A 70,665-nucleotide genomic window follows, 5' to 3' on the forward strand; every position below is an offset into this window, starting at 1 on the left:
TTTGATTGGTTGCCATTCTCTTAGTATAGGGAAGAGGTTGTTTTTTTTTTTGTTTGTTTTGTTTTTTTAGCAACTTCATTTGGGAAAACTTTAAAGAAAACCATGCTTGGATCATGTATGCCAAGTTTTGCTTCAATCAGATCAGCAGTTTTGGAGAAGTCATTTGTGCATTAATTAGTTAATCAAACATGGCAGCCATATCATTGAAACAAACAGCTTCATTTCGAGCATCGTGGACAATCCCTAACCATGAATACCAAGTTTCAGAACTCTGCCATAAGTGGTTTCCGACAATATGTTTGTAAATTGTCCAAAATTTGTCGTGAAATCCAATATGTCTGCCAAACCATGTGACCAATCGTGTTCCTTCAGTGTGGCGATTATTTCCTGTCGGCGTCTACAATTCTGTGAAATTGCAAGAGTTTATGTGCAACGGTTTTCATTTTATGCAACTTTTAAGGTTTTGTTGGCAGAAGGAAATAAAAATAGTAATAATCTTAACAACAACAATGGTAGGCTTCCCAGCCATGGTCTTCGAAGCCTAACTATGCAGCAGGATTTCATTCGTGGAGTTTACTTTTATATTTTGTTAAACACTGCCATCTGCAGGATAGCCGGTGTAAAAGCAACTAGAATAAGGAGTTGTACTGTTTCTCTGTTCCTCCTCTAGTTCATAAATATTCTCCTGTTCCAATGTCTGCAGTCAGGTTTTATGATCCTTTGTTCCTAACAACCCCCAGTGGCTGTAGTGTAATTTCGATCTACAGCAGGAGCTGGAAATGGACGAGACTGGTGGAGCATATCTTAATACACACATTTGCTTCCATCTAGCATCTTAAAGGCACTGTACATAGCAGTGATAAAACATCTGTACAATAGACCCACAGTAGCATCCCAACCAAATACCTGCATGATAGACCTGATACCAGGTTACAGTATAGAGAAATGCTATTGAAGTGTTTAACTGGCTTCCCTTCATGTTCTGAAGCAGTAGAGTGCAAGGCTGGCCAGATCTTTGTGCCAACCATGCTCTAAGCGGTAATTAAACCAATCAAACCTTCACCCAGGCCGATTATACTTTCCATTTGACCTATTAAACCAGGGAGTGGAATGGGCCTCCAGGATCAGAATTGGGCCCCTCTGTTCCAGAGCTGTGACAGAGCACAGCAAGCTGAGAGATTAGCCAGCCAGCTAAGGGGAATGGACCTCATGTCACGCAGTGCTTTGTGAGTCAACAATAATATTGAAAAATAAAAATGTAAATAATTGAATAGCTCAGCCCTGCCACACTGGGGATTATCCACCCTTTCTGCATTTTTATTTCTAGTTGTAATTGTTGTTGACATTTCCAGGTGGGAGAAGTACAGAACTACCATCGCTCAGGCAAGTTAATTAGAAGAGACCCCTGGAGCTGCTCGGGGTGAGGTGCAGCTAACAGCTCTGACTGACAGCAGAGTGGAGCATGAGACCAGACAGACAGAGATGGAGCTGCCTGGGGGTGTGCGCTGTTAGACTCGCTTATCAATAGCTGTCTGGGGGGAGAGTGCTGTTAGAAGACAGTGCTGTTAGACTCGCTTATCAACACACAGCCAGACAGGGCGCAGTAAACACTGCTGATGGGCTTCCTTGAGCTGGCTTGACAGACTTTTTAACTGCTAATGATTGGAGCATTTCCATGATGTTCCTGTTGGAAAACACCAATCACAGGGCTGCGTGTACTGTAACAGAACCAGATCCTTGGCATAAACTGAACGCAGTTATAGACTGAGGCATTTGAATGAGTTATTATGCATCAGCCCATATCTGTGTGTCAGAATCCTACAAGACTGGGGCAGCTGTTTCCTCAGGTCACCCAGTACTGAGTGCTGTTGGTCGATTCTTACAGCTATAGCGAAATGTTTTGCATCACCCAATTGAATTGACAAATGTTAATAAATGTCATAGAATTGACTATACACCTCAGGGTTTTGGTTATCAATCCTTTAATAACTATGTACAATATATTAAATGACTTCTTTTTCACCCGACACACTTATTCTTAAGGGAAACTGATCACTCAAAAGTGTGTGGAGCACGGAGATGGTGTTTGTATTTGTCTATGATTTCAATAAATTTTGAAGCCAATCCAATGGCTGGGATTTCCAGTGTATCCATGCTTTCATTGTAGTCCATGTGCTCCGTGTGCTGCAGCTTATGAGTTCACTGGAACAGCTGCTGGTCGTAATGAGCAGAGGTGTCTGCTGCACTGGTGTCACTGACTGAAACACTGGACAGGCTGGGGACATTGCATGCCAAAACACAACACAGGAAGATAAGACAATAGACCTGTGCTGGCAGTCTGCCTACAGTCGCTTTCCAAATGCTCAAAACATCGTTTATACTGCAGATGACTGGAGGATTTTGTTGTTGTTGTCATATTTTACTGATTATTGTTCTTGGAATAAAAAAAAAAAAAAATGAAATCTGCATTCTACTTCAGCAATCCGTGGCATAAAAATGTGCACACACATAGCGCCCACAGTGCTAAATCACGTGGGGATTTCATGATGTGGACTGGAGGGTGAAACTGAGGCCTCCCAGCTTGAAACCCGTTCAAGGTGAAAGGGTGGTGTACTGACCCATCGAAAAAGAATACTCAGGTTGGTTTTTTTTAACAAAAACAGGGTGGTGTTCAACATATACCTCAATCTGACACAGCCCCCCTAATGCAGGACCATGTTCTTCAGCGGCCATGGAATGTTCAGTCCTCTACACAGGAACAAACACGAAAAAACTGTATTAAAAAACTGCATTAAAAAGGAGCCTTGTGACAAGCCCCCTCTAATGGCTCAAATACTCGCCGCAGTGTAAAGCAGATTTACTGGAGTGTGGCGTGCAGATGTTTGGAAAAGACTCACAAACACACGAAGTTACATTTGCAAGGGGCTGCAACAGCGATAGGTTAAAACAAACAACTAAAACAAAAACCAAAATGTCTTACTTGTGCCATTGTTCAACTTATTACCGTCTTTATTACTAATTTGCATTAAGAGTTTGTTCAAGTAATGGTTAAAGTGTGCAGCTGTGTCAGTGTGTACTATTAGCACAATATACAAACGATTGTCTCACAACCTTACCATTTTGAACCATGTGTGTGATATCAGCTGTCACTAGTAGGCCTATTGTATCAGGGTTGAGCATTTTAAAAATTCAGACTCCGAGATTAGTTGACAGACTGTAAATTCGTAAGCAAGCAAGACAGCAATGAGTTTACATATTAATGTTATTGTAAAGTTAACTGTGTAAATGACAAGTTGTTTACTTAAAATATGTACCAATATTTTTTTTTTTTTTTTTTTTTTTTCATTTCGGTAGGAACTAATTTCCTTCACTACCGCTGCTCAGGACGGTACTCTAATACAGAACACGGAGTCTACTATTACTCAAACAGGAGAAGGGGGGTATTTTATATAGAGCCCCCAATTTAATGATCATTGTAATGTGTTTTGTATTATGTTCCACGTATCCTTAATAAACAATATGATATAACACATTTTCAAACTCCACTTTTATTTGTGGTGCACATTTTGATATATAATTTAAGCAGTTTTAATTCATGTTTCCCTTTGGTCTGATATTGGTCTGTTCCATGTCTCCTCTTCAGCTCTCGCATGCTTTGCAGAACTGTGGCTGGGTAAAGTCGACGCGAATCACACTTTCTTTGTTAACATTTCTGAGGTTATGGGACCGGTATTGACTTTTAAAACAAAGTAAATACAAAATGGGAAAGAAGAAAAGCGGCGCCGGTGGAAGTACGGGCTTAGGCAGGGCCTTGATCAAAGAGAGACAGCTTGCAGGTCGGAGCCACAAGAAAACTGGGTCCTGGGTAGGCGGTTTCATAATATTTATTTATTTATTTATTTATTTATTGTTTGTTTGTTTTATTATTTTATTTATTCTTTTATTTATTTATTTATTTATTGATTGATTGATTGATTGATTTATCATGGCTGCTCTCTTTTTTAAAGTGTTGCCTGGCTAGTTACACTGTCTTAAAACAAGTCGCTGTCAGAGTCCCGTAGAGCAGCAAGGTATGCTTTACTGTAAAGCTGATAAAATGATGCTCCTCTGAATTCAAGTCATCGGATGAGTGAGGTCGCAGTCATACTGACAGTGCCATCGATAACAAACAGCTCGTAACAGGTATTTGTTTCCAAACAAAGCCACGTGACTATTTATTCTTAAAGCGGTCTTACGTTTCACAAACACAAATAAACACGCATCCCTTCAGTTTATTTAAGAATTGAGAAGGTTAATGGATTTTTATTTTGTATTGACAGTACAGCACCCCTGTGTTTCTCCTCACAGCTCCACACGTGTGAGCTGAACGATGGGTATGACTGGGGTCGGCTTAACCTGCAGTCTGTAACGGAACAGAATTCTCTGGATGAATTCCTGGCCACAGCTGAACTTGCAGGAACCGAGTTTGTTGCTGGTAAGAAACACTGTGTGTGTTTATGCGTGCAGTCGAGTCAGGTTTCAGAGAAGCAGTGAGCACACCTCTAAAGAGCTGTTTGTTTGTGCAGGGATAAATGTGAAATCTAAAAGGTGAAAACCCTAACTGCCTTGAATCTTCTCCAGATTGTTATCATTGACTCTGAGCTTCCTAAAGACTTTTCGAAATTGCATTTGCACATTATCTAATAATAATAAAAGATTTGTATTTACGTTCTACAAATTCTTACAATGTGCATTTATGAGGGTTTACTGTTTGTGTAAAATGAATTGCGGTGGAAAACTAATTTAGTGCCGCTTTTGTATTCAGAGAAGCTCAATATCAAGTTTGTTCCTGCGGAGGCCAGAAGCGGCCTGCTGACAGCAGAGGAGAGCCAAAGAATCAAGCAGCTTCACGAGGAGAACAAGCACTTCCTCAGAATACCCCGCAGGTAACACATGGCAGCAAGTCCTTTTAATCCATTTCAATTCATATTGGAAAAAAGCAGTTGACCCCAGCGCTGATAACAAGTGGGACTGGGTTGTGTTAGATTGTGCCTTCTGGGGTTTGCCTTGCTTAAAGGGGATGGGAGAAAAAGCAGCTGTAATAATGTTGTTCTTTCTTTTTCTTCCTTCTCTTCAGACCGCATTGGGATGAGAACACAAGCGCTGAGGTGCTCCAGCACGCAGAGAGAGACCACTTTCTGTTGTGGAGGCGACAGCTTGTACTGTGAGTACCTACACTGTATATGACCAGAGCCCGGGAATAGGAGAAAACAGGCACTCTTATGCTTCAGTTTGGAATATGCAGATATTTCAAAGACTGCGCTATTGATGAAAATCTGCTGCTGCTTCCTGGTACTTGATCACTCCAAAAGTCTAGCTACTGGGCAGTCAGACCATATAGCTGTCCTATTGCATAGCAGTCTTACCCATTTGATAGTAAAACCATGAATGGATCAAACTGCTATGCAATGAAAGTCTTATTTCCGTACCTGAACAAAGGCACCAGGGTGGAACATTTTATCCATTGTATTTGAAATGTTTGCGTGTCCTGGATTAAAAAAAAAAAGTGAAGATCCAAACAGTTCTACCCTGAATGTAATTAAGCACTGTAGAAGTAGACCACATTATCGGATGTTGTGTTTTCTTTGTTTGGTTAGACTGGAGGAGCAGCAGACGCTGATTCTAACCCCTTTTGAAAGGAATCTGGATTTCTGGAGGCAGCTCTGGAGAGTAATTGAGAGAAGGTGAGGACGGCACAAGAAAGCTTTTCTTCCTTACGTTCCTCTCCACTATCTAATTGTAAAATGGCAGCATTTTGGACTGCTTTCTGTAGACAATTTTTATAATGAGCTTAGTTAGGTGCCCCAGACCTTGTTGCCTGTTGGAATGGGTGAAACGGCTGTGCAACAGGAGTCTGATTTCCATCCCAGCAAGAAAAATGTTCCTATGGATATCGCATTATATGCTTATTCCATTGAATTATGAGCTTCATTTTCTTATTTTTTTACAGCGACGTAGTAGTTCAAATTCTCGATGCCCGAAACCCCCTGCTGTTCAGAAGTCTTGATTTGGTAAGTTGGCCAGACTGATTTTGAGATTGTTCACAATAATACAAGGCAGCTCTGTATAGAATGGCAGAGGTTACTTAAGGAGGAAACAAGTCAGCTCTTGCCTTCGTCATGCCTTTTGATGATAGAATATCTGGAATATCATTATATTGAATTGTGATCCTTTGCTCCTTCCAGGAATGTTACGTCAAAGAGGTGTCTAAAGAGAAGGAGAACATGCTGCTGCTTAACAAAGCAGACCTGCTGACACGGGAGCAGCGGCGGGTGTGGGCGAGGCACTTCGAGAAGGAGGGAGTCCGCGCCGTCTTCTGGTCAGCACTGGCTGAGGGCATGAGGCTGGATGCTGAAGAAAAGGTATGCTGCATTACTCTATGAAACAACCCACTAACAACACACACATACATACAGCTAGTAGAGCCACCTCCTAATAGAGTTGTGCTTTTTGGTGGTGTTGCCACAGGAACTGGGTTTCATAAACAAGATCTTTTTTAACGTTTCTGTAATTGTACTTTTCCAGCCAGCGTTAATTAAACTATGCTTTATGACTGCTTATTAAAACTTCTATACTAGGAGCTTGAATAGACTTAGGATCTTTTTTTTTTTTTTTTTTTTTAAACATATGAATGTAAATAGGAAATAGTCATGAGTATTTTGTTGTACTCTTGTGATCTGTTCAGGGAGAAGAGCTTGAAGGGATCACGGAAGAACAGAGTGATCACGAGGGGGAAGAAGACGAAGACGGGGATTCGGAAAATCAAAATCAAAGCAAGAAGAGCCGAGCGCGGCTCGAGAAGGCTGAGCAGTCAGGGAGTGTGGCAGCAGGTCTGGAGGGCAGCCCAGCAGCCCCTGAGGAGGACGAGGGCAGTGAAACCTTTGAGGACTGTGTGGAGGAAGGGGACTGGCAAACCTGCTCTGAAGACCAGGACTCTGACAGCACAGAGAGCATGGACGAGGCCTCCAGCGCTGCCAGACCCTGTAAGAAAGCACTGCGGAACTCCAGTCGCCTGCTACAGAAAGAAGAGTTACTGGAGATCTTTAAAGCAGTACACACAGGGACCAGGGTCAAAGAGGGCCAGATTACTGTGGGCTTGGTGAGTGTTTACTGAAATGATAAAATATACAGGGCTTGCAGTCTTGTTGTGTTGACTTGATGCTCTCCTGGCTGTCGGTGGTGGCCCAACACCATTAAATCAGAGCTTTCCTCCAGCTCTGACTTTATGGCTCACTGTATATGAAGAAATCGTATTAAGTGTACATAAAAAAATTAGTGGAAGCAATAGCTTGCAGCTGGATTTCCAGACCCCAACTAGCAATGACTGATCTTAGATTAGTACTGATTGGAGCCCGAGAAACCGACCTGCAGTATATTCCCATGTACTTTCTGCTACACTGTTGGACAACCATATAAAACATTTGATTTTTCTTTTTTATTCTGTTGTTTTGTAAAGGTGGGGTATCCCAATGTAGGGAAGAGTTCCACAATCAACACTATTCTGAGGAACAAGAAGGTTTCGGTGTCTGCAACTCCAGGGCATACAAAGCACTTTCAGGTAATCCCTGACTTTTGTGAAACTGTTTACACATTGTGCTTGCAGGTAAAAGAGTTACTTGTGCTTTCTGTGGTCATCTTTTTACAGAAGCCCAAAGAAGCATCAGCTGTGTGAACTTAAAAAAAAAAAAGTTTTATTTAATGTTGCCTATTACACCTTTTTTATAAACAAAAATAGACGCAATGCCTCTAGCATGTGTGCCAAGGGAGTAAAATATATTGAATAAATAATTCACAGGTTTTTGTCGCTTGTGTATTCTCTTCTTTCCACAAAGTAATCTGTGCTAGACTGTAAATCCACAGATTCAATATAGATTCAGCTATCAAATGGGAGCTCATTGCAGGCATCTTGCAGCCAGCTAGCAGCCCCTAAAGAAGCAGTTATAGTCAGCAAATCACAGTATTCGCTCCTCATTACCCAAAGCCGTGCCTTCCAGTTTATGGGTTTCTCAATACAGGGAAGCTCCTTGATACTTTCGGTTCCTGCCAGGATGCCAGACACATCAGAACAAGCCTCTGGAGCGAGTAACAGAACGGCTTAGATTGTGTGTTTTGTGTTTTAGACCCTGTACGTGGAGCCTGGTCTGTGTCTGTGCGATTGCCCTGGCCTGGTGATGCCCTCCTTTGTATCCACGAAAGCTGAGATGATCTGCTGCGGAATCCTGCCTATAGACCAGATGAGGGACCACGTGCCTCCCATTTCTTTGATATCCTTTCCAAAGTTGTTGTTTTTGAATTGACCATTTATAGTACAGTACAGTTTTCAGAGGTTGTTTTTACTTCTGGTTTTCCGATCATTTGTGAACACAGGTATGCCAATAAGCACCATCCCTATCGCATGTAGCAAAGTGGAAGGAAGACCAGTGACCCTTAATTTTAAAAAAGGGGTCTGTTTAAGTACTGCTGCCCTTTAACTGTTTGTCCTTTGTTTATGCAATACAAATACTTTCTTTAGGTTTAATAGGGTTATTGCAGCTGTGTTTGGGTCCTTGATGTATGTTTTTAAATGGGTTCAAAATACTGTGAAGAGTTTTAACGTCAGCCTGTTGTGGTGTGCTTGTCCATGTTGTAATTGCAGTATTACTTACTGGCCTTAATCGATCCCTTTCTCAAAGTTAAAGTACCTTCTGAGGCACGTTGAGGTTATACAGAATTATTTTGACAACGTTAACTTTTTCTTCCGAGGTTCCTTAACAGTACCACGTATGCCAGCATATTCCACGACACGTTCTAGAGGCCACCTACGGGATTAACATCATCAGACCACGAGAAGATGAGGATCCAGACCGCGCACCCACCGCTGAGGAGTTTCTCACAGCGTATGGGTGTAAGTTTTTATCACACTTCTCGTTATGTAGAAGGATTGCACAAGAATGCATTGTGATATTGCTGTATCACTTTTTACAGATTGTGTTAAATCCCCAGAATTTGCTGGATTTTGTAGATGAGAAGCTTCAATCCCTTCTTTTTGCTTGAGTTGAGCTTCTTAGGAGGTACACCTTGCCTTGTGATTGACCCGGCAAGATCACAAAACAAAGTCGGCCTCTTTAAAACTATTAGTAGGTTTTCCACACTGATGGCCAAGACAACCCTGAAGCAGAATAAATCCACTCTGCTAATATGCCACTCATCCCAGAGCCAGGCTGGAATCTAACCTCCTTTGTTTGTATTGAGCCACCAGAGTAGCCCCTATGTGACTCGCATGATTTGAATGTTTGTAGGGTCTGATCGACAGAATTGAGATGCCAGAGAAAGAGAGAGCTCTATCCACAGCATTTACACTTTGTTTCAAATTGTTTCTTCATTTTAGATATGAGAGGGTTCATGACTGCTCATGGGCAGCCTGACCAGCCCAGATCGGCCCGCTACATCCTGAAGGATTATGTTAACGTGAGTCTGTTTCGATGTTTTGTAGAATCTCGTATCGGGTGCTGCTTCACCCACCCTACCTTTTTTTATTTTAAATATACAGAATAATATTCAGGTACTATATAGTATACTTATGTTTCTGATAGAGGGCGGGGTAAGATGATCTGGAACAAGCACCTCCATGTTTTGAGATGTGAGATATCCATATAGTCCTGCACAGAAAACCTGGCCATATAAATCTATTCAAAACATAAGTATTTTGTTATAATTTTTTTTTTCCTTCTAATTATTAGGGGAAGCTTTTATACTGTCATCCTCCACCCTACATAAAAGCCAGCGATTTTCAACCCCAGCACGACAAGAAACTAAACAATGAAGAGGAGCAAGGAGCCACAAGGACTGGCAAGCCCCAGAAAGTCAAGAGAATCGAGAACACTGTGGATAAAAACTTCTTCCACCAGGCAAGTTTTTACATTCTGACAACGTGTCGTCTGTCTTTTTGACATCAGGAAGCCAGGTCTGCTGCGGTTTTCTCAGCCAGTGTGTGTGCAGTGAATATCAAAATAACAATAAAGATGGTTAGATACTGCTCTGTACTGTTTGACATTCAAGTTTTTGCAGCGTGCTTGCTTACACAAGAGGAAAGGAGAAACAGACTTAAATTTTTGTTTTTATTTAATTTATTTTTTTTTATCACTAATTAACAATTCGTGACAGGTGAAAATGAAGCTCTTCTCTTTAACACACTGTGCAAAACACAGTGATGAGAGTTTCCTGGGTGCACTCTACAATCCGCAATACAAACGTGTGTGTGCGTGTGTGTGTGTGTGTGTGTGTGTTGCTTCTTCTCTTATGCAGTGTTTGCAGCTGTCGAATTGTGGTCTGTAAAGGGATGCTAACCCCTTGCATTGTCTCTCACAGGAGAATGTCCGTGCGCTGACCAAGGGCGTTCAGTCAGTCATGGGCTACAAACCAGGAAATCTGCCAGCGGCACCCGGAGCCAGCATGGAAAGCATGGCAGGAAAGCCTTGGAAAAAACACGGCAACAGGAACAAAAAAGAGAAAGTGCGCAGGCTTAACAAACACCTGGATGCCTGACCTTTCACAGCACCTGCAATGAGACTGCATCAGAAAGACCATTACCCAGCACAGGGAAGCGGTGCTCCACAGTCTGCTAATGACAGCTCTTATGATCTGTGCATTAACATGCTTAATTGAATCTAATTATTCAGCCTACAGTTGGTTATTTTAAAACCTGCTATTTTCAATTTGAAGTAAAAAAAAAAAAAAAAAAAAAAAAAAAGTGTGAATCTTTTCTATTAAATCATGGTGTTTTACAGCATGAAGAATATATTCCAGTGTTTTGAGTTTACTCGTTCCTATACAATAACATGTATTTAATTGTTTTATCCTGTTGATTTTACAGATTAACTGTTAGATGTAGGTTTTAACAGATTTAAAGAAGAAAATAAAAAAAACAGGTACCATCCTGCAATAAGACTGGAAAAAACCAAAACTGTTGAAATTGAACTGAACCGTCAAGTCTCTGGAGTTGGGGTGTTGGAGTTGGTTAATTGTTTGACATGTATCGTGTATTCCTGCTGTATTGCTATATCCTGCACCCCTAGGTAAATACTGTACAGCAAGGCCCAGTGGCGATTGTTGAGTCCCAGTTAAATTGAGATGTCAAGTTCTGTTTTCGCAAGTGGAGGTGGGGTTAGAAAATTAATCAAGCCTCGCTGTAGCGCCTTATCGAGAAAGTTCATGAGAACTGGCTGCTGACAAGCCCTGCCCATGCTAAGAATTCTGTTAGGTCTGACAGCTTGCTGATGGCAGTAGGATTTGATAGACTGGTGTCACCCCCCAGATGAGTTCTGTGGTCAAAACAGTTGCTACTGCAATTGCATTGAATTAACCAAAAGAAAAAAAAAATGTACAGCATGTGGAACAAGGTGGAAATCATAGGCATCTAGTTCACAAGCATTTCTTTACTGAAAGAAACAGAGGCTTGAGACTAAAGATTGACCTGTAACTAATCTGTGGACAAAAATGTTTCATCCTCTGATGAATTGGTGAATTCCAAATGCAATTAAAATTATTTCTATATACTCACCTAGGTGTGTGTGCTTGTTAGAATTTTTTTTGGGGGTGGGGGGTGGGTAGCACTGGCCTGGCCGAGGGCCTGTTGTGAAGCTACTGTGATTTAAACACGGTCAAGGTGATCATATTGGACTTGAGTATTTACATGTGTCAAGAGCCTCGCTTATCTGATGGTGATAAGACTTGGTTAGGACTTTCTTCAGCACAAGTGTAGGATGTGGTGATCTGCGTTTTCGTGAGCCTGATTGTGCTGATTTTACATGGGACAGCTATGGCATGTGTGTATCTTGGGTACATTTTTTTTTTTTTTTTCTTACCGTTTGGACCAGATTTGCAAGCCGTTATGTCCTTCTTCTACACATTCCTAAAATGTCAAGCAAATAAATGACTTGATAGTCTTGTAAAAGTAAATGAAAAAAGAACAAAGAAAGAAAGATGATATCAACAAGATACCTAAAGGGATTTTGTTCTAGTCTGACAGCAGGGCTTTAGACAAAGACCCCTGATCTGTGCTCTCCTGTGTAGATGGTCTTATTTACATGCATGGATGCACAGAAATAGGTTGTATTCTCTTCTAAAACAGTTTTTGTATAGAGGCTTCTGTTCTGAGGCTTTGCTGTAAGAAGCGGTGGTGTAATACGACACGGCCTATGTTAAGAGTGTACAATGCAGGGCTTGTTATTTTCAGGTCTACCTTAATCACATTTTGTGGGGTTTTCTAATGCTATGAATGCCTCTTTTTTTCTTGACCATGGTGGGACCCAATGATTTGCTGTGTCTGTAAATACAATGCCATTCCTTTACTTCCAGGACTTGAGGCTGCCATAACAAAATAAACATAAAAACACACACAAACCACACTTCACTAAATAAAGCTCAAACAAACAAAAAGTTACAAAGGGTTTTTTAAAGGTAAAAAGCTGAAAGAAAATGGATTGTACAGTGAAGTTGTTTTCAAAGCTAGATCGAGGATGGAAGAAGAGTTTGACAATCCTGTCTGTCGAACATCGCAAACCCGTTTTGCCTTTTTCAGCTGCACAAATTTACTGGACTATGTGGATTGTCGGTATTGTGTGTTTTTCCTTAGTTTTACTTCTAATGGGGAAGTTACTGAACATTTTAAAAAGGCTACAATAATGCGTGGAGACTCAATCTGCTCTTCAGCTTGCTTGAGGAATGTAAACTGGCTGGTAGGATCCCAGGTTTGGAGGGAGGGCGCGCAGGCGGTGCAGTGGGAACTTTATCAAGCAAGGGAACAACTTACGCGCTCTCCTTAAGGGAACTGTTTCATTTAATTACTCTCTCTCTCTGTGACGAAGATACATGTGTTATATGCAAAATAGTGTTAGTATTTCAAGTCAGTTGGTTCTGGATTGTAGGGATTAACCACTACAATAGCGTTTTTTTTTTTTTTCTTTCTTCTTCTTACGGCCAGGAAGTGATTGAACAAATCCGTCTCTGAACTGGAACGACACAACTTCGGTGGAAAAGTGGAATTCTTTTTTTACGTATTTTTTAATTTTTTTTATTTCATGAGCAATTCTTAAGTAATTTTACAGCTGCTTGTAAAATTGTGTAGTTTCCACTGTGGTGGAACGCTGCAGACTTTTAAACATTTGATCTTCAAAATACTGCAAGAACGTAGCGCACACATATATTTAAATGTAATTCTAATTATATATTGGCTGGTTATAGGATGGGTGATGTAGGAGATCTCGCCGGTAGTGGACTGAACCAAACAGACGGCCTCGATGTGTCTCAGATCATTTCCCTGTGGCACAAGGAGTATTTAACTAAGTGCTTCGCAAACGAGAGAGTTTGTATGTCATTTTGTCTGTGGGTCATATCCGCCTTCCTATGGATCATAGCTCATACGATGTAAGTATATAATTCACCCGAACAAATACTTTCCCTATTATTATTATTTGTAGTAGTCGTAGTAAAAGTGTCCACGTTACAATTTTAAAACAACAATCTGCATTTTAAGGCAGAAATGAAATGGGTTTGTTTTGTTTAATTCTGTGTATAACGAGCAATGCATGCCAGGATGCCTGCCTTATAGAAATGCATCAATCGTGTATCCTGTTGAGCCCCTGCTTTCACTGCCTCGTACCAGGGACTCCACGACACGGGTGACGTAATACAGGATAATACAGTCAAACCCGCCCGCTTTTTATTACAGCAATTGGAGTGTCTCGTCCACTGTATAATAGGGGTCAGTAGGGACAAGCACCTGGTTAGTACATCACTTCGGTTATTGTCACATCTCACTCATATTTATCAGCAATGGATTTCCACCGCACTGTGGGAAATCAGAGCTTAGTATTGCAATGTTTACCTGTATTGCAGAGTTTTGGACTGTTAAAAGAACATTGCAAGGTTTATTTACTAGTATGTTCAGCGAATGTACAGTATAGTAGAGGAAGTTCCTCTTCCTGTACAATATTCCAATTTGGAAAGCAGCGAGAGAGCCATATTATTATTTAATAACGTATTTGCTACTGATTACAAATGTCTTGAGCCATTTCTCAGCATATTCAGATCAACATCCATCCTGAAAATATGTTACTTTAAAATAGAATCGACCTTTATTTAAATATATAAAAATATATCCTCTCCTGATACCAACAACACACTGGCACTGGCAAAAATATTTCAGAGTGATACACACTCAATAATAATGATAATAATAATAATAATAATAATAATACAGTACTCAGTGAGTTGGTGGTTGTCACACCCTTGCACTGAAGAAAAGTTTGGTTTACAACAATAAGTGACAAGTGATGTTAGAGCCATGGGCATTGAGGCAGCCGCTGAAATACCTCCTCAGAAGAGCCTGATAAAGCAATCAGAATGTCTTCATGACCAGGCCATGGTGCTGTTACTGCTGGCCCCGATGTAAGAGGGCATGCCTCAGAATAGCGTTTAGTTGTTTGCCTATTTCCAATTAGGCCTTGTCACAATTCTTAAAAACCTACAGCGAATCTTCATGGTCAGTTTCTGCTGACATACATTCTGAACAAAGCATTGCTGTCCTTGCAAAACTATTGTTCCAACTTGGAACTGGATGTGTCACCAAACATTCTGATTCTCAAAGAAATCTCAAGAGGCGGGGTCACTGTTGAGAGTCATTTGACTATACAGGGGGTCCTCCCACGCACAAATGGGAAAAGCATGAGAAAACTGCAAAAATTCTGTTCAAAAACACCTTGGTAAGATTTTATAAGGGGTAAGCTTGCATTCATCCTTTCAGTATACACAGGATACAACTGAAACATTACTTCCAATGGAAACTCACGAGCATTGCACAAATAAATGTGTGATTGCAACCCAAGAAGGAGTTTGCAGATTCATGTTGTTTTGTTTCAGGCTGATATGTCTGCAGTGCCAGAAGAAGCCAGTCCACTCTAGCAGCTCTGCGTTCATCACTGTCTACAGCTTTCTGGGGAACATGTGCAACGCCCTGGGAGCCCTCTTAGCAAAACAGCTCACTGTACAGGTACAGTATGTGAGACAAGCTCCCATTCACTGTTCTGTTGTTTAATAAGCTGATCTCTATGTGACCGGGGCTCATGGTTTCTAATCCTAACCTCCAATACCCACTGATGTCTTTCCTCTTTTGTTTCAATTCTAGGTCTTTACTGGAGCCTACTTGACTGCTGTAGACATTCTTTACTTCATCCTCATTTTCTTCCCTGTCTGTAAATGGGATACTTCAAGCAGTGGAGGTACAGTATGCATGAATGGAAATAAACAATCAGGGGCTAATTGTGGTGATCCAGGGGGACATGGGAGCAGCGCCTTGGTTTCTACTGGCAGCAGTCTCAGGTTCAAAGCACTTTCTGTTGGGACTAGGAGAGGAAGGAACAGGGACCAGCTTGCTGTATGGATATGTTCCGTCAACACAGACCCGTGTATGCGATGCGATTCAAGTGCTCTGTAGGGTCTCTTAGGTATAGGGGGCAACCCTGAAAATGAATCTTACTGTGATCTGAATCGTTTCGTTTCACGTTCAGGCAGCAGGAAGAAACTCAAGAAGGGGAGGCGGAAGAGGAATGTGTTTGCCGTCACACTGCCCCTTGCTGTGGGATCAGGGTACTACATCTCAAAGACCACATTTCAAAGCAAGCCCTTTGAGCAGGTGTTTCATGGGACCGGGCGACGCCTGCTGACCACATTTCTGCAGGTAACCGAGTCACACTTCTTAGCATTATGAATTTTATTACTAATATTTAATTTTCCAATTTTAAATACATAATAACAACCCCTCCTGTATCAGATAAGAGCAGGATTTGACAAGCACATGGTTATTCCAGTTCCACTAGGAAAGGACTCACAGAGGATGGCAGTGCCACCTAATGGTCATTATGTAGAATTGCAGATGGCAATAAGAGGTTCAGAGACTGGCATGCATTTGTTTCATTTTATCAACTTTCCTGCAGATTTGTATTGTCACAAACACCAAACACCGAAGGAGCTAGGTTAAGCAGACATTGCTTTATCAGAACTGTACTGGACCTGTCCTGTAGTTTAGGATCTCACGTGTGGTTTCTCTTCTCAGGATAACACAGAAATCCTGGGCTACGCACTGGGCTTGGTGGCGTTCATCACCTGCTGGACGTCTAAGTTTTCTCACATCTCCAGAGCAGTGAGTAGCACCTAACTTGTGTATGCTGTTGTTTGTTCTGCATGTGTGAAAACAACTGATTGTTCTGTTTTTTTCATATCCACACTTTTATGGGCAAAGTGATTTGTGTGCACATTAAAATAATAGAAACCTATATTAAAGGTTTTTTTTTGTTTTTTATTATTATAGTTTAGAATTTAAGGTTAATCATTTTCACGCTCACTCAGCCTATCCTAAAAGTGTTTTGTTTGTTGCTTTAACTTAAATTCAGGAGTGCACTGACATTATTAAATAAGGGCACCACAAGTACCAACATGGGAATCATTTCTGAGAGTTTAATTGCAATTATGAAACTTGTAGAAGTAATGAAAATAATTGCGTCTTTATTGTAGTGAGAGGCCGCCAAGCAGCTGCCCTGTGCAGCATTACTGTAGTGATCTAATTACAGCCTCTATCTCCCTCTATTTTATACTGTGCTGTGCAGCATTACTGTAGTGATGTAATTACAGGCTCTATCTCCCTCTGTTTTATACTGTGCTGTGCAGCATTACTGTAGTGATCTAATTACAGCCTCTATCTCCCTCTGTTTTATACTGTGCTGTGCAGCATTACTGTAGTGATGTAATTACAGCCTCTATCTCCCTCTGTTTTATACTGTGCTGTGCAGCATTACTGTAGTGATCTAATTACAGCCTCTATCTCCCTCTGTTTTATACTGCCCTGTGCAGCATTACTGTAGTGATGTAATTACAGGCTCTATCTCCCTCTATTTTATACTGTGCTGTGCAGCATTACTGTAGTGATGTAATTACAGGCTCTATCTCCCTCTGTTTTATACTGTGCTGTGCAGCATTACTGTAGTGATCTAATTACAGCCTCTATCTCCCTCTGTTTTATACTGTGCTGTGCAGCATTACTGTAGTGATGTAATTACAGGCTCTATCTCCCTCTGTTTTATACTGTGCTGTGCAGCATTACTGTAGTGATCTAATTACAGCCTCTATCTCCCTCTATTTTATACTGTGCTGTGCAGCATTACTGTAGTGATGTAATTACAGGCTCTATCTCCCTCTGTTTTATACTGTGCTGTGCAGCATTACTGTAGTGATGTAATTACAGGCTCTATCTCCCTCTATTTTATACTGTGCTGTGCAGCATTACTGTAGTGATCTAATTACAGCCTCTATCTCCCTCTGTTTTATACTGTGCTGTGCAGCATTACTGTAGTGATCTAATTACAGCCTCTATCTCCCTCTGTTTTATACTGTGCTGTGCAGCATTACTGTAGTGATGTAATTACAGGCTCTATCTCCCTCTGTTTTATACTGTGCTGTGCAGCATTACTGTAGTGATGTAATTACAGGCTCTATCTCCCTCTGTTTTATACTGTGCTGTGCAGCATTACTGTAGTGATGTAATTACAGGCTCTATCTCCCTCTGTTTTATACTGTGCTGTGCAGCATTACTGTAGTGATCTAATTACAGCCTCTATCTCCCTCTATTTTATACTGTGCTGTGCAGCATTACTGTAGTGATCTAATTACAGCCTCTATCTCCCTCTGTTTTATACTGTGCTGTGCAGCATTACTGTAGTGATGTAATTACAGGCTCTATCTCTATAAGTAATAAAACACAAAGCAGTAGAGATCATGAGACTCTTCTGTGTGTAAACTAACCCCTGGATGTGTCTTTCAGTACAAAGTGAGGATGTTCTCTGCAGTCCTTATCTGGTCTCAGGTGTTCTCCATCTTGGCCAGTGTCCTCTATGCAGCAGCCATCTTATTCCATGACAAACAGCTCAAGTACATCCTGAAAGCATTGCCATGGTTACTGAACTCGCTGGGCTGTGCAACCCTGGACACTGCTGTATCCTTTGCAGGAATAAAAAACACAATTTATGTACTGTTATTGTGCGTATTGTGCATATTGCATTGTTATTTGTCAACCTTTTTATGGGATGATCCACTTTTAAGAACAAATTAAAACCTGTATTAACAAAGGAAGAAACACACAGAGCTGCCATCTTCACAAAATAGAGAATCCCTCTCTTCCTTTTGAACCATTGCTTTCTCCTCTGCACTTTGCCCTTTGCCCCTTGACCCAACACTCACAGATTCTGCTGCTGCTGTGCTGCGCGAAGTCCAGTGCCAGCCAGCAGAAAGACCTTGAGAGAAGCAGAGGAGCCGATACCCAGGCTCTGCTAGCCCAGTCTGTCCTGGGAGTATGGGAGGAGGAGGAGGAGCTGCTCGTGAAATCAAGCAAAAAAGCGAAAGCGAGACGCTGGGTATGGTTTGAGTTCATTTCTATTGTTTACTGTGAAACAGCACAGACTGCTTAATGCTGAATCTGGAAACAGAGGCAGTTTTAGGGGTGAGCAACCAGGGCAATTGCCTGGGTGCCCCCTACTGGGGCTCATATCTACAGAGTAGTGAAAAACTAATTGCACATTCATAACAGTACCTCATATGTCACCTTCAAGTGGCATAGTCTAGTTCATGATGCTGTTTCATTTTACGATAATTGTAAAATGTGAAATGGTATCATTGCCTTTTAACAGGTACGTAACAATAATTAGGCCAACTGATCTTTTAGTTTACTTTCTGAAGTGACTTGTTTATTTCTTATGTGAACATTCTTTTCCAAGCAAAGTAACAGTGGAGGGAAAAGGGATGAGGGAGGAGGAAGGAGGGAGGAGGGAGGGGCTCGCACCTCAGCCTCTGTCCGGGGGCCCCTGACGAGTCTAACACTGGCTCTGTCTGTACCTGCCAGCAGCAAACAGGACGTGTCTATGGAAAGGTCTCACATTGTCACAAACAGTCTGTAGAGTTGTACTCCTTCACAACAACTCTCTGCTTCATTTTTTTCCTTCCATTTTTAGTTACAGCTTAAACAACAACGAAAAAAATGTCTTCCATTACCTTTGTGGATTTAATTACCCAGGTTTTTTTTTTTCTACATAAAAAGCGTAAAGTCAGCGGTAACTGTCACACACATCATGAACTGCTTTGCACGCACAGCTAATTAAAGCCTGGCTTGAAGTTGTGCTCTTTCTGTGTTAGTACGCCCTCAATAGATACTCGAGAGGCTCATTAGTATAGTGTATTCAGAATGTCAACCTTTTTTTTCTTTGTAGGATTCTGACTGGATACCACTTAATACACTCCCTAACAACCGCTACCTACACAGAATGGCTGAGATTGGACGTTTCATAGACCTGAGCATTGAACCAGTGCAGAAGGTACTCCCAGCTCTGTTTCAGTGTGTTGCTGTGGTGGCTGAAATCTGTACAAAGCATACGGTTTCGTTTCTGATCCGTGTTCAAGTCATGTCCTCATTTGTTGCTTGTATACAGTACAATGGTGTAAATCCAGTGAAATAAAACCCAAACGAAACAACCGTGTAACGTTCAAAGCTTTGGACAGACAGAAAGAAAGAAGTGAAAAGAAAAGAAAAGAAAGCAAAGAAATGCATGTGTGTTGCAGGTTCCATTTGGAGCGGTAAGGCTCCCGGGGGAGGGAGAGGTTAGCCCCACGGACCCTGAGCCGCCAGCCTACCCTCCTCTGAAGGTGATCCGTGCTGCCCTCTCTTCCTCCTCCTCCTCCTCCTCCGGCAGCGTCTCAGGCGGCCTCTCCATGACCTCAGAGCTCGAGGTACGCGTGCTTGGCACTGCCAGCCATTCCTCTCACAGGGTGACCACCTCATGCCACTAGATTGGAAACAGTAAATGCATGGCAATTTAACTTGTGTTGTAACTACTCAAAGTGGTAGGCATGTAGTGGAAGTTGCATCTTGTATGATGGAATCCGGTGGCGTTGGTCAGTCTATTCTTAACCCATACTCTACCACATAACAGCTGTGCTTCCATCTGTCAGGTTTCCATACAACCATCTCTTTGCCAAGTTGAAAAGTGTTTAACGTGAATATTGCAATATTTAGGATTGGAAATTAGTAGTTTAGCACTTGAAACATGACAAAACATTTTAAAACTAGGATCCATAACAGAAGTAATATATCAAATGACTTGTGCCCAAATGTAAGGGGCTTTACAGTAGTTTATCAGTTAAAAATGACACTTAAAATAACTTATTTGTGTTTTACAATTTAATACTAAATTAAAATGTATGCAAGATGTACTTCCTTCATAGTCCCACAGGTGGCAGTATTGTATAATACACAAACAGAAATTACAGCTAAATTGGACTTCTTACTGCCTTTTGCTGTCCTTTTTCACGTTTCCTGCGTTATGGGAATGTTTTTGGATTACAACTTTTAATAACTACTAACATGTTAAGAAATTGGTTTCATTATTTGTTGACTGTTAGTTGTTATTGAATGACTTGCATATCATTTTCAGTTGAAGTAAAACCCTCATGAGTCGATCATATCGGTGAAAAGGGTTTCTATTTGTTTAGGCATTTTAAAAGACACCAGCATGTAGTAACCTAGTAATTATAAACAACCATCATCAAAATAAAATAAAGAATATCCAGGCATTTGTATGTAAGCTATTTTAAAATAAAGCATGACCCAAAACCTTGTAAAATGGGTGAATAATTTTATATTTTTTTTATGTATATTTTTTGTATACAACTGTAAGTCACCCTGGATAAGGGCGTCTGCTAAGAAAATAAATAATAATAATAATAATAATAATAATAATAATAATAATAATAATAATAATAATAATAATAATAAATATTAGCAGAAGATAATCCTAGTTTTTGTATATCTGCCTCCCTCATGAGATGACGTTCCTGTTTTAGACTTCTCCCATGTCCAGACAGGTCGAGTCACTTTCTTGAGACGCTGTCCCCTATCTCATGTAGGACTAGTGTAGGTAAAAGAGGAGCAACACCCATGAGCCTAAAGACTCTCAGACCCTTGTTACAGGGGCCAGGCTTGATCAAGCTTAATTCCAAAAAGAAATGCCCTCATAATAAAATGAACACTGAAATATTCGCTATCCTGGATCCTCAACTGCAGGCATCCGAAGTTTGCATAGCCCTGTCATGTGGACCTCTGCCTGCAGTTGAATGAATGGCTTCAAGGTGCGCTGACCAGAGCAGACCCAGCGGCCTCCTGTTTCTCTAAGCTGTGAATGATGATATTCTCTGTGCTTTTCAATCATGCTAGATCCTCTTTGTTTAGTTCTGTTGATTTGTTTTCTTACTCCACAGCAAAATTATTTGGAAGCCCTAAACAGAGAACAGGTATGGAACCTTATAGTTTTACATTGCATGTGTTTTGTCTGGTACTGTAGCACGTATTGGGGTGCAGTGGGGGCGCACTGTATAGCCCCCCAGCTTATGAGTTGGAGTTCCTTGGTGAAATGCACTTTGTATTTTGTATAGAAACTGGAATGTATTATCAGAGATTGCGGCCAGGGTAAATGTTCAAACATCAATGGTGGAGGAACAATCTATCTGCAGTATTCAAATATATGCACCCAAAAAAGAAACAAATGCATTTGAAATGTTTGTCATTAGCTACCTATCTACCTGCACTCTGTCTGCACTCAGAGTGGTTCTTCACCTGAGCCGCTTAGTGTACTGGAAAAGCCCCCTCACCCACTAACCCTGCTGGGTGAGGAGTGCTGTGAAATCCACAGTGAGCCATTCTGCTCCAGGCTTTGGTTCTGACCCGGCCGGATGTATGAAATGTGACCAGTGCTGCCTCCTCCTGGTGTTGAACTGTACCCCAGCTAACACAGCTGTGAGTTACCCCTCTCCACCTCACAAGCACAGATTACATCAGTGAACAATGATGTGTCCCCAATTCGCTCCGCTAGCTTCGATTGGGAGTGAGTAGCTGGTGAGCATCTGGGATTACAAAGAAAGGGTTGGGCATGTCTGCCTCGGGTGCAGTATTAAATAGACAGGGTCTGTGGGAGATTGAGCATTCTCTGCTTCTATTTTGGGTATCATGTTAAGAAATGACTAGCTAACGTTGTCATGTCTCACGAGTGGTTGTATTAAGAGCTGGCCACACCTCATAGCAACAAAATACAAAAACTCATCCAAAACAAAACACTGCTTAGAAGTAGGTTCTCAGTCAGTGCCGTGACGGACCTACACATCTAACTCTCTGCTGTGCATTCTGACCTACACATCTAACTCTCTGCTGTGCATTCTGATCTACACATCTAACTCTCTGCTGTGCATTCTGATCTACACATCTACCTCTCTGCTGTGCATTCTGATCTACACGTCTAACTCTCTGCTGTGTCTACCTCTCTGCTGTGCATTCTGATCTACACGATCTACACACGTCTAACTCTCTGCTGTGCATTCTGATCTACACGTCTAACTCTCTGCTGTGCATTCTGATCTACACGTCTACCTCTCTGCTGTGCATTCTGATCTACACATCTAACTCTCTGCTGTGCATTCTGATCTACACGTCTACCTCTCTGCTGTGCATTCTGATCTACACATCTAACTCTCTGCTGTGCATTCTGATCTACACGTCTAACTCTCTGCTGTGCATTCTGATCTACACTGTCTACTGATCTCTCTGCTGTGCATTCTGATCTACACATCTAACTCTCTGCTGTGCATTCTGATCTACACATCTACCTCTCTGCTGTGCATTCTGATCTACACATCTAACTCTCTGCTGTGCATTCTGATCTACACATCTACCTCTCTGCTGTGCATTCTGATCTACACGTCTAACTCTCTGCTGTGCATTCTGATCTACATTCTCATCTAACTCTCTGCTGTGCATTCTGATCTACACATCTACCTCTCTGCTGTGCATTCTGATCTACACGTCTACCTCTCTGCTGTGCATTCTGATCTACACGTCTAACTCTCTGCTGTGCATTCTGATCTACACGTCTACCTCTCTGCTGTGCATTCTGATCTACACGTCTACCTCTCTGCTGTGCATTCTGATCTACACGTCTACCTCTCTGCTGTGCATTCTGATCTACACATCTAACTCTCTGCTGTGCATTCTGATCTACACGTCTAACTCTCTGCTGTGCATTCTGATCTACACATCTAACTCTCTGCTGTGCATTCTGTACAAAGATCTACACGTCTAACTCTGCTGTGCATTCTGATCTACACGTCTACCTCTCTGCTTTGAGTTCTTTAAGTTTTGTGCTAAGTAACAACCATTCTCAATACTGATTTGTTGGAACATATCAGATACACCAACCCAGATGCTCAAGATTTAGTTCTACAAATATCAATATATAGTTCAGTTATAGTTATTCAGTTGATCTAAATGATTTCTGTATTAAACATTGCCACCATTTAAAAAAAAACAGGGCCTTACTCCCCTGACACTTTTAAAGACTTTTTTTTTTTTTATAAACTTATTATAGAGGGCTCTTTTTAAAGGGGCGTTATTAAGACAGTTTGGCTCAATTGAATATACCCCCAATCTGTATTAGGATTTCTGATGTAATGAGGGGATTTCTGAATGATTTCATTTCAAGAAAATCCTGTCCGATTGAGTCCCAAGGTTAAGTAAAAAGTTACATATCTATTGAAACAAGAAACTTTAGTTGTGGAAAGAATGAAGAATGTGTGGTTGACTTGGAACACAGCAGGACATTTACCTGGTGGAATTTCAGCTTTCACTATTGTTACATGAGGATTCCACATAAAGCACTGTACAAGTTAAGATGTGTGAGTCTGTGATGTCCCGCATTCTAGCAAGCTGGTGTTTTCACCTTGTTTCTTTTCTTGCAGTGGGACTTTGAAGACGTAACTGAGGATTGGAGCAAAGATAGGAGGCCACAGAACTTGGGTGTGTCCCAGGAGGTCTTCCCCCTCAAGGACTGGACAAGCTTGCCCCTGGATAACTCTGTCATCCAAACAGAATCAGACTTGTGGTTCTGTCACAGAAATGTGGAAATGACAGAGGAGAGAGCTGCTGCCATCTTGGCAGACTATGAGAGGGAGAATCGAAGAAGTGGAAAATGAAGGGGGGGGGTTCTAGTTTTATACATAAACAAGACATGTATCCTGAATGTGTCCTTCGTGGAGAGAAGAAGACCAAGGTGTACAATTTTAGCTTTCAGCTTGTTAACCAAATGACTGTGACAAGCCATTTAATAGAAGTGCTGGAAATCCCTAGCTGGCTCACGGATTTATAGAGCTTGGGAATAGGATCACGCATTGATTTATTCTGGCCACCTGTTTCATTTAACAGGGACCTATCGTATTGGTGACTGGGAGGAACTGGTTTTGACTTTTTAGGCTTTTTTTTTATTCTTTTGTAAAAAAATAAGGGGGGTTGTGGCAGGGCAGAAGCCCTGCACGGGTAAATAAATGTATCAGAGGATCATTAGTTTGCTTCCTTTGGACCAGCAGTCTGCTTTGTTATCAAGTCCCCTGTCATGTCAATCCTAAGAGTCTGATGAGAGCTGAGCCAGCCCCTCCATTACAGGGGCCCTCGTTCTCATCAATCAGTGCTGTTTGAAATCTCCCTAAAAACATTAAGAATAGAAAAGCTATTTAGATCCATGGCTGGGCTTTGATCTCAGGTGGTGCCAATGAGATGTTGGCGCAATACTGAATATTCTAAGTGATGGGCAGTTAATGAACATCCTTTCCTGTGATATATGGACAACGTGAAGCATAACGTGGAGGAAATTATTTTCCTCAATTGCATTTTCTAGAATGATTAGATTTTACACATAGTAAATGCAATTTTTTCAGTTTCTGCTGTCTAAAAAATAAATAAATAAAAAAGGCTAATTCCAACTCCAGTTACCGGTAAGTGCATAATTACCATAAGCGAATTTACAAAACGTGGGGCCGCGCTTCTGCCCGTCCCGTTCCGAGTAGCTGTCTGATCTCAAATCTTTGTCAAGTCGTGTCTTGAAGGATCCCAATGATTTAGCATCGACAGCATAGCCAGGTAACACATTCCACACACATACCACTCACTGTGGCAGGAAGCGTTTCCTACTTTCTGTCGTGGGTCTGCCTTCACTTCCTTTCCAGCTGTGTCCTCTGGACCTGGTTTCTGTGCTGCGCTTAAATTAGTATTGGCTTTGGGTTAACAACTTTGTCAACTCCGTTTAACTTCAATCAGGCTCGCCCGACTTCTTTTTTCCCCAGGCTAATAAATATCTAGATGTGTAAATGGGAACAGTGCGTTTCGCTTTGGCATTCTGTGGTGGGGCTGAATGCAAGCTAGCTTCCAAATGAAAGATCTTCAAAAAAGCTCAGAGAGCTGTGACGTCACGAAGGTCCACCCTCAGAAACCCGTGCCGATCGAGCACAGCCCGGCGCAGCTTTGAAAAGTAGCAGCGAGAGGCTGGCTGCGGCTGTGAACCACAGAGACGATGCAGAGCCGCCACTCGCAATTCAAACAGCGACTAAAACTACTGCTCCCCTTGTTCGTGCAATGGAACGACTTGTTATTTTTATGCACAGAAGGGTGAACAGCCTTGTCAACGCTGTATTAAATACACGGTAACACTTTAAAACAAGGGGCTGTTCATATGCAATCCATGATGAATTGCAAACACGGAATTACAGTGTTAGGATTTGAAACTCATTCATCAGGAATTTCTGTGGCTCACACATAGAAACGAATTAATCGATATCATATAACAATTAACAGTAAATTCAACATAATGTACTAATCCATGATAAGTAATCTATACTGTCACAACAAAGTTATTATTCAATAATTACATCAAAGTAACTCAATATAGTCTGATAATCCAGAAACTGACTACAGGACTTTAAAAATTAACATGAAGTTATACTGGACCGCAGATGAATGCAATCCCCATGAGTGATACATTGTGATAAATGTAATTACGATTCATTATATACATCAAACAAATAGGATAATTCGTGAATTATGCAACTGGGGTATAAACAGGTGGTGTTGCGGGTTAACTTTCCCATAGGTTTGGAGAAGGCGTTCCTAGTAGCAACGTTCACGACTCAGCAGAAGGCATGCACTGTTCATGACCTAGCCTTTGCTTAGTAACACGGTTTGCTTCAGTTGGTTTCATGTGGTCGAATGAGCTGAGGCTTCAGTGCCCTCACGAGCCAGCAGACCCACTCCTGGCACCTCGCTCGCGCGCAGCACGTTGCACACCGAATTACTCCACAGCATGACTCTCGGGTGAGAAATAAAGGGGCCCGGGAGGTTTTGGGTGAGTTTTGTATGTTTTATGTGTATGTTTAAGGTCGCCTTTTCAGTGGTAGGGCGAGAATTCTTTTAGTAGTGTCAGCAGCACCAAAACAGCGTCTGCTCCACTGAAAACTGAAACCAAAAAGCATATATATATATTTTATATTTTTATTATATATAAATACCTATATATATATATATATATATATATATATATATATATATATATATATATATATATATATTTATTATTTATTTTATTTATTTTTATTTTATTTATATAGCACCTTATGTCATAGACTCCAAAGGTGCTTTACAGAAAACATAATGCACACAAAATAAGAAGAGATTAAAATAGCATTAAAATGATTGTAATAAAAACACTATTTTAAAATAAAAGTAAATACATTTCCAGGCATGTATATTTAAAGCAAACGAACGAACAAACAGAAAAACAGTAATAATAAAAAGAGTATAATAAAAAGGCCTGTGTATATAAATAAGTCTTTAATCTAGACTTAAAAACAGCAAGACTCCTAGCTTCTCTGACAAAACAGGCAGAGCTTCATAATGTAGGAGCCTTATAAGAAAAGACCCTTCCTCCCATACTATTATTATTTACCCTTGGAATAACCAAGAGCCCTGCATCCTGAGATCTAAGATTCCTCTTAGGAATGTGTGGGATCAGTAGCTCTTGTAACTAACTGGGTGCTAATCCATTAAGAGCTTTATAAGTTAAAAATCAAATCTTAAAATCAATTTGAAACTGCACAGGAAGCCAGTGTAAGGAGACAAAGACAGGAGTAATGTGTTCATCTTTTCTGGTTTTAGTTAGAATTCTTGCAGCAGCATTCTGAATAAGCTGCAAGCGAGACACCACATACTTTGGAATCCCAGAAAAAAGTGCATTACAACAGTCGATTCCTGGAAGCAAACTAATTTTTAATATATATATATATATATATATATATATATATATATATATATATATATATATATATATATATATATATACACACACAGTGTGTGTGTGTGTGTGTGTGTGTGTGTGTGTGTATATATATATATATATATATATATATATATATATATATATATATATATATATATTTACATGGTAAAATGAGAAATTGAAAGAAATATATAATATTTGTGGTGGTTTTAGTCCACCCTTATACAGCTGCATGAATTGGAAAGTAAGTGTGTTTACAACTTGGTAGTTTATTGCAGTAGATGGGTGGAAAGGTCACATTTTGCCCCACCTTTGAATTTGTACTTTGGCAACAGTATTGCTAATAATTATCTAAACATAAAGGAATTAAAACTTGACTCCCACAGCACAGCAGTTCAAGCCATGCCATGCTTTATTACACACAGCAGCTGGGACCTGCATGCAGTATGACCCTTTTCAACATTGCATAAATCACTGGGGGACACCCGCAGCACTGGGGGACAGCCTGCAATCCCCCAGGACCTTCATTTTAATACAAATTTTTATCATACACGAGTATGATCCAGCATTCCCCGAAGCCACAAACAAAGATGTGTTCTGTATACTTGCAGTCTTTGTGAATTGGCTATGCAACATTGCGTACAATTTTTCGTGTTATTGTCTATAGAATGTGAATGGTATTGCTTTGTAATGTACTGTAGGGTTATTTGAGGGGTCAATGTGTAACCTCTTACCACCTCAACTTGGGCTGCAGTAGTGTAGGGTCACCGCTTCAATTAAAGGCTGTGGTTCCCCCATTCCTCTATAGGAGACTGTGGTCCAATGGTTAAAGAAACAGGCTTGTAAGCAGAAGGTCCCTGGTTCAAATCCTAGCTCAGCCACTGATTGTGTGACCCTGAACAAGTCAATTAACCTCCTTGTGCTCCATCTTTCAAGTGAGACATTGTTTACCCACCCTAGTCTTGTATCTTGTAAAGCACTCTGTGATGGTGGTCCACTATGAAAGGTGCTATATCAAAATAAAACATTACTATTATTCCTGGCTTTGTTCACACCCCCTTTTCTTTTTTTTTTACTGCTCCCATTGCTACTGCTATGAGTGGTGTTCCTCAAGTCTTTCTGTTGATCTTTATAGCCTGTGTGTGAAGTACTTTTGAGCAGACACCAGTGGGTACCACTGATGCAAACCGGTCAGTATACTGTACAGCTGCTCTCTGTAGAACACATATTTTAACATTATCAAGAGTTTGAATTGCATCCTTTCCAACCGCCCCCAAACTACTCTAGCTGTTCCTACAGGTTAAAACACAACTCTCTTCTTTGAGGCCATGTCAGTGTTGTTTTTTATTTTTCCCACACTTGTTAAAGAGTAAAGTGACAGAGAGGTGGCCAATGTTGTTTTGGCGCCTTGTCGTGAAATCTCCCGACACAGTGCGGGCCATTTAACTGATGCCAGGTAGCATTTGCTCGTCAAGCTGCAGCGCCACGCTGAACTAAGTGTGTTATTTTTTACACACCTGACTGCTTACAAGGATGGGATCAAAAAACATCTTTATCCAGTGCTCACAGTATGATGAAGTTCTGTTGAGTAAAAATAGAAATGGCTGTGAAATTCCCTAAGACTGCTTCAAGGTCGAGATTGGAAGAAGCCATTTGCAGTTCTTATGAAGTTTTTGACAGTGTTAGAGTAAAGGATTACAGTATGCAGGATTATAACCTCCCTCAAGGCAAAAATAATCTCCCCAATTACTGTACTGGATTAGGCATAACTAAACCTGAACCCTATCTGCAGTGTCTGTGTGTACTGTGAGAATAGAGCTGTTGTTGGCAGAGATACAGTAAGACAGCTGTTACTAAATTCTCATTACATGGGGTAAACAATGATTGAAGCTGTTGGTGCTTGTCACTGTGAGTTATCTCGGTATTTCATGAAAGTGCTTACACTGTTTTCAGTTTAAAAATCAAAGTAATTTGTGAACTTTCTACAGTAACCCTGTACTGTAGTGTAAAGTTGTGCAATCTCGTGGAGTTGGTGTGCTTTATTAAAAGGGTAGGAGCAGCTCTAGCATTTTGTAAGCACTTTCTCACCCAATAATAAAAAGTTTCCGTTGGTCAATGCACTATATATCTGTACTGTAGATCAGATCCCAGCCCGACAGGGATCTGACCTACAGCAACCTGAGTCTCGCATCTGACTTCACTGTAAAATCGGATTGGAACTTTGACTTGAATTTGTTATGCTTTGGAGTGGGTGTTGCAAGTTATGGATTAAACAGATTTTAGTTAGCAAGGTCATTATTGGCTCTGCAGTTTGTTACTGTGTACCAAAAAATGAATAATCCAACTGGCAGGGCGAAGGCCCTAAATGTAAAGTGTGTGTGTGTGTGTGGGGGGGGGGGTTGGTAATATAGGGTTGGCAGGGAGGGGGCTAAAATCCTCCCTGCCATGTAACCTCTGTTAAACTGTGTTGTACTGTGTTGACTCTGAATCGGTCAGTGAAGGCAACTTCCCAACCTGACATAAGGGTGTGCTGAGTATTCTTTTGTTTAAACCTTATATTTTGGCCCTTGAGTCTGTTTGTTTGTGTCTGTTTTTGTCTATTAAAAGTGTGCAACAGCGCTGAAACTGCAGCTTTTCTTGTCTCAGAGTCTCATTATTGACACTATCCTGCTACATTTGGTGTTAGGTGTGGGATAGGTCCCCCTGGAGACATAAAAAAAAAATAAAATAAAATAAGGTTTAAAGATATACTTTTGCAAGACACAAAACAGACATAGAAAACGCAACATAGAAAAGCTGTCAAAATCTGCATATTTATTTATGCGTTTTGATGCCCAGTTTTCATTCCATTGCACTTGATGGGTAGGGGATGGTAATGCTGTGGGTGACGGCAGCCTTGTTCAGTGGAGCAGCTCACAGAATCACACTATATGGAGAGAGAGGCTTGTGTTGTAAGTGAAGAATTCCCCCTGGCACAGGGGATATAAACAATAATGCTGCTGTAAAAGAACACAGGTTGCAGGCTGGACTGAATGTTTCAGCCCCCAAGGCTGTGCAGTTTGATACAGTATGACACTGTGTGCCATAGAGTTAGAATTGAGCAAACAAAACAAGCGGGGGCTGATTTTGAAGTGAAAAATTTGAAGTGAAATGAAGCACTGTTTAGTGAAAAAAAAAGCTGAGTGTCACGGTGGCTTTGCATGTTGAAATACTAACAAACAGAATAAACTGAGAATAGCTTCCAGTCGAAAAGTTCATCAATGGATTGATTAATTTTCCTTTTAGTATATCTATAATTACCACTATTGAGAGTTTTATAGCTGGATGAAATAGCTATCAATGTTTACCCTTTGTTGCCCAGTGTCCAGTATATTTGACATTGAGAGAATAGGCACTAAATAGGTATGGGAACAATTGTCCCAAGAAATAAGCATACCATAAATTTGCACGTCAATTCCACAAACAAAACTTTTCGTTTTCCTGTTATGCAATTGAACTGTATGTGTGTTTGTTTTATTTTTTGCTTCTTGTTGTAGCAGGGATTGGTTGTGTCGGGCATCGAACGCAGTTTCTTGACTCTGCTATAACATGGAGAAGGAAGCCCTGAAGGTTTTGAACAGGGGGGAGGAGGATGAGATGGTGAGTCAGGATTTGCATCCTCTCTTCTCTCTCGCGTGTCGGCTCTAGACGTTTGAATCGTGGTTAACAGGGATCGGTGGGATTGAGTGATGAATGATTAGTTCACGCCTGCTTGTCTCAGTGTGTGTTTGTGAGTCCTTTTTTTGTTTTCATTGATCTGTAACAAGTTCCAATTTTTTTCTTGCAGGACGTGTCGGGGTACAGGCTGTGCCACTGGAAGCTGGCGATCGTTGGCATGGGGGTGGTCCTGACAGGGGGGTTCCTGTTGCTGCTCCTCTACTGGATGCCTGAGTGGTGTGTGAAAGCCACCTGTACCAGAACTACCGTTCGAGAGGCTGAAGTGGTGCTGCTGAGATCTACGGTACGTGTTATACTGACTCTGCCCTGGTCATGCGCGCTTTGCACAGAACGTCTTGATTTCAGAAGATTGTTTGATTCACACATGCAAAAGTAACCCTGTCATTCATTTAAAGATAACCGTTTTTGTTTGGTCTCAGTGGGTTGTCATGGAGTTGACATGAGGTTTGGTATTTGTCACATTTTCCTTGTGAATGTCTGATTAAAGGGATCTTCTGTAGAATGTGAAAGTGTCGTTTCCTCTCCTGTTCCCATGCATGTGCCTCAGTCAAAAATCTTGTTGATCACTGGAATGAGATTAACAGTAAGCATTCAATGGATAATTGGGCATCCCTTGTAGATCATTTGAAATTTAACGAATGCAGAGCCTTTAATTATGGGGTGCCATGTGTAAAAAAAAAAAAAATGCTAATCTGGCAATATGCAAATTGAAGCATTACAAGAGCCAATCAAATTGTGTGAAAGCACAAAGCGAGAGGAGCTCATTTGCATACAAACTCCAGATTTAGTTGGCTAGTTTAATATTTAGCTAAATGTTAAATCTTGTAACTAGATTTATAAATTATGTCTGAATGCACACAAATATATACATTTATAAATCTGGGGAAAAAATACAAGCTTTAAGTTAAATCTGGAAAAAGACATGTTAAAATATTAATGCTTTTTTTTTTTTACACATGGCACCCCATATTTAATAGGGCATAATGGGCATACATTTTTGTTATAAATAAATAATTTGGAATGTATTTATTGGACAAACTTAGAGTTAGTAGTGGGGTTCCGAAAAATGTAGCGTGTTACGATGTTACAGCTGTTTAAATAACATTATTTTTCTTTTTATTGTTAACACGCTGTCAAAATTTTACACATTAAAGTCTGTTTCAAAGATCTTTTCAAAATGTTTGCTCTAATATACTGAGGTTTGAGATCTGTCCTGTAAATCACAGTTTGAAAAAATAAAAAACAAACAAACAAGTGCTCTGTCTTCTCTATGCTGTAGCACATCATGGATCGTTATTGCTGTGTTACTTGTTTGACAATGTGGGCAATAATCCCGACACTATCAGTGCACTAGAGCAGACATGATGAAAAGTTGAAAAGGACTTAAAAGTTCTAAGTGTAAAAAGTTGTGAGGATGTTAACAATGAAAAGAGAAATTACACGTACGTTATTTAAACAGTTGTAACACTTGGGGATGTGTAACACTGTATTTTATGAACCCTGCTACTTACTCTAAGTGTCACAAGTTGTTTAAAAAAAAAAAGAAAAACTCTCTATCGTGTATATTAAAATGTGAAATGCTAATTTCTTAAAACAGATTTTGGCAATTTCAACCAGCCTGCTGATAAGTGGAAGCGTCACAAATTTTCCATGTCCAAATCATTTTTTTATTTTATATTTTTTTTAGGATGAATTCAAGCGATGGTTTAGAGCAAAGGTTTATGTTATGCTGGCTCCTGGAAAGAACCCTTTCGACTGTCCGGATTCCAGAACTGTAAAGAACAGCTACACAGCTCACCCCACTGAGAACCAGACAGAGGACTGCGAGAGAAAGTATTCAGAATACCAGCCCGTGCAGGTGTGTGTGTGTGTGTATATATATATATATATATATCCATGCAGGTGTGTGTGTGTGTGTCTATATATATATATATATAAATATAAAACACAACAAATCGAAGGGACTTTTTTGGTTATCAAAGGTTAAGGACACATAATCCTCTCATAACCTGACTCAGTTTAAAATATATATATATATATATATATATATATATATATATATATATATATATATAAAATACTTTTTTTTTTATCTTATATAATCTCTTAAAGGCTTCGTCATCAAAACCTGTAATTCGTTGCGATTTGTTTTTTGTGAGCAACCCCCCATCACAATAGCTTCCAAACGTCCTTATCTGAGCTAGAGAGTCGCCTGGGAGCGAGGATTGTTTAACAGAACCGTACACACGCTGACTCAATAAAACGATAAAGAGGCACCATAGAACTGGCAACCAGGAAAATAAATAAAAAAATACCTGAGCCATTAACACAAACCTTAGGACTGAGCTATTCATTTTGAAATGATGATGTGACCATTCCATGCCCTCCCTCAGACAAGCTTGAGTGATTTATATATATATTACATATATTTAAGAGTGGTTTCTGATATAGGAGGGCGTTTCCTCTGGGCGTGGGGCTGCTAGTGGACTGTAGGTCAGAGGTTGTGAGTTGCATTCCCCTGATAGTTTTCCAGTAGATAAGACCTCCCTTGTGTGGTATAAATCAAACCTTTGTCTGGTACGAGACCCTGAATGTGGGTGTGTGTTTTTTTTTTTTTTTTAATATGCACTGCATTGAAGCTTGCTTTCTAGTTCTGTGCAAGATGCTCTTTCATGCCTTTCGTATTTATAGCATCTTAACAGCATTTTAATTGGAATGTTTTCTCTTTCAGATTCGTTATTTCACCCTCCACAGCACGAAGTACTGCTGGAATGATGTGATCCAGAATTTTGAAGTATTAAAGTAAGACCAATTTTGCCTTCATTCCCAAATTGTTTTGTTTCATTTTACCCAAGCAGCCAGAATGTGCTTCACCCCCCCCCCCCCCCCCAAACTGTAAGTTCAACCCCCCCATACCCCCATGCCCTCCAGTGACTGCTTTCTAAAGTCTAAACATGTGTATTTCTATGCAGGATGCATATTAACTGAATTAGTTGAAATGCATTTAGCTCATCTGAATAGCCAGCAACCCACAGGACATTTTTAACCCTCACGGTATTTTTACAAATGTGATTCACCTCATAGACAACAGACTACAGCTCCAGCACAGTACATTTTGTTACAACATTCTCTTACCATTCTCTTACCATTCTCTGTTGTTGTTGATCAGTATTAATCAGACACACTAACTGTTCCATCGGATTTTCACATTCACTGAAATGCACTGTTGCCACAGAGGGGCAGAAAATACATTTTGCACATTCTCCTTGTCAGGATAAGGATTTACTGTGTCAGGATAAGGATTTGCTGGCTGGAATAGTTAGTAAGCATTTTAAATAAGGATCTTAGCAGTGATAGCAATAGTAGAGAGCACACACAACAGGATATTAAACAGGTAAGAAATTCAGTATATCTAAATCTAGTGTTTTACAAAGTCTCTCTCTCTCTCTCTCTCTCTCTCTCTCTCCAGGGGACTGGAGGATCTGGGAGTCAAGTGTTCTTCTGTTCATGATGAACACAGCAAAGGACTGACAAAAGATGAGCAGGATTACAGGTAGTGCGGTTTGTTAAGTTCCTGCCTGTAATAAGCAGATCTGATGTCGGATATGAAGTGAATGTCTATAGGTGTCGCGAAGACATTTTCAGATGAGGTTCTCACGGGCCGGACATCCTTTTTTTTATTTGTGCTTTTACTGACTTTATGCTTTAATGAATGTGTTGTTTTGAATGTTACAGGAGGCTGTTTTTCGGAGAGAATGAAATTGCTGTGAAAGTGCCTTCGGTTTTTAAACTGCTAATTAAAGAGGTATGAGATGTCTTTCTGTTTTCAAACATATGGGATATGCTGTATACAAATATATTGTGCTTTTATAGTCTTCAAAAGAAACTCCTATGTGTGCAAAGTCAAGTGGTGTGCCTGTTATCTTGGTATAGTCCCTATAGAAAGTAATCATAACGTGAGTGCCATTAGCGCTCAACCACAGTTGTGTTTATTAATCCGCTTGGCTGTTCATCCCCTGTCTAGGTCCTGAACCCTTTCTACATCTTCCAGCTTTTCAGTGTTATTCTGTGGAGCACTGACGAATATTACTACTATGCCCTGGCCATTGTCATCATGTCAGTCATATCGATAGCCACCTCTTTGTACACTATCAGAAAGGTAAGAGGAGGCGGCCACCGGCTCGCTGCACCCATTCACGGCTGACATCTCTCTGTATATACACGTGCTTGAAGTGTGCTTTGAGGCTGTGTTTTCAAAGGAATTGCAACGGCAGTCGGGTTTCTGTTATATGCTGTAGTTCACGCTCTTGCACAAGGAGAGTTATACATTGTAGATTTCCAAACTAGACAGGACTCGTTATCTATACAATTAGGATGCACCCCTGCGACCTGCGGAATTAACATTTTGTCTGGCGTCTCGTTATTTTCAGCAATACGTGATGCTGCATGACATGGTGGTGACTCACAGTATTGTCAGAGTCTCCGTGTGCAGAGCCAATAATGGTAGGTGAAGCCCTGCAGTGTGTGATTATGTGTTAGATACAGCAGCATATTAGCAGGCTATAGATTTTTCTTTTCCTTCTTGGAAGACTTCAAAGGCATATTTTAAAAATACGCATTGACTGGGAAACAATTACCGGTATTTAGTATTCTATAAAACAGGAAATGTGAAGTTTATAAACACAAAAACATTTCTCTTCATAAGGCTTACATGTTGTATATGAACTCAGTGTAGTAATTATGCCGCTAAATCTGCAGCTTGTATATTTAGCTGATTTTTGAGGAGGAGAACAGATCTGGGTGTGTTTTAAATCCCAACAAAGCCCTCTGAAGTCGAGTGTATTCAGGTGTTGTGTGCTGGAATTACTGAGGTTAGTGCAATGCAGATGTGCTCCACTGAATTTATAGTACCCAATGACAATACAGCCCTCTAGTGGTATCTTAACCACAATGCAGTTTCTGGTTCTGGATCAGTAATACTATAGCATACAGTTGATTTATGTTACCTTGTGAGGCTTCCTTAGATGCCACGGTGGGTTAATGCACTAGACTCTTACCTCTCAAGATTATGATTCACAGATATTTTAGGTCCTGGTGGAGAATAGATCCCATTGTAAAACCTTCACGCTATTTTTCACTTGCAAACTATATATGCAAACGTTTCCTTGTTCTTTTGCGTTTCCAGTGTTAGAGGAGGCCATGTCCACAGAGCTGGTCCCTGGTGACATCATGGTGATTCCAGCCAATGGGACCATCATGCCCTGTGACGCGGTTCTGGTCAGCGGCACTTGTATAGTCAATGAGAGCTCGCTGACAGGTAAGTGAGCCGGCCTCTTCCCACAAACTGTCCTGCGAATGGATTCATACTTCCTGCCATACTAACAAAGAAATATTGGATGCCCATGTGCGTACAGTACTAACATGTCTAGCAGTGGAATGAAAATCCATGTAGTGTAATAGTTGTTTGTTTTTCACACAGGTGAAAGCGTTCCCGTCACAAAGACCAACCTGCCGAATCCCAGCACGAAGGGAACGGAGGAGGACGAGATCTACAGTTCAGAGCTGCACAAGCGACATACTCTCTTCTGCGGGACCAACGTCATTCAGACGCGCTTTTATTCTGGGGAGCTTGTCAAAGCAGTGGTGGTCAGAACTGGTAAGAGCTGCATAAATGCACGCTAGTGGGATGAAGAAGAAACCACGTAAGATCTGGAAACAGGCTCTCCTTTCCAGCATTCCCCTGTGTACATAGTTTAACTTTCCAGCATATGAAACAAAATGTGTGTTTTAACAAAGTGTGAAACAAAATGTGCTGCATTAGGGCAGCATGACTTTTCAGAGAATGCTTTATTGTTAAATAGACAGTGGATTTAAAAAACAAAATCCTGCCCCTTCAGACAATACATCTGTGATGAAACATCTCTTCTTAAAATTAAATAAATAAATATATTTTAAAAGGTTTATCTATTCTGTTAGGCTTCAACACTTCAAAAGGACAGCTGGTGCGATCCATCCTGTACCCGAAACCGACTGATTTTAAACTGTACCGTGATGCCTACATCTTTATGCTGTGTCTTTTTGCGGTGGCTGGGATCGGCTTTATCTACACGGTTATCAACAGCATCATGAACAAGGTATGATACAGTATCTCGGAGCAGTGCGCTGCAGTTCATAGATATCAGCTACAGATATCAGATTAACTGTGCCCCCCACCAGGTGCCAGCCCCCACCATCATCATCGAGTCCCTGGACATTATCACCATCACTGTGCCCCCCGCACTGCCTGCTGCCCTGACTGCAGGGATCGTTTACGCACAGCGCCGTCTCAAACGCATCGGGATCTTCTGCATCAGCCCCCAGAGGATCAACATCTGCGGGCAGCTTAATCTCTTCTGCTTTGACAAGGTTAGGGAAAGGAGTGCTGTCTCTGTATCTATATATCCATTAATAACAGCAGGACAGGCTCCTGAATCTGTATCGTTTGTTTTGTTTGTTCAAACAGACTGGAACGCTTACCGAAGATGGTCTAGACCTCTGGGGCATCCAAAGGGTGGAAAATAGCAGGTAGAGACTTTTTAAACAGGCATGGCTGTATTCAGAATTACCATTTATACACTGCTAAAAAAAAAGGAATGGAGCAGCAGGGTTTAAATATACAAACAGTGTAGCCTGTTGACATACCTCAACTGTGAAATACGCTGAACTCCTGGCCAGTTCTCCCTTCCTTGGCTCAGGAGTATAGAGAAAAGGGGAGCAGAGGTAGACACCACTTTGTCCCAAATATAAATAACTTAATCTTCTACTGTTTATCACGAACCCTAATGTTGTATTTAATGAGCTATGCCCTGTATTTCACTGTATTTAATGTACTGTGCATTGCTCCTCACTATCTTGTAAAGTGCTTTGGGGGATGGTGGTCCACTATGAAAAGTGCTATATAAAATAAAGGTTGATTGATTGATATTGATACTATATAAAAGGGCCCTCAGGGCTGTCTTGCTCTTTGGAACCGTGGCTGATTTCCGGTCTTGTTTTGTATGTTTTTTTCCCCCCAGTTTTCTTCTTTCAGAAACACATGCCTGTAAGGAAGACCTGGTAAAATCTCAGTTTGTGGCCTGCATGGCAACGTGTCACTCTCTCACCAAGATCGAAGGAGAGCTTTCGGGGGATCCGCTTGATCTCAAAATGTTTGCGGCGACTGGTTGGGTGAGCTGCCCTGTTTATTTACACAGTTCACAGCTGCTCCAGTCTCCTCTGTACTGCACCACCAATACTGTGACGCCACTGGCAGTGGGACTGAATCTTTTCTGCTGTACTTTGTGTTCAGATTCTGGAAGAAGCAACAGAGGAGGAGACGGCACTGCACAACCACATAATGCCCACGGTGGTTAAACCACCCAAGCAGCTCCTTCCTGAAGCAGAGGCCTCTGCCGATCAGGATGTGGTACGTCTAGCACACACCTGGCACCCAGCCACTTTACCAGTGCAGTACTCAATTCCGTATTTGAAGTGTCTGGAGGCTACTTGCTGGTTTAATTTTAACAGCTTCCTTAGTCATTACAGAACTGAACCCCCACTTCAATTTGCTATCTTTCTGTATTTGCTGGTTAGCTGGTGAATGAGATGCCCTTGTGTTCTCCCACAGCCCTCCTATGAGATGGGGATTGTGCGTCAGTTCCCCTTCTCCTCGGCACTACAGAGGATGAGTGTGGTTACGCGGCTTCTCGGGGAGAAGTACATGGATGTCTACCAGAAGGGGGCGCCAGAGGTAGTTGCTAGCCTTTGTAAACAGGAAACAGGTCAGGGTTTGTTTTTGTTCTCTTCAATTGCATATGCAACGCAACGCATGCCCCTCCCCCTCCTTCCTCAGAGAGATTCATGCATATATATTGTTTAGCAAGTAATACAGTTTTTTTTTGTATTATATTTGCAGAAAATTATCCTGAATGCATGAATACCAAAGCTGTACTTTATTGCAAACTACAATACATTTAGTTACACAAATAAATGTCTAGCTTTCAACATTCACTACATTTTGCATGCATTATTGTTGTCTTGAATTGAAATTAGCAGTAAACAGCTGTTTCAATACAATCATTCTATTTAGTAGGCGAATGTTAACATCAATAAATAAAGAGCGCTTTTTTGTTTTTTTTTAAACTTGTAGTGCCCCACAATTTCTCAGAGGTTTTGGAAGGGTACACCAAGCAGGGATTCCGAGTCATTGCCGTGGCCCATCGGAAACTCGAGTCAAAACTCTCGTGGCACAAAGTGCAGAACATCAGCAGGTACCCTTCAGCACCGTTCCTGCAGGGTGATCGAGCTCACTTCTAATCTGCAACCTGGAACACATATTAGATTGCAAATGGGTTTAAAAGCCCTCTTTTCTACCATTTTTAATGGCTGTGTAGAATTCCCTTTGTTTTGATTCTCTCGCAAATATAAGCTTCAGACGGTTCCAGTAGTTGCTGGGAATGGGAATGGGAATGGGGAAAATTCAGGCAGTTCAGACTGCGCCCGTTTCCTGAGGTTCGGATTTAGAGAGAGTCCTTTTATTTCCTGCTCTTGCAGAGACACCATCGAGAGTAACATGCAGTTCCTTGGCCTGATCATTATGCAGAACAAACTGAAAGCGGAGACTCCTGGAGTTCTGGCAGACCTGCGAAGGGCCAGCATTCGCACTGTCATGGTCACAGGTGGGGGAGGAGGCGTGCTTACCTTTTACACCTCAAGAAATAAGGAATTTAATTCTGACACCTCACATTGCAGAATTAAGATTTTAGAAAACAAAACTGCAGTGAGTTTCATGGTCTTACCCGGACTGCATGTTTTTTTTTTCACAGGAGATAACATGTTGACAGCTATCTCAGTGGCTCGGGACTGTGGAATGATTCTTCCTCAAGACAGAATAATAATAGCCGATGCTCTACCCCCTAAAAACGGGCAGACTGCTTTGATTAATTGGCACTATGCTGATAACCCACCCAAGCATGCCAGCATGACAGGTTCAAACCCAGAGGTAGGTGGCGTCTGCTGGTGAACACAACAAAATTATTTTGTTTTTACATCCAAGTAGGCAATGGTTATAATAACCAAGAGTGTATATAAATGCAGATACTGCTGCTTCCTACCTTTGTCCTCTGTCCGCCACCTGAGAATCGAAACAAACCAGGCAGTCAACAAAGTGTGCATTCTGATAAAGTAGAGTGCACAGAAGATTAAACTGTGGAAGAATGTAGTAAGCATATACCCAGGAATAATATTTTAGTAGAAAAGTTAACATGGTTGTGGTATACTGTAGTTTAAACACTTTGTAGCCCAGAATATATATATATATATATATATATATATATATATATATATATATATATATATATAAACCAAAAAGTGAATAACAGCTAACTAATAAATGCTGTGTTGGCAGTAACCATTTAGTTTGGCTCAAGTATTGAAATGTGAACAGACAATATATTGCTGGCTTTGTTTGTGTTTGCTCCCTGTTTTGTACAAGGCTTTACAAGACCAGTGATGTCCTGGGCTCTGTTGGGTTATAGTACCACACCTCTGATAGTTCTTATCAACACGGTTATAATCGCTGCACAATGTGCCATTGCTCTGCTGTGGTGGCTGTAAAGCTCATATCCGCTTGCTTTCAGGAAGTTCAGATCAGGCTGGAAGAGGAGAGCTCAGGGGCTGCATTGCACAGCATGGAGCACTTTCACTTTGCAATGAGTGGGCAGTCCTTCGCTGTCATAGCAGAGCACTTCCAGGAGCTGCTCCAGAAGGTGTGTGTAGATAGTGGTGGTGGTTCATGTTTTTTAAAAAAAGTCAAAATTACCTCAACCACAATCTCTTGTAATGTTTTTTGGTATCACATGCTTTTAAGGTTGATTAGTTTTGCTGTAAAAATGCTATTGATATGGTGGACACAAAGTGAACAAACTAACACTGCTCGTTTGAGCACATTGTACTGTCAAAAGGAATAATCACTCATGGTTTTGTTTCTCTCCCTATAGCTAGTACTGCATGGCACCGTGTTTGCTAGAATGGCTCCCGATCAGAAGACACAACTGGTGGAAGTATTACAGAGTGTAGAGTGAGTACGCAGACTGCATTTCCTATGTGTTTGTCACACTTGAGAACTGGACTTGTATCTGGAAAACCAGCTCTTATACAGTTCATTCTTTAGCATGCTATTGGGAGGATCGGAATCTGGGAATACAGTATGATGATGAGCCCTCTCCTGTTTATAGATATATGTAACACATCCATTTTTACCTATATGTAGAGAACCATTGATTACATTTGTTTGATGAAAGATGCCTCTGTAACAAAGCTTGATGTCAGCGTTCTGAACGCTATCGTACAATATTGGCTATCAAGCTTTCACGTAAGTTTCGCGATTTTAGATACAGCTAGCAAATGTTGGCTGATTGGCTTTGCTGCTTTTAATATAGTGCTCTTTTTGTTTTCCAGTTACTTTGTTGGCATGTGTGGCGACGGTGCAAATGACTGTGGTGTAAGTAGGCTTTTATTTTGTGTAGCATGAACAGTAATTTCCACTTGTGTGGAAGTGGGTGATGCTAAGGCACTTGGAGGTCAAGTGGTTATAACAAGCATTGGATTATGTTTGCTATTCCCCATGTTGTCTGTATCGCAGCATCATAATTTATAATAATTACACATCATGGGCATAAATCAGCTGGCCAACACATTTCACATTTACCCTGCTAAAAGTAATTCCCTACTTTACTTACCCAAGAGGCCAAGTTTCAGTTGCTTCAACTATTTCACTACTTGTCCCTCTTAATCTTACTGATAATTTTCAACAGCACAAGGAAGCTAATCTCACTTTCACATGTGCACGTCTGACTGCTTGTCAAAGACAACAGCTGTAAAGACAGATGTGATACGGGGACAGTGCTGTGGTGGGTGGGTCATGTTATTAAGAGTGTACCCTTTATTGACCAGGCGTTAAAGAGAGCACACAGCGGCATCTCCCTATCCGAGCTCGAGGCCTCCGTGGCATCCCCGTTCACATCCCGAACTCCCAACATCTCCTGTGTGCCGAGCCTGATCAGGTAGTAAAGAAAATAGGTTCAATAATGCAGTCTGATAACGATGAAATTCAACTACAGGGCAGCACTCTATGTGTATGGTTGGTCTGTGGTGCTCTTAGAAAGTACTGTTCACAGTTTATTCTTTTCTCCAGGATCCTCTGTTTTACATTTCACGTCAGGCTTAAGCTGTGAATATAGTACAGTGCATGAACCACACAATTACCAACTCCTTTTCATAAGAGAATGTGTCTGTTACATTTGGAACTAGCAGCGTTTAAACTTGAGTTGAAAAGGTAAAAGCTCAGAAACTAACTAGACAGAACTACAATGTTTTGGCATTTTTGTGCTGTCGGTAACCAGTAAGTGGCAGTGCTGGCAAACAGTATTGCATTTCTGTACTTTTTAGGAGATGTTCGGCACAAGAAAGGGTGTGTGATAATTGCTTAACTGACCATGATTTTAATGGGTTGCCCTTTTTTTTCAATTTCTGTGAATCCTGTTGCAGAGAAGGCCGTGCAGCATTAATTACCTCCTTCTGCGTGTTCAAGTTTATGGCTTTGTACAGCATCATCCAATATCTCAGTGTCATCCTTCTTTACTGGGTGAGTGCAAGCACTCAATCTACTCTTTCAAAACCACTTGTTTTACAATCTTTAACCCTTACACAGTGCGTGCCTAGAACAGCTTTTACATCAGTCTTTAAATCTGTGGTGCCTGGAACAGCTTTGACATCAGTCTTTGCATCTGTGTTTCTCTGATGAAGGCAGATACAAATTAATCAACTTAGGCTGTTATTTGCATATATTAAAATCTGTTTCAATATGTTCGCTGGCTTTTTGTTTAGATCCTGAGCAATCTTGGGGATTTCCAGTTCCTCTTCATTGATATAGCCATCATCTTCGTCATTGTATTTACAAGTGAGTACAAAAGAAAACACCTCATTTTTATGTGTGTTTTGTCGATAGTTTCCCATTTCCTTCTCTGCTTTGGACAGGTCCTAGTAGTGGTTACGTGCTGGTGGAGACAGCTCTGTATCAACCCATACTACCCATACAGCCTCTGCCTGTCAGAGACCACTCTTGTTGAGCAGCATGTATGCAGAGCTGATTGGAATCTCCTGGCCTCCTTCAGACGCCCTCTCCCCCCTCTCCCTTCCTCCCAGCATCGGTGGTTAAATACATCACCACATACATATTCATATTCATTGGTTCACAATCTCCTTTAATATGCAACAGGTGTTTTTTTTCATGTTTTTGGAAATGTAAGACCGTTTACTTTTAAAACTGAAGAGAAAATCTACCATTGGTACACTGAAATCTCTTTGTGATGCATACTGAAAAATCTCTGTGTGATGTACACTGATGTATTCTGAATTTCTAGTCTGTGGGTGCTAGAAAAAAAGAAATATTTAAGAGCTTTAAAATAATCGTTTGTGGCTGTAGTTTAGACCAATAATGCACATTTTCTTATACATTTCTTATCATCAGCTGTGGCCAAAAAAATTGGCATCATCCAGAGCTTTAGGATTCACACAATTAAAACATTATGTAATTAAAGAAACTACTAAAAATTCTATGGCAAAAGTTTTTCGTTTGACTTTATGAAGCTAAAGTAGTTCATTCTATAGGGTGATGCACCACTTTTAGCCACAGCTGTATTTTGCCTGCTCGCTCTCTTGCAGTTTCTGCTGCAGTCCGTTGAGATGGTTGGTTTCTGACCCCTTTATTTGCCTGCTATTGAACATGAAGTATTCTAATGATGTCTCTGTTTCAACGCAGTGAGTTTAAACCCTGCCTGGAAGGAGCTGGTCTCTGAGAGGCCTCTCTCTGGGCTCATTTCGGGGCCCCTGCTCTTTTCTGTCCTCACACAAATCCTTGTGTGCCTGGGTTTCCAAACACTGGCCTTCCTGTTGGTCAAGCATCAGTCCTGGTATCACAAGTGGACACCAAGTTCAGAGTAAGTTCAGTTTGTGTCAAGGTAAACGCTTCAGTATTGTAAACTCTTTAGCAGTAGTGAGTATGATTTGCACATCTGAAAGAAAGGGTTGTAATTATGTGCAGAGAGTGCTTTAGGGGTAAAGAAGGTAACTCCTTGAGTCTTTCACCATGGAACAGAAATAACTGAGCCATTTCTCATCTATTACAGTGCCTGCAGCCTGTCCAACTACTCACTCCATCAGAATGAGACGACGCACGATGAAAAGAACATCAGGAACTACGAGAACACAACGCTCTTCTTCATCTCATCATTCCAGTACCTCATTGTAGCCATCGTGTTCTCCAAGGGGAAACCGTTCAGGCAGCCTAGCTACAAAAACTGTAAGTGTTTATTCACCGGCCGCTGAACTGAGAAAACGCAGAGACGTGTGAGAATCCTTCCCTGATTAGTATGTTTTTTGGATTTGGAATGACATTAAAGAATTCTCGAGCTCACCACTGACCATAGGAAACTGATGAGAACATTTAGCTGAAATATTCGTTCGACCTCATAACTCATGATTAACATGAGTGATTACATTAAAAATGGATTAACCCTAGGTCACCATGCCAACTAAATTCTACAATTAGCTTTGGAGTATGATGATAATGATGATATTAACCCTTTGCGGTTCTATATCGGACCAGGTCTGACATTACAATTTTCCCTTTCCAGTCCGATGTCCGACATCATCAAAAAGACGTAAAGCACAGGTCTCTAGTTGTTTTTTCTCCTGAAAAAAAAACGAGAAAACCTTTCAGTGGCCAAGTGAGACAGATAGGAGCTGAATGAAACCAGAAAAAAAGGGTGTATCTCATAGCCCCATGGATTACAGAGATAACAGGGACATAACAAAGGAGATAACTGCTTCTGCATTCAGCACTCAAAGAATATCACAGACATTTGTAGAGCTTTTTGAGATGTTATAGTGATTTCCATTACATGAGAGTAGATGTTGAACTTCATGCTGATTCAACATCTACTCTCATGTAATGGATATCACTATAACATCACTATATCAGTATGCCATTCTATAAAGAGGTATGTGAAAAATACAGCGAACAAGGGGTGGGGCTTGGCTAGAGATACAGTACTTTTGCGATTCAGTGCCCTTTAAACCTGTTTTACTCTGAAAAAAAAAAAAATTAAACGTGCGTGTATAATAAACAGCGCGTGTGAAAATAAATTGGACCTGACAAGCCTGACAAGTGCTGAATAAATGGACTGCAAAGGGTTAATAATAATATCACTTGCTAATGATCTAGTAGTGAAGCAATAAAATCCAACCCTTTGCAAATTCTCTCTCTTAAAAATCCTGACCCTTGTTCTTTTTTTCTTTTCTTTGCAGTGCCATTTTTAATATCTTCATTTGCTCTCTGTGCCTTCATTCTCTGCATCATGTTGTATCCTGTAGAGGCCATTGATCAGTTTCTGGAGGTGAGTACGGTTGAACACAGAAACCCAGCCTTGATACATGCATTACTCATTTCATCAGGTTCACAAAGAGCTTGACCTGGACAGTGTCAGAGAATGAAGGGGTCTTTTATTTAACATCATGGAGTCAAAGAAACTACAAAATAAAATCGCAAAAGTCTACCAGAAGCCATAATAGTAGTACAGTATTTCACATTGGATTTTGAAATGTCACATTTTTCATTTTCAAGTATATGGTACACTACAAAGCAGTGTGTAATTCAATATGTTAAGTAACTTTTATTCAGCAGGTTTCATTGTAATTTATGAAGGTAAATTAGTTAATTCTATAGGGTGATGCAGAACGTTTGGCCAGGGCTGTAAGCATGTAAATGTGCCAAAGTGACCTTTGTCTAAGATGAAGCACTTGCCGTCCTTGTAATGGTAACTGGAATCCTTTTCCTTCACCTCTTTGTAGATTGTGTGTGTTCCATACCAGTGGAGAGTCACAATGCTCCTCATCATTGTAGTTAATGCTTTGGTATCTGTCCTGACAGAGGTAAGAAGAGCCAACACACGCAGGGTTACATACTGGTTGATGCTTTTCAGCAACCTTTTATTCTTTATTCAGAAGTGGTCATTTAGTTTTTTAATGAAGGAAATAATGGTCTGTAGTTAGGCAACTGGAGCACCACAGAAATTGTTGAAGATAAATAATTTGAATTAAGGTTGGAAATGTAGAACATAGAATGAAATAAGTCTTGTATTAATATAAGTATAGTTATTTCTAAAACATACTCCTTATATAAAAAGTCCCCTACCAAGCACATCAGTCATATTGATTAATTCAGGAGTTGTCCAGTCATTGCTGCTAACGTTAAACTTTATTTAATGTCATGAGTTTAGTTTTTTTGTAAGACGAATGCTTACTTTTGAATACTAAAAACTTACTTTTAACATGTGATGCACTGGCTTGGGAGTGATTTTGTGATATGAGGCTGGGATTGTCTTAACCATTTTGCAGGGAAACTGAACATCTGAGAGTGTGAACGGTATACATTGCAACAGCCCAATCCAGTTACTACAACAGCTCTATAGATACCAGTTCTAATATCTAAAAGGAAAACAAACAAACAAAAAAAACCTTGCTACTAAATTCAGTGCCCAGACACTCCCCACAAGTTCAGATGGCCTCTGCTGTCTTCTCTTTTACGAGGCCTGCACTGTTTTTTTTTTCTCCAAATGATTTGCATTGTTAATACTCTTTGTTAAATAATGTAACCGATCAGAATGAAGTGGCTGGTTTCACAGAACCCGAGTAGCACTAATACCGGGTGGCTGCTTGCTTTTAATGTGTAAAACCTGCTGTAAATTAATGATGCAATCAATCGCAGAGATTCCGTGCTCATAAAATCACAATAGATACATATTTTATAAATAAATTCATTCTGATTTTTTTTTTTTTTTTTTTACTAAATTTACTGTAAGAAACAAAAACAAATCTCATGTTTTTTTTTTTCGAATGGTAGTCCTTTCAATCCTTTCCTGCCCAATGCGATGTTTCATAGAACCTCTTCCTTGACATCATCTTGTGGAAGCTTGTGTTCAGCCGAGACAAGCAGGGGAGCTCTGGCACCACCTCTGCCATGCAGACACCACAGGTTGGGATCAGACGCTTTCATTTAATGTCGCTTTGACTTTTCACTGCTTTACCCTCCACTAACAGCACATGCTAATATGTGCATGCAAAATCATTACCTACCTGCTTGTTGTGGGATGTCCCTTTTCGTTTGGAGTGTGCGGATTTGGGCACTAACCGATTCAACCTATTGCATGCACCTTAAGTCTTCTGTATAGCTGTTTAACATTAGCTGCATACGTTTTTTAATATCTCTGTGTAAGGCTGCATATCAAGGGGTTGGTTATGGATGAGGGTCTAATGGAAAGTTGGTTTTGCAACTCCAGTACCTACGTTGTATGTCCTTTTATTCCATTTCAGGTACATTCAGCAGTAAGTATATGTAAAAACCTTTCTTTCAGAATCCTAAGGTTTGCTATTATATTCTTGGTTAAGAACCATATTGGATCTAGATTGATACTTTGAAATACTTACTAATTGCACAATAAACATGATTAAAAGCAATTGGACAGACACACAAAGTGAATCATCTTGTATATTTTCGTTGGCTGGCAGCCCATAATTGCCAGAGACTATTTCAGCAGACCAAGTACAAAGCCATTTTTAACTGCAGTTAGACAGCCTCGTTTAGGATGCCTGGGCTGGCAGAAAGGGTTCTGTCCAGCTAGCTCTCACGATGGGAGTTTCTTGGTAAAGATTGAAGTTTAGTCTGCAGATCGAACCAGCAGGAGGCAGGCAGCACACTTTGATATTATGACAAGGTTTGTTTTGCTGAAATGCACAGATGTGTAATGAAACAAAGAGAAAACTGATCTTATTTATAGGCAGCATGATATAGGAGGTTATGTGGTCAAGTGGTTAAAAAAAAAGGGCTTGTAACTAAGAGGTCCCTGGTTCAAATCCAAGCTCTCTCACTGTGTGACCCTGAGCAAGTCACTTAACCTCCTTGTGCACTGTCTTTCGCTGAGATGTTGCTATAAGTGACTCTGCAGCTGATGTATAGTTCACACACTGTTGGATAAAGGCATCTGCTAAACAATATTAATTATGCATTATGATCCATACATTTTAATTTGGGTATAACTGTACAGTGCATTTTAGTAGTGTTTTCTTTCTGTCTTCCTCAGGGGGGTATTGATCGGTGGGGGGAAAGGTTCTTGTCTTTTTTATACTGCCAAAAGAGAAGGGCACCCAAGGCCAAGTACATGAATCTAGCGCAGGAGTTGCTGGTGGACCCAGACTGGCCACCTAAACCCAAAACGACGACTGAAGCAAGGAAAGCCCCCAGCCCCGAAAATGTCTCTTAGTCTTTCCTCAAAGACATGGAAGGAAAGCTCCCCCAACCTAGAGCTATGGACAAACGTTTGGATCACCTGGAATTTTAGGATTGAGACGTATATAAAATGTTGATCTTTTATTTAACATCATGTAATCCAAAGAAACTACAAAATTAAATATCAGAAGCCATAATAGTAGTTCAGTATTTCATGTTAGATTTTGAAATGTTACATTTTCCAATTTGTGTCAGATTTGTTGTTAAGTTTTTTCATTAAATGTTAGCATTTGAGTGAGTTTCGGGGGGCTGCTTAATGTCTATCATTACTAATGGTAATGCTAATACTAATTCTATTCAACTTTGTCTGTGTCTCCATTAGAAAGACCAAATCTCCGTTAAATTTTCAAAGCTCCGCTGACAAGACAGACATACCCGTCGTCAGTGATTGCCTTGCCTTAGCTCTATTTAACTCTACCACAAAGGTTTGTCTGCTGAATCTGTCTTTACCCCTTTCCTGCAATCAGGCGCCCCTCCCCTGCTCCCCACTCAGCTCCCGCTCCCACAGAGCCAGCACAATGTACTGTTCCATTAGAAGATCCTGTCCCAGACCTCCGTCAGGTATGTTCAATGTTTTAAAGACCTATACAGCCCATTACAAACTCTATTTCAACCAGTGGCAGCTTGTGATTTTGTCTAATAACATACTCTAACGACACTGCTGTACTGCAACTTTTCCACCGGTGCCTCACAAACCATGGTGATCAGGTAGCTTCATCAGGCACTGTGAGCCTGTGCCTCAGTACTGCAGTCTTCTGACAACACTCCATCATTTACTTCCTCAGATCTCTGCACTGTTCACCAGATCCCGCCCTCTACTGTGAATCGCTCCTCACTACAACAAATCTCTGCTCCCTCTTCAGATCTGCTCACTACTGCAGCAGGCAAAAGACATTTCATTCAACTCTCAAAAAATCTCCAGTACGCCCCTACTCATCCACGTCAAAGTACATTGCCTCTAAGAAACAATTTCTCCCATCAGACCCACTGTTTATTGACTCCTCCCACACAATTATATCTCACCACTGGTTCTCCTCTCATCTTGCTACCCTTGTTTCCTGAGCAGGCCTGCCTCCTCAATTCTATACCCCTCATTCATTTGGAATTGGAGCAGCCACTTCTGCAGCAAAGATCAACATCAATATCCACACAATCAAAAATATGAGGCGCTGGGCTTCCTTGGCAGTCGATTCATGTATTTGTTCATCATCTACTGACATTGCCGAAGCCCATCAAAAAATTGTTAGCATGCCCGGAGTGCAGGCTACCTGTCCTCCGGGCCCACCAGAGGTTTTCCCCGAAGAGCAAAGGGTTTTTTTCCTCTCCACTGAGAGGCAGGTATACACATCATCTCACACTAGCCCTTTCTTAAACTCTCTCCTGTTCGTTTTGTTGGTCCGTTTTCGTTTTTTTCTGTTATGCCTTTCTTTTACGTTATGCACTGGCGGGTCTCCTGTTGTTTGTCCCACGATGGGGTTTCTGCGGAGAGCTGGGGGTCCATTCTTTGGGGGGCAAGTGAGTCACACTTCCCCGAGCTCAGGTCTGCTTCAGCGACCTCGTCCTCGCTCTGGGGGGGGGGGGTTCTCAGATTTAATTTGACCTTTATGAAGCAAAATGTGTTGATCATGTAGGCTGATGCAAAACTTTAATTCATAGCTGTAGTTCAAAATTAATAGAAAGATTTTCAGGTGTGCCCTTCCCTCAGAGGTCCATAATTGCATTTTTATGTATATTCTTTCACATATGAATCCATTACTTCTCAATAAAAGGCTTGGGGTTGACCAGGGATGTTATTTATAATTTGAAAGACTTCATTTAAAAGTATTGCTTTTTATAAGGTGAGAAAACATCGGTTCAAATCATGATAAACTCAATGTAAAACAAAAGCTTTAACAGATATGTGGACTTTGGAAATATGGTTCATTTTTGTTTTGAAATTTTGTTTGAAATCAAGAAGTTCAATTGTCATGCAAGTCCTAAGACTATGGTGATGAGAAGGTGTGTGTATGGTAGAGGGATTTCTTCCTATGGAAGAACTTTGGAAGCTTGGTAACTCCAATATGTATTGTTTCAAACACTTTTAATTTGGTTTCTACAGCAGAAGACCATTATGAACATGTCTGAAGTGTAACCGACTCATAATTGCAAAACCGTACCGTATGGCAGTTTAGCAAAGTCACTCTTGCTAAACAAATGACATTTTGTTTTGTAAAAACTCTAGTTTTTTTGTCATAGTAAATACACAAGTGTACAGTGCAAGATAAGATAAGAAGATGCAGATTAATGTGCAATGAACTACAGAGCAGCAGCACACAGCGGAGTTGGAATTATTTGCCAACATTCTTTAGCTCTGTTTAATTTAATTTCAGAAATACTGTATTAAAAGTGGTGCATGACATCACTCCTTACTTAAAAAGCAGCGGCCTCTATACCCATCAGATACCTGGTCTTGAAATTACCTGCAATATGTAACAACATTTTCTAGTGAGAGATTAAAAAAAAAAATCTGTATAGAAAGCAAGAGCTGTAGTGTACAGAGTGTAAGTGAAGATCTCAGGTGATTGCTATAGTATACAGTAACTGTAGTACACTGATCCATTGCTATTTAAAGTAAGTGGTGGTCATCCTGTATGAGAGCTTTGCATTCCTATTTTGTCCATTTTTGTACCTAGTATGAACAACTTTTAAGCACAAAATGGACAAAGACTATAATGCTTTGCATCTTTTATTTAACTAACAAAGACATAGCCTCCCCCCCTAAAGGCACAAAGTAATGTGTGTTTCAGGGTGATTTGTCTGAGTTAACCATTCATTTACTGTTGCTCTTCACTCATGCTGCATTGTAATGCTAATCATTTCAATGGGAATGCTGCAGGTTGTTTATAATGTATACATAACACACAGGTATTTGTAATAGCTGATGCTGTAAAGCCATGGTCTCTCTTGCAGCTGAATTGTCAGCTGTGTATGAGATTGGGATCATGATTTACCAATATCCTGAGTTGCTGTGCATTAATGATTTGTTGCAAACATATTGCAAGCTGCTAGGACATATATTTTTGTGTGTTTTTTTCATTGTCGGGTTTGTGTCTTACCTAATGAAGCCTAACTGAAAAGGATGTACTGTTAAGTTCTGCTGTTTTTATTTCAAATTAATGGCTTTTCTTTTCAATATACACATAACTGAAAGGTCATAATTACTCACAGAAAGTACATATATATATATATATAGGATATATATATAATTATATATATTATATATATATATATATAAAAAAATTCTTTTTTCTATGTTTAAAATAGATACAAATGACTTGTAAGCTTATGATTGAATAAACCAATAGTAAAATTATTTTCCCGTCAAAAATAAAAAGGTACTTTTTTTCCATGAAAAAGTCATTAAGGTCCACGTGCAATGACAAACATTTTTTTAAAAGAAAAAAATTTTTTCAAAATAAAAATATATATATATATATATATATATATATATATATATATATATATATATATATATATATATATATATATATATATATATTTTATATACTGATGAGACAATATGCCAGGTACCAGACATGCACGGTATTTGGCCTTTAAATGAACGATAATCCCTCAGGGAGACTTTATTGTTATGTTAGTACATTGTTTAAACTCCCTTGTTTCAGTAAACATTAATACAGCTGACAAGTTGCTTAAAACTGTAATTTCTCTGCATGTTAAAGCTTTCAACTTTTTTTTTTCTTTTTTTCTCCCACAGAAATATGTAAATGTGTCAGGTTATTTAAAAATGATTTTTAAAAAAATGTACAGAACTCCTGATTCTTGTTCCACTTGTAATTTATATTATTTATTTAGATTTGTTTTTTCCTCATTTTCCATGATTGCATTTCTGATTTTTAAAAGCTTGGTGTTCTTACCAGTGTTTTATTTCTTTTGTAAATAAAATGCATTATTTGAAAACAGTTGACCTTAATGTTATTAATTCACTGGAAAAAATAATGTTTTCTGAATTCAAGCAAATATAGTATATTCTATGCTACATGATATACAATGGCACATATAAATCCTGAGAATTAGATATGCACATTTCAGAATGGAAAGAAAATGGCAAACATTATTTTACAATTGCTATAACGTTAATTACTACATTTACTAAATTTCGACACATTTTTAATTTCTTTACATTACACAGTTATATGAGGAAAATACATCCGAGAAAGTACCTGTAAGATAATATTGTTCATTATTTCAATATTGTTTAGTGTGCGGTTGTCATGCAAGAAGCTGTCTGTAGAACATAAGCATAGCATTTTGAGGGACAGGTAGTTTGGTTTAGAAATGGTTATGTTTGCTTGGTCTCGATTTCATTCAGTACAATGTATTACAGCGCTGGGTTAATATTCCTGCTCAGCATGTCTTTCTGCTCTGTGCTGAGTCATTTTCCAAGCCCAAATGCTAGGCTGGGTTATCTAACTCATCCAGCCATAACATTCACATCCGGTGCCTTTCCTGCAATGAGTCTCTGAATTCCAGAAGACCATGTGCAATCATCCAATCGTTTCAGCATTTATTTATCATTTCCTAGGAATCAATCATATCCAATGAGTAATGAGCTGGGTGAACAGGCTGACTGGCTATCGACTAGTCCAGTTTGAAGGGTTATGAATAATGATACTCCAACAAGCGATCTTCCACACGCTCATTGAGAATAGAACGAGTCGAGGGCAATGGAAGAAATACTGGCTGTGCTCCAGAGGGGAAACAGCAGCCCAATCAGTTAAACCTGGCTACAGCAGAGCAAGGGAGAAGGGTATCAAAAGCCAATGCAGCAAACCTCCTAGTCAGAACCTAACAGCAAGGTCCTCTGCATTCATGCAAGTACCTGTCCAAAAAATATATAGCACTATCGATTTCTGACAGACAATACAAACAAACAAAAAACAGTATTTAACCCTCACTGTGAGAAAAAAAAAAAAGCCCACTACCAGTAAAAAGGGACTCACACATTCACAAGTACATAAAGATGTTATAATGATTTTGTATGCGTGCAAAGGCACTCTATCTGATGCCAAAAAGTATAGTTTATTAACAGCTTACTATGACCACCAACTGTCTTGAAGGGACAGTTATACTGGCAATATAAAGTGGTGCTAGTCCTAGAATATTTTTTCCCATCACCTGGTTTTATAACTATACCAAGCATTTGTTTTCTGCAGCACTAATAAGTGGTTTTAAAGCCACACTATATATGGTAGCATATCTTAAACCGCAATTATCCTGAAAAAAACCCAACCTACATTTAATAAAACCAAGTGGGCCCCTAGAGCATGTGGCTAAGTCCCAATGTCAGATGCTGTAACTGAGCCCTAGAATAGAACATTGCTTATCTAGCGCTGCCGCTTCCTGCCTCCCTTTAAAAAGGGTTCATGGTTTCAAAGTTTCTAGCAGTTCTAATGCTTTTTAACGGGTGCCAGACTCTCTCTTAAAGGTAAGAAATGTACCTCTGATAACTACTTGACATCACCTGAACTAAAGTTTAGATGGATTACACAATGTAACACAATTTTTGTTCCTGGGTAGTAAGTGTTATTTCCTAATTGCTTATGCCTCAAAAGTATAGAAAATGGCTTTTATTCCCCACAGACTTTGCTTTTGTGACCAGGACAGTGATATTTCAAAATATCACTATTTCCAATGGGAAAATGTGTGTCTTTTTGTAAATATTGTAATTACTAAATACAGTACAATCGTAAATCTCGAAAAACTACTCACTTCTAATTCTTTTGTAGTCATTTTTTTATTACTTTAGTATAAATACATGTTAATTTGGATTCATATGTTGTTTTTTTCTGACTTTATGTGAACGAAAAGACACACATTTGCCCGTTTTCCCATTGGAAATAGTGATATTTTGAAATATCACTGTCCTGGTCACAAAAGCAAAGTCTGTGGGGAATAATAGCCATTTTCTATACTTTTGAGGCATAAGCAATTAGGAAATAACACTTACTACCCAGGAACAAAAAAAAATTGTTACACGGTGTTATTAAGCAAGCAGTACAATAAATTATTGTAATTTGTTTATTCTATAAAATAAAAATGGTGGTAAAGAATTTAAAGCTCAAATAATAAAGCAGTGTGTTTTTCCACGTGCAAATAACACCAGACTTGCTCACAGTGCTGAAAAGCATTATCATACAGTAAGCAACAAAGTACTTAGCAGGTGTTGTTTTGTGTTTTTTAAGATCATTGAAGGCAGATTAATATTTAATATTCAAACTATTGTGCCATATCCCTCAACGCCATTGTTCACAGCTGACTACTATTATATGCTCAGTAATGCATGCTGTTTTACAGAATATTGTGGATTTTGTTTTCTCTTTTAAGTTTGTCTCATACTTGGTCGTCAATATGAGGATCCCACTTCTGAACTTCATATTTCTGGCACCTCATTTTCTTCAAGTCAGTGGTATCATTTGCCCCTTCAGCTGCCACTGCTATGAAAATGTCGGTGTCTTCTGCACAGGCCAGGAGATTACAACAATGCCATCATTTTCTCCTCCTATAACTTTTTTGAAGATAGAGAAAACTCAGCTAAGTGAATTGAAAGCCAATAGTTTTAACAGTTTGCCTGACTTATCACGACTCCAGATAAGCAGAAACCCATTGACAACCATTGCTCCAGGATCTTTTCATGTTTTGCAACACTTGTTGTCGCTGAAGCTATCAGACAATCTGTACCAGCGGCTTCCAAATGGATTGTTTGACAATCAAGTGGATCTCCGTCAACTCTTCCTTGATAATAACAGATTGGAAGACATACAGTTGGGTATGTTTGATTCCCTGGTCAACCTGACTGAACTTGATTTGAACTCCAACAGGCTCACAGACCTCCCTGAGAAAATCTTTTGGAAACTTGGAAAACTAAGAGTCCTTAATATAGGGAAAAACCTGCTGAAATCCCTTCCTGTGACCATCTTTAATCCACTGACCCAACTTCAAGAACTTCTGCTCTACCGAAATCAGATGACTGAAATTCAAGGAGGGATTTTCAACAACCTCAGCCAGCTCCTTGAACTTAAGCTCCACACCAACAACATCCAACAAATTGCACCCATGGTCTTCTGGCATTTATCTAACTTAGTAAACCTAACAATTTCCTCCAACCAACTAAGCCGTCTGCCCTCTGAGACTTTTTTCAACATGCCCAACATATCTCTGTTAAACATATTCAAAAACCCACTTCTGGAGCTTCCAGAGCACCTGTTTGGAAGCATGCCTAGACTCAAAGAACTAATATTGTACAACACCCAGCTTGAAACCATTCCTGACAGTGTGTTCATCAACCTGACTGGACTACAGAGTCTCTCCATTACCTTAAACAATCATCTTACTGCATTACCAAGGGGGTCCTTTAGTGGTCTGAGAACCCTTACCAGGCTGTCTCTGCACTCCAATAATCTACAAGCTTTAGAAGAAGGGATCTTTTCAGACCTTGTGAACCTACAGAGCCTTGTACTTAATAAGAACAAATTACAAAACCTTCCAAGAGTTGTTTTCAAAGACCTGCCAAAACTTGCAATGATTAATATGGAAGAAAACCCTTGGTTTTGCAACTGTGACATACTGGACTTTACAGAATGGATACGGAACAACTTTCATAGGATCCACAATCCCAACCTTCTAAATTGCTCTGAGCCGCTGTTCGTTAAGGACACACTTCTTTCATCAGTGACTGCTGATAGGCTTCAATGTGGACTTTTTACCACCGACAGACCACAGTCCACCCCATCTAAAGTACCATTTGAAGAACTTGGCAAGACCACACCAGTAAGTGCTGACTGGACCTCTCCTCACTCAACTGCAGTGAGTGCTGACTGGACCCCCCCTCACTCAACTGCAGTGAGTGCTGACTGGACCTCCCCTCACTCAACTGCAGTGAGTTCTGACTGGACCCCCCCTCACTCAACTGCAGTGAGTTCTGACTGGACCCCTCCTCACTCAACTGCAGTGAGTGCTGACTGGATGCCCCCTCACTCAACTGCAGTGAGTTCTGACTGGACCCCCCCTCACTCAACTGCAGTGAGTTCTGACTGGACCCCTCCTCACTCAACTGCAGTGAGTGCTGACTGGATGCCCCCTCACTCAAAAGCAGTGAGTGCTGACTGGACCCCTCCTCACTCAACAGCAGTCGCATCATATCCCACTGCCCCTGTTTCAACCATTTCCCAGAACCATTCAGCCAGCGATGAAAACTTATTAGAGTGGAGCGCAACATTCACTTCCACGACTGCCATCCCCGGGACGCAGCATCCATCGACTGCGATTGCCGCCACGCCTGACGCAGTGACCCAAGTACCCACAGCTGGGTACCAGGCCAGGCTGATTCTTATGATCCTGTCTGTAAAAGTTCCTTACTGCAGAATATACTCATGTTTCCATGCTGCCTTAGCAGCCTTACAGACTGTTCCTATAATAGGCGTGATTTATTTGCTGTACAAAATGTGCCGATTAACGCAGAGTCTAAATTTTCTTGTTAGGCCTGTTGTTCTTGTGAGAATCACCCATGAAGCTGAAAGTAAGCCAAACAGCACAGATGTTGAAAAACAAATATGAGCATCATTGAGTTAATGTGTAATTAAAACTGGCATGGTACCATGACAACACACAAAGATTAGCTCAACGCTGAATATCACATCAGGCAGCTCTTCCTGTATACTGGAAACTATTCTGTTTATATCTAAGCAGTTTTTATTTGTAAAGCACAATTGTTTAAAAACATTATCTCAGGGTTAATCATTTTAGAACTTTTATAAATATTATTATTTGTGCTTAAAAAGCACAATTTAAAGAAAGCTTCTCTAGATTATGGGGACTCCTAAGCTCTATAAACACAATGTTTTTAGATTGATTCAGCCAAAAGAAATCCTGTAATGTTTGGAAGCCCTAGATGGAAAGAACATTCAAATAGTATTAGGAACATTCTTTTAAAGCTGGCTGCTCAGAATAACATCTACAACATTCAACACTATTGCTTCGTCGGCCTACATCCTGCGTTTCTTCACGAGACAAAAACACAATGTACCATCGTTACCAGCATTATCCATCACGTTCCAAACTTCAGGTTTTCTAGTAGTCCCTTAACTACAGTATAAAAATAGATAGGAACATTTCTGCAGCAATAACAATCAGCAACAATCAGTTCCGCCTGATTCTGGTCAAATGAGAAGTGTCATTGTATTGTAACAAGCTAAAGTGACCTTTCACTAATTCTGTATGGGTTTTATGGATTTGTGTATCACAGTGGCAACCAATTAGAATAGGATTAGTAGCAGTGCTTCTTAACAAGGTGAATAAGCGGACTGTGTGCTCTGGCTTGGTTTCCACACATCTTTAGACAGTGACGTATCCCTTAGTCACTCTGTTATTAAACCTGCTGTATTTTTCTGTTCAACACAGTCACAAACCGTGGCGATTCCCTAGTCAGCGACAAAGAATTACTACTCCAGAAAAACAAACCATGGTTCTTGCTACCATTAGCCAAGTTCATCAGTTGTTCACATAAATAAAACATGTCATTTTATCATTAAAACTGGAATGAAATATAGCAGACTCTTCCAATCCAAACCTGATGCTGTTCCGAGTCCTGTACAATCCTTTTAAAAGTTTGAAACACCTTCGAGAGCCCCCCGTTGGCCACATGGATGCTTTAGAGTTTTAAAGTCACCAGGATATGATGACTGCAGATGAAATGGATATACCAAGAGAATCTAAAAGAACAGGAACTGTACATGAAACAAGCGAACTGCGATATCATACCCATACCAAGTTACTCTTTATTTCAGACTGTATTATAACTATTTCCTGTATCTCGTGCCTGATTTTACTCTTATAAGCAAATATTTTTAACTGCTCTCAGTCGAATTCACTTTTAAATGTAATTATTTACTGTATTCTTTATTTTGCTTGTTCTTATTTTAAACTGATTTTACTGTACTTTGTATTGCTTGTATCTGTAATGTGAAATTCTGTAATGTGAGCCTTTGTACTGTGATATTTTGTAACAACTGTACGTTGCCCTAGGTAAGGAGCTGCTAAGAAACAAATAATAATAATAATAATAATAATAATAATAATAATAATAATAATAAAACTGCCAGGCAGTTTTACAGCTTCCAAGCTCATACTAGTTGGATATTTTGGCAAGCTGTAGCATTGCAGTGCAAGTTTCAGCAACACATCAGTTTTCTGGAGCAGTTTCAATTCATAATATTGTATTAGTTCATTATCTCATGATGCTTTATAACTTTAAACAGCACAGTAACCACGACCATATCTACACACTGGAAGGAGCTATAAGCTAGTTTTACATTTCAACTTAAGAATAGGTCAAAGGTCACAGGCAAGGTCATTTTTGGACAGAGCACATATGGTTTCCTACATGTGTTCCATAGCAACCATTAACCTATCTGCACTTTGTAAGGAGTTATAAGCTAGTTTTACATTTGACCAAAGATTTTGAAAGGTTTTTAAAGAAATGCGTCAGGTCACCATATTGGTTTTCGCACAGACACCATTTTTTAAAAGTCAATTGTATTGACACAAGGATGATGCCTGTGAACCTTGGAGTTAATCAATTAAACCGTGTTCAACTGAAGCGGTTTTAAATTTAAGAAAGAAACATAGGTCTGGCCATCATCTTGTTTTACGAAAGAACATCATTTTGCAATATTTGAATTCCAGTGTCCCCAAGATGACACCTACCAAGTTAAGAGTTAGTTGGTTAAACGGTTTGCAAACAGGAGCAGTTTGATGTTTGGGCGTGTTTTGGCAAATTTGGTGGCAGCTATTTTGATCAATTTATCGCAGCAAATTCTGCGTCGCAAACTTGAAGCGGGTTTGGTTGCTGATGACGAATGCAATGATTCGCCAGTTCCCAAGATTTTGAACATTTTTTCAAAAAAATGCATCAAGCTGCCATCTTGGTTGACACATGAGCGCAATTTTTTTGCATCTGAATTGTACTCTACACAAGTTTCATGTTGTTTGGTTACACTGTGTGAGAATAGGAGCAGTTTAACAGAAAAATGACAAAAAAAAAAATCTTTGCCAGGCCAGCTTGGAAGCCTAATAATAATAATAATAATAATAAAATAATAATAAATAATAATAATAATAATAATACCAAAGCACGCACACATTTTTATTTCGTTTTTGAAATGAGAATAATAATAGTATACTCTGTGCTCACTGCTTGCTTTAACCCATGGTAAATATATAGCTTTATTACTGGTACTATGCAAACCTCCAGCTTCTTGTTACAGGGTTTCAAGCAATTTAATTTTGTTTGTCATCAGTAGGAAAACACAAGCGTTACACAAGAACTCAACGGTTGGTTATCAAAAGTATGATGAAAGCTTAACAAGTGCTGAAATACTGTAGTACAACTCTTTCACCCATCCTGTATTCTTTCTAAGCCTAAATGACATGTTTTCTGACACCGCACTGCTGAAGTGTGTCAATATTATCAGTAGGGTGAAAGGGTCTGTGCTCCTGATGTAGATAGGTCCCTGTGACACTAACAAAGACCTCTTTTAGCAAGAGGTTTTCAGAAGAATATCTTATCAACAGAAACACACTTTTCTCAACTATTGGAGTTTTGTCTTTCCCAGTACCAAATTAAGATGCCTTGTCTTAATACAATTACAATTTTAACAAAAAAAAAAAGAGATGGTGCATTGTTATAAAGCAGTACATCATCACAATGTGGTACACGTACCAAAACTTGACCCGTGTAATGTTAGAAAGTGGTAAACTGCCACATTATATTTTGGTACAGGTGCAATCAATTGCGATGGGATGTGTTTTCCTATTGTCAAACAGAGGTACATTTACCATTAATTATACATTATTTTATTTGCATACTTAAACTAGAAACAGTAAATCAATTTCTCTGAAAAGAAAAAAAAAACAAGTCACGATGAATAAGACAAAATGAGAAATCCACCGCAAAGATACACAAGTAAAAATATGTACAAGACCCAATGTATTGCATATGATAAATATTTGCATGCTATTTTCTAGAGGGTGAAAAAATATGATAAATTCAATTAAAAAAGATGAAAAAGAAAACAGCATAACATACCAGATTTGAGTGGGAGATTCTGTGCTTCTAAGTTATTTAGGCATGAGCGAGATTTATCCATGTACCTGCAAATAACACTACACCGGCTCTACATGTTATACACACTTCACACAGAATCACGATATTGAACTAGTTCCTATCAAGCACACATTTCATTTTGATAGTGGGGTTCGGAGTATACAACACTGACAAAAACTATGGAAACAACAAATGAGTTACAGAAAGACTAGAGTTGGGTGTATTGTCCTTGGCGGTGCTTATCCAGTTGGTAGGGACTATTTAAGAATATGTAAGGAAGATGTCTGAGTGAGAAAAATGGGAAATAAACTCTTCACCTCAGTCCCTCTGTAACTCAGTCCAGACTGTAGTTCAGCTCAGTCTACCAAGGTCTGGATTGGCGTGAGTGGATTCCATCACTACAATCATTCATCTTATCAGGGCTCTAAAAGGACATTCCACAGGATGCGCAGCAACCTGGTGCCTCCCATCCATAAGTCCCTAGTCCTGATCACTATCCAAAGCGGCTATCTGTGTGCACCATGGCAGGTTTAACATCTGTTAACATCCCCAAGCTCACAATAAACACGACTGAGTCTCTTAACTAGTACAAGACCTCGTCTTTATCTGCAGTTAACAGATACACTCCCCTCTCAGCGCTGTGGCACTGGAACCTCACTGCCTCTGAAGTGATCAGTCTTCTTAAACCTGTGTGAGGGTCTCTACTTCTGAAGCCAGCGCTTTCCCTGGAAAGAAAGGTACGTTTTCAAGGTTTTCATAGAAAATAAATCTATGTTTCACTAATGTCCTGCTACCCTAAATGAGAGAAATGAAAGAGCCTTTTTTTTTTTTTTTTTTTTTTTTTTGCTTTTGAATTCGTGCTTTGATAAAAAAAAAAGTGTCACTTTTAATGATTTACTGAAAAAAAGTTCTGCTCTGTTTAAAAGGCAAAACTTTATAAAACATCTCTAAGTAATTAAGGAGAATATAAAGACATTTTTACAACTATTACAACAGTAACAGTTTAAAGACAAAACTATCTTTTTTTTTTAAGATTTTCATTTAAAATTCATTTAAATGTTTTGTTGGAAAAAGGCCATATGAACTATAATTAGGTCGTTTACAACGGCGTCCAACAGCAGCAAATTACAATCACATAAAACACGCAGAATACAAATTTAAAAATGTACTCAACATCATACACGTACCCAGGCGCCTTCAGATAGTGGAACAACACGTTTTTAAATTGAGAATGTGAAGTCTCTGATCTACGGCAATGCATTTCAATCTGAAACTGCAGCAAAAGCAAAAGATTTTCTTCCAGTAGCACGTTTTACCAGCAGTATTTTTTAAATATTTGGTACCAGAAACATTTCGTAAACTGTAATCACAGGCAAACTCCGGGAATAGATTATTCAAATACACAAGCAGTTTGTTAAACGCCTTTAAAATATTCTGATTCCAATTCCTTCAATTATCAACAAGTTTACCCTAGAATACAAGGTACAGTGATGTTCTAAATCAGTGTTGTTCAGCCTTTTCATTTCAAGTTTCTGTGTTTCCAACAGGGTACCAGTGGCTGCGCAGTCTTAAACTGCTGTTGTAAAACTGAGACCTACCTCTCTACAATCAGGTTTGTGTCTGTACTCGCGCGTTTGTTGCCTCAGTGTGCTGAATGGTTAATCTATTCATGATGTTTCTATATATATAATTATATAAAATATATTTTAAGTGTTGTGTATGGAATTGTGTAGAGTTGTACAGTAATATGGAGACAGCATGCTACAGCTGTCATTCAGTGTTAGCATGTAACACGATTTCAAAGCCGTTTATTCTTCAGTAAAAACAAGTTTAAATTGTAGTGAGTTTGTTCTGCTATATTTGCGATATTAAATACACCACAGCAAGCACACTGTCATGTATTTTCATTAGCACAATCGGAGAGCTAAATATAGTAAGCTGCAGTACATAGCTCACTTCCTAATTACAGTCTCAAGTATTCCTCTGTGTTCTGCTGTCACATTTTTTAAATAAACGTTGTTTTCCCTGCTAAAGCTGACCCTGCTTTAATACAAAGCTCACACTGTTTTATATTATGGTAACGGCGCTCATTACTGAGCCCGGTTCTTTAGCTGAAGAGATATTATCAGCTCACCTGGAATCTTGTGCAGTTAAATCACACTTAAACTGCTGACTGTAAACAATTGAACTAAGTCTATATCTGTCAAAATCTTAAATATATTGAATATGTCTTCATGCATAAGCTGTTCTGTTAGTTTATCGATTTTATTGTTAATTTTGTTAATTTTATTGTGAACACTGTTTAAATCAGCCTGAAAAAGTGCATGCTTTATGTGTGTAATTCAAACATATGAAGGGGAGGGATTTCCAAACCGAAACTAAATATACAAACTGGAAACAAAAGCTGTCAATAGCAGAATAGAAAACATTTACACAGCATGGCATTCATAGGAATGGATTTGTGTGCCAGAACTAGAATTACTGTCAAGTTCGGTCAGGTATATGAATTTCAAGTGAAGTATTTGTGTGCAGGGCATGGGACACAATCAAGGGTAGAACTAGAATAAACTAAGTCCAGTAAAGTAGTTAGGGCTAAGCCTGTAGGATAAATCCTAACTGTCTGATTGCTTGCTGTGGTTTTAGTGTGTCTGTATTCTCGCTATTTGCTGGTATGATATGTTTTTAATTTAAAATGTGTATATCCTTTCTCTTAACCACTGTACAAAATAGTGCTGCACATAGAGTGAAGAGAAGTCAAGCAGGGAGACATGTACTGTACTGGATTGATTTCCTGTCTAGCAAACCCAGTTTGAGTCTGGTAATTTTCCTTTCAGTAATGGGCCAACGATTGAACTAATTGGTAAACATTCCCTGTGCATTACAGCATACACATCTGTCACACATATGTATATATATGAAGCTGTCTGAATTTTTTTCCGAGTTATCTCAAAACAGCTGCAACTTTCCCATGTCTTTTTAATTATTTACACACTTCTCTGCGAACAGAGCCCAGTGACTTATTATCTCGGCGAGACATCTTTAATGAGGTCCCCCTGCATCATTAACAGAACTTGCTGGACTGGCACACAGATGCAGCCAGCGTTAATCACTCTCCTCTCATGCAGGTTTACTTCCGAGCGAGTTCAGTCTGCCGTGCAGCTGCAGAAATGGCTCTCCTGCTCTACACAATTACAGATGTAGGGGAAAGAAAGAAAGAACCAGGGAGTACAAAGGAGTGGTTAATCAGAGGGCCTCGTCAGCCTCCTTGTTTAGCTTCATGCTCACCATCTCAGTTAGTCTTTTTTGAATAAACAAAACAGAAAAAGCAAGTGGTGAAAGCGTGCATGTGGTTACAAAAATTATTTTCCAGTCAAACTCTTCATTTAGAAAGATTAAGTGTGGTGCTCAAGAGATGTTTCCAAATATGGGGGTAAGGCTTTTTTCTTGCAAACTAGTACAATCACTTGCCATTTCTGTCTTAGCCAGTACCAGTGATGCATGACAAGGTTTCATGTTTCAGCCTAACACTAAATCCTCTTATTGTGTATTTTTAGGCTCCATGGAGATGGCATGCTACATATATTTATTCATCGGTCTTCAAGCTGCATTTTCTGTTCTTGGCTGCCCAGATGGGTGTAAGTGTTCAAATCAGCGTGTCATATGTGAAGGAAAGGCAGTGACGCAGGTCCCGTCCCCATTGCCTGTAGATACACTTCGACTTGATCTAATCGGCACCCGAATCCCATCTCTGGAAGTGAGCACGTTCCAGGATCCTCCTCCAGCTCTTACTGCACTTAATGTAAACGGAAATGAATTCTCTCACATCTCACCCGGTGCATTCGACAGTCTAACTAACCTTCAGTATCTTATTTTAAATTCAAATCAACTGCGAGAGATACCTTCTGGGCTGTTAAATAAGCTTGTGAATCTCGAGAGACTTATGCTTTACAACAATAAACTGCAGAAAATCGACTCTGGCCTGTTTGCCACACTCTCTAAACTGAAAGACCTCCAACTCCAAGAAAATGAGCTTAGTGCCATACCAGAAGGAGCTTTCCACCACCTGGTCAGTCTCCAGATGCTCCACCTTGGCAAGAACAACATTACCCACCTTCCAGCCAACATTTTCAAAACACTGACCAAGCTTCAAACCCTAAAACTTCCAGATACCCAACTGAGGCAAATTCCAGCCGGAAGCTTTGATAACTTAAACCTGGTAGAACTTTATTTACAAGATAACCATATAGAACACCTGCACCATGGTCTGTTTTCCAAGCTGCTGAACTTGAAGAAACTATACCTATCTAACAATCAAATATCCGAACTGCCTGAAGGAATCTTCCTTAATTTGCCTAATCTCACCAAATTTACCCTTTTCGAAAATCGATTGACAGATCTCCCCAGTGGCGTATTTGGTCCCATGCCCCACCTCAGGGATCTTTGGCTATATGACAACAAATTAGTTCATATTTCAGACAACGTGTTTAGCAACTTAACCAATTTGGAATTACTGATCTTGAGCAGAAACCACATCAGCAGCATCTCCAAAGACGCATTCAGCGGCTTGAACAAACTTGCTGAAGTATCTCTGCACACTAACAAGCTGACCAGCTTGGATAAAGGCACATTCCGAGGCATGGACAAGCTCCAGAACATCTCTCTCCAAAACAATCACCTGCGGTCACTGCCACGAAACCTGTTCAGAAACCTTTCTAAATTAACGGAGGTCCAGCTTCAAAATAATTCCCTTGAGAGCCTTCCACAGGAGCTGTTGAACTCCTTTGAGCCACTGGCCAAAGTGAATCTCTGCAATAACCCCTGGAAGTGCGATGAGAATATTGTTCCTCTCAGAAACTGGATGATATTGCACCAGTCCAAGGTGCTCAATATCAGCCAAGTTACATGCTATAGCCCTCATTCCCTGAGGGGTATTCTTATTACAAGCTTAACAGATGACCAGTTGAAGACAAGCCAGGAAGAACATGCTACTAACACAGAAAGGACTACAGTGCAAGATACCACTAGAGACACAAGTCGCAGTGTGACATCCACCTCTTTCCACCCACAGACAACCAGATCCTCTCCCACCTTGAAAACCTACCCCTCTCCCTCACTGAAAACCACACCCACCACCTCAAACAAAGGTGAAGACACAGAGGATGACCATGGGCAGAATAAGGGCCTCAAGAAAGAGGTCCTGATCACAATCACCGTGCTGGTCTGTACCGTTCTCATCTCTGCTGTGATCATCTCCGTAATATGCCGGTGTAACAGAAGACGCTCTGGTGCTGAAATAACCCAGGTGACCAAAAGGAATGCAGTCATTTAAAAAAAGAAATTAATAAATTTATATACATATACTTGAGATGATGAAGGTACAGTTGATTTCAGAGAGACATTATACAAGATAAAACTGTTTCACCCACTGGTCCACTACAGGTAAGCTTTGGAAACCCTTCATAGTTAGTAATATATATTATATATATATATATATATATATATATATATATATATATATATATATATATATATATATATATATATATATACTAATATTATAATATATATGTGATTATCAGCAATCTCGTTTATAATATATATTATAGGGAAAAGAAATTGAAACCTTTGTGCTATACAGATTTCCAAAGATGTGTACTTAATAATATCGAGGGTGTAATTACTAAGGATATAAGTGAAAAATGGTTGGCATCTAACACAATGAATGCTTTATCTACCAACAGGCAAAAGAAAATCAATATATTTTCTATCATGTTTTTTGTTTCGTGTTTTACAATACCATGGTTGTTTATATTTTGCTAGCTTTATTTTATTTTTGTTTACTTTTTTACTAAAAAGAAAATTTAAGTACATGTTGCATGCAGAAGGCCAATGTAATCAGAAAATACTTGATGCTATTTTTGTATATTACTGTTCAGAATATTAAAATAAAGGATGCTATTTCTGTGTGCGCGCCTTTCTGTATAGATATAGATATGTTCATTACAAGTGGTAACAACAGAAAGTATAAAGTAAATATATGACCTAATTAATAATACATTCCAAATGCTTGACTAACTTTTATTAGCACTTTGATGCAACTGAAAGCAACCTGGCACTGTAAATTTAGGCAACATGGTCTACATTCAGTGTATTTCAAAATATTGTTTTAATGTTTCACTGTTTCCAGCTCCCAGGAGTGTTTCTATTCAACATGCAAGCAGTATAATAAAAGGGTACAGGAACAGTATGATTTGAGGTTTTTCTCTCTTTCCATTTTATCTTGGTTTGCACATCTTCGGAAAACATGAAAACTAAAAGCATACCAACTCCCTTTCCCCTGTGTCCCTCCATACCCTCGACAGGTTGGAAACCATTTACTGTGATACCCTTATTCTAACCTTTCAAACAAGGGCACTGTATATGAGTCACATATTTTTCTGGTGAGGTATTTCTACAGTGCAACCTGACACTATGGGGGTATGGGGGTGCGTCAAGCTTGTGAAATCAGTAAAGGGATGTAACTTCCAAAGTTTATGGATTCACATGTTCTAGAAGAGAAACATACAATTTGATAATAATAAAAAAAAAAACTTATCTGAAATAGTTAAAAAATACGCAGTCTGGAATCCAGAACACCAGCCTACGTGTGCAGTGCATTACTCTCAATAAGAAAAAGGAAGCAGAGGCCAAGTCTTAAAATGTAAACCATCCAATAGGCTCAGGAGTAGATACCATACTTAAAGGTAATTTACTAAAGGATAATTAAAGAATCATTCAGAGTTATAAATCAAATATATTCAATGAACCATATTATAACCCCTCTGAGTGAACTCACTCACATGAAGTATATTGCAATGCTACAGTAACCATATTGTAGCAGCTATCCCTTATCTTAAACCACAGCCCTTCACTCATTTTGATTTTGACAGGCTCTGTCCAGAGCACAGTGTTTTTCTACAAAGTTCATGGAAATGTGAGGTAAGGCTGAAGAGCTCGATAATATTTTACTCCCATTAATGAAGTGGCAAGCATATACTAAAACAGTAACTCTGAAGTACTTTGTCACACACCAAAACAATAGCACTGAAAAACAAATGGCACTGGAGCTCCCTCTAGTGGAACAGAGTGTACCGACAACCAGCTCAACAAACTGCAGTGTTCAACAGAGGCTTTTAAAAACCCTATATCAGAAGGCTAATGGATAACATCATTTTCTAACAAAAGATTTTTATTTGCAGAAAATCTAATTCCATAATATACTTCCAAAATAATTTAAAATTGTTACGTTTTTATCTTCAAAAGCTGTTTATCTTTGGAATACAGAACACACAAATAAAAATGCAAATGCCAGCCTTGTCTCATTGCCCACAAAGTGTCATGCAATGTAATGTAATAACATGCTTAGGACATCAATGTAATGTGATAACATGCTTAGGACATCAATGTAATGTGATAACATGCTTAGGACATCAATGTAATGTGATAACATGCTTAGGACATCAATGTAATGTGATAACATGCTTAGGACATCAATGTAATGTGATAACATGCTTAGGACATCAATGTAATGTGATAACATGCTTAGGACATCAATGTAATGTGATAACATGCTTAGGACATCAATGGGGGAGGGGGGATGGGGACTACTTCCAAAGTACAGCATTTTTACTTGTCAACAGGAAAGCGTTTTAATCGTAGTTTGATTTGGTCTAGGAAATCTCTAAGTGTTTACTGGAAGAATCTTGTATCCTGTTCCACACCCACTCTAACCCAGTTCAGATGCCCTGGCTTTCTCACATCGATAACCACTATTAGCAAACTAGCCGTTTGACAGTCACCAAGGTAAGTGTTCATATTCCTATTTTTTACAAAACAGGTGGATTAATGTTCTGTATCGTACTGACACAACATGAGGTAAAGTTAAAGTGAACTTGCATATACTGTACAGTGTTACATGGCTAGTTTATACAGATCTGCATTTAGATTTATTCTACATTTATTTAAATATACTTTTTTTAAAAAATAGACTTAAGGACAGCTGGTCTACATTATATATTATATATATATATATATATATATATATATATATATATATATATATATATATATATATATATATATATATATATATATATAGCTTGTTCTATTTTTTAAAAAAAGATATTTAAATAAATGTAGAATAAATCAAAATGCAGATCTGCATTACATACATTGATACATGCACAATTTTATGGAACTGTGAACAGTTTGCATTCTGCAGCATGATTGCCAATGTGTAACCAGTAGTGTTCAATTACTTGAATCTCAATATATAGGCTGAGGAGCTACTGCTACACAATATGTGCAAAATTAGGCTTGTTATGTTTACACGTCATATCCCATAAAATAGAAACACTTATTAGGAGAGCAGGTATGCTTTTGTCATGTGAAAAAAAAAAAAAAACAGAAACGAGAGCGCTAGCTGGTATACAAGACAAGACTAGATTGCCTAATCTGAAGGTTACAGATCATTTACTTTAATAATGGAGGTTTTGCAAACACATCTCAGACAAAGTTAAGTGACAGCATTGGAGACACAGAAATGGAAACATAACTGTGTATGCACCTTTCTGTTCAGGAAGTACAATGGCTGCAGAACATGTCCTCGCCCTTTTGGTAATGGTACAGCTTTGTCACAGCATTGGCCACAGCTGCCCTGATGGATGTCACTGCTTCACACCCTACAAGGTTTTTTGTGCTGATGAGGAGATCACTGCTGTTCCACAAAATATATCCGCCAGTGTGAAAGAGCTGGTGATGGTGACAACCAGCCTGAATCTTATCAAAGCCGGAGCTTTCAAAGATAGCCCAGGACTTTCCAAAATCATCCTAGTAAACAACCTTATAGCAAATGTGAAACAGGGAGCCTTTGACGATTTGCGAGAACTCCAGGAACTAGAGATCAATGGCAACCAGCTGGAAAAGCTAAGAGTTGAGGTTTTCAGCCCACTGACAAGCCTTAAAAATTTGAATCTCAACTTCAATAAGTTCCAGACAGTGAATAATGGTCTACTTGATCCACTGCTAAACCTAGAGGTTCTTCATCTGAAGGGAAACCTCATAACTGACCTTCCAAATAATGTCTTCCATCGACTCTATAAGCTCCAGATACTAGACCTTTCTCAAAATAGGATCAATGTAATTCAAAGAGAACTGTTCAAAGCCCTATCTGACCTGCAAGCCCTGAAGTTAAATGAGAATATAATAGTCAATCTTGATGCACATGTTTTTGATGACCTTTTAAGTCTGGAAGAACTTTCATTACATGGTAATAGAATTGCTGTGCTTCCAGAAAACATTTTTACAAAGCTCAATGCTCTGGAAAACCTACATCTCCAAGGCAACTTAATATGCTTCCTTCCTTCTGACATATTTCGTTTTTTGCACAACATGGAGCTTTTAGACCTTGCATCCAACCATCTAAGAGAAATCCAGCCGTTCAAGACCATGCCAAAGCTTACCAAACTGTACCTGGCTAAAAATCAACTCAAAACTCTCCCTGGTGAAGCATTCAGAAACCTCCATAAGTTACATGTACTTGACCTGTCTGAAAACCTGATTACCCATCTGCCAAACACAACATTCCATGGGTTGTTCAAACTAGAAGAACTCTACCTGCAAAAAAACAACTTGACTTCCCTGGATGTGGGCTTATTTCAAGATCTATCCACTTTACAATTGCTCAGTCTTAACAAAAATCAGCTACATACAATCCCGGAGGGTCTTTTTGATCCAATAGGAATTATGTCGTATGCAACTATGCATGATAATCCTTGGATATGTGATTGCCACTTGCTGTATCTTCACGACTGGGTTAAGTACAACATAGACAACTTAATGCATTCCAAGATGGTTTTGTGTGAGAGCCCAGAGCACCTGGGGGGACAGAGTTTGATCTCTTTAAGGAAGAAGCAACTCAACTGTGTATCTGAGGCACATCCTCCATGCAACCCCCAGGCACAGTCAGAGGACACTCCTGCCATTTTAACCCACTCACTTGAAGCTATTCCAAGCCAGTGCACCCTTACTGAAGAAAATGGGACTAGCGTTATAAACTGTGTGAT

The 70,665-nt window shown here is 39.7% G+C and overlaps 6 protein-coding genes across 8 annotated transcripts in view; all 6 read left to right on the plus strand.

Annotated features, from left to right (window-relative positions):
• Window positions 1–3,636: 3,636 nt before the first annotated feature.
• Window positions 3,637–11,577, plus strand: LOC121327155 (large subunit GTPase 1 homolog). Its single transcript, XM_041271002.1, has 14 exons — window positions 3,637–3,865; window positions 4,348–4,474; window positions 4,805–4,925; window positions 5,117–5,203; window positions 5,637–5,723; window positions 5,990–6,050; window positions 6,225–6,401; window positions 6,725–7,138; window positions 7,496–7,597; window positions 8,160–8,303; window positions 8,800–8,923; window positions 9,407–9,486; window positions 9,759–9,926; window positions 10,387–11,577. Exons 1-14 carry the CDS (start codon window positions 3,761–3,763, stop codon window positions 10,561–10,563), a joined length of 1,974 nt encoding a protein of 657 aa, XP_041126936.1. The 5' UTR covers window positions 3,637–3,760; the 3' UTR covers window positions 10,564–11,577.
• Window positions 11,578–12,554: 977 nt separating this feature from the next.
• LOC121326366 (transmembrane protein 44-like) lies at window positions 12,555–24,496 on the plus strand. 2 transcript variants are annotated; one of them, XM_041269620.1, is made up of 11 exons: window positions 12,555–13,443; window positions 14,938–15,067; window positions 15,203–15,296; window positions 15,585–15,754; window positions 16,130–16,216; window positions 17,891–18,061; window positions 18,309–18,479; window positions 19,329–19,433; window positions 19,678–19,845; window positions 21,373–21,405; window positions 23,899–24,496. In XM_041269620.1, exons 1-11 carry the CDS (start codon window positions 13,262–13,264, stop codon window positions 24,130–24,132), a joined length of 1,545 nt encoding a protein of 514 aa, XP_041125554.1. In that variant the 5' UTR covers window positions 12,555–13,261; the 3' UTR covers window positions 24,133–24,496. The 2 variants fall into 2 exon arrangements, with proteins under 2 accessions (XP_041125554.1, XP_041125555.1); XM_041269621.1 differs by lacking the exon at window positions 21,373–21,405.
• Window positions 24,497–30,813: 6,317 nt separating this feature from the next.
• On the plus strand, window positions 30,814–48,509 carry LOC121327335 (probable cation-transporting ATPase 13A3). Its single transcript, XM_041271296.1, has 31 exons — window positions 30,814–30,899; window positions 31,087–31,260; window positions 32,665–32,835; window positions 33,709–33,779; window positions 34,447–34,530; window positions 34,713–34,782; window positions 35,002–35,136; window positions 35,408–35,480; window positions 36,163–36,294; window positions 36,457–36,633; window positions 36,954–37,111; window positions 37,194–37,382; window positions 37,480–37,541; window positions 38,033–38,183; window positions 38,305–38,421; window positions 38,623–38,776; window positions 39,145–39,265; window positions 39,549–39,673; window positions 39,821–40,000; window positions 40,638–40,762; window positions 40,994–41,073; window positions 41,454–41,496; window positions 41,949–42,058; window positions 42,543–42,639; window positions 42,882–42,954; window positions 43,816–43,993; window positions 44,183–44,355; window positions 45,363–45,451; window positions 45,906–45,986; window positions 46,957–47,088; window positions 48,194–48,509. Exons 1-30 carry the CDS (start codon window positions 30,849–30,851, stop codon window positions 46,993–46,995), a joined length of 3,483 nt encoding a protein of 1,160 aa, XP_041127230.1. The 5' UTR covers window positions 30,814–30,848; the 3' UTR covers window positions 46,996–47,088; window positions 48,194–48,509.
• A 5,241-nt stretch (window positions 48,510–53,750) lies between these two features.
• LOC121327260 (platelet glycoprotein V-like) lies at window positions 53,751–58,307 on the plus strand. The gene is made up of 2 exons (XM_041271183.1): window positions 53,751–53,887; window positions 54,787–58,307. The coding sequence occupies exon 2, from the start codon at window positions 54,811–54,813 to the stop codon at window positions 57,013–57,015; it is 2,205 nt and encodes a 734-aa protein (XP_041127117.1). The 5' UTR covers window positions 53,751–53,887; window positions 54,787–54,810; the 3' UTR covers window positions 57,016–58,307.
• A 1,956-nt stretch (window positions 58,308–60,263) lies between these two features.
• Window positions 60,264–66,023, plus strand: LOC121327261 (leucine-rich repeat-containing protein 15-like). Of its 2 annotated transcripts, XM_041271184.1 has the most exons (3): window positions 60,265–61,299; window positions 62,110–62,174; window positions 64,117–66,023. In XM_041271184.1, exon 3 carries the CDS (start codon window positions 64,122–64,124, stop codon window positions 65,889–65,891), a length of 1,770 nt encoding a protein of 589 aa, XP_041127118.1. In that variant the 5' UTR covers window positions 60,265–61,299; window positions 62,110–62,174; window positions 64,117–64,121; the 3' UTR covers window positions 65,892–66,023. The 2 variants fall into 2 exon arrangements, with proteins under 2 accessions (XP_041127119.1, XP_041127118.1); XM_041271185.1 differs by lacking the exon at window positions 62,110–62,174 and having other exon boundaries at window positions 60,264–61,299.
• A 2,226-nt stretch (window positions 66,024–68,249) lies between these two features.
• The window catches only part of LOC121327116 (carboxypeptidase N subunit 2-like), a 2,972-nt gene continuing 556 nt past the window's right edge, over window positions 68,250–70,665 (plus strand). The window contains exons 1-2 of the mRNA XM_041270921.1: window positions 68,250–68,404; window positions 69,180–70,665. The exon at window positions 69,180–70,665 is cut by the window's right edge and continues 556 nt beyond it. Of these exons, the coding sequence (XP_041126855.1) occupies window positions 69,188–70,665 (1,478 nt within the window). The 5' untranslated portion in view covers window positions 68,250–68,404; window positions 69,180–69,187. The remainder of the gene's footprint in view (window positions 68,405–69,179) is intronic.

This window comes from Polyodon spathula, chromosome 14 (assembly GCF_017654505.1).
Source record: "Polyodon spathula isolate WHYD16114869_AA chromosome 14, ASM1765450v1, whole genome shotgun sequence".
NCBI lineage: Eukaryota > Metazoa > Chordata > Actinopteri > Acipenseriformes > Polyodontidae > Polyodon > Polyodon spathula.

Coding starts and splice junctions, on each gene's coding strand:
- LOC121327155 (XM_041271002.1), top strand. CDS start 3,761: ATGGGAAAGAAGAAAAGCGGCGCCGGTGGAAGTACGGGCTTAGGCAGG. Junction 4,926..5,116: donor TTCCTCAGAATACCCCGCAG/GTAACACATGGC, acceptor CCTTCTCTTCAG/ACCGCATTGGGATGAGAACA. Junction 5,724..5,989: donor TGGAGAGTAATTGAGAGAAG/GTGAGGACGGCA, acceptor ATTTTTTTACAG/CGACGTAGTAGTTCAAATTC.
- LOC121326366 (XM_041269620.1), top strand. CDS start 13,262: ATGGGTGATGTAGGAGATCTCGCCGGTAGTGGACTGAACCAAACAGAC. Junction 16,217..17,890: donor TTTCTCACATCTCCAGAGCA/GTGAGTAGCACC, acceptor TGTGTCTTTCAG/TACAAAGTGAGGATGTTCTC. Junction 18,062..18,308: donor GTGCAACCCTGGACACTGCT/GTATCCTTTGCA, acceptor CAACACTCACAG/ATTCTGCTGCTGCTGTGCTG.
- LOC121327335 (XM_041271296.1), top strand. CDS start 30,849: ATGGAGAAGGAAGCCCTGAAGGTTTTGAACAGGGGGGAGGAGGATGAG. Junction 40,001..40,637: donor AGGTTCAAACCCAGAGGTAG/GTGGCGTCTGCT, acceptor GCTTTCAGGAAG/TTCAGATCAGGCTGGAAGAG. Junction 42,640..42,881: donor GTGTCATCCTTCTTTACTGG/GTGAGTGCAAGC, acceptor CTTTTTGTTTAG/ATCCTGAGCAATCTTGGGGA.
- LOC121327260 (XM_041271183.1), top strand. CDS start 54,811: ATGAGGATCCCACTTCTGAACTTCATATTTCTGGCACCTCATTTTCTT.
- LOC121327261 (XM_041271185.1), top strand. CDS start 64,122: ATGGAGATGGCATGCTACATATATTTATTCATCGGTCTTCAAGCTGCA.